Consider the following 72,089-nt stretch of genomic DNA (forward strand, 5'->3'; position numbering starts at 1 on the left):
AGATGTCTAGTTCAAATGTTATGTTGCACAAAATTTCAAAATCTCAAAGGAAATACATGTGATAATGCCAAACTTCATAGGTCACTTTGCACCAGATGCATTGAAAGGCAAAAAAGTCCAACTTCAAGTGCCCATAACTCTTTCATCAAAAATCTAAATGATGCACAATTTTAGTCCATTTTTATTGTCTTCAAAATATCTACAACTTTTTTGTTGGAGGTTTTTTCATTTGGGGATTGCATCATCAAAACAGAGGGGCTTGAACATTGTCCAAATTTGGAAACTTTGCCTTTGCATGTTTTGCACCTTACACTTTAAACTCAAAATTCACTAATTTCCACACTTCAAATGGATTTTTGCCCAACATAACATTTGTTCCTTACATCAAGACCTTTCTAACCATTACTCATATGCTCATGTTTGGATTTGGCAAATGGCATTTTCGAAGAGGAGAAGTTTTAGGCATAATTATGCATAACACATTGAAACTCATTATACAAGCTTGTGCATTGCCAATTACACGTCCATTTCAGTTCAATTATGTCTCATATTGCATTTGGCATTGAATTTGGGCCTTCTACATGATCATGCAAGCCCATGCAATGAAGCTCCATTTGCCATGCACACGGATTTGATCACACTTGCCTTGTCTCTCCATCTATAAATAGAAGCCTCACTCCATTCAAATTTCATCCATGAATCAACCTGAAATGTTGCTGAACTGAAAACCAAACCTCTTACCAAAGGAGCTATTTCACTTTTCTTCAAATTTTTCAGATCTAAAATTCAACTAAATATGGTTGAATCTTTGGATCTAAAGCTCCTAGACCTTCATCCTTTAGTCCATTGCACTTCTGTTTTTCCAAGGGAAGCAAGGAAAAGAGCTCAGATCTTCACAATTCAAGGTTGTTCTTCAACTGATTTTTTCTTCGAAACTCACCATTTATTGATCTATTTGCTTGGATATTGTGTTGGCTGAAGTCCTCTTCATAGAGGCAATTGTTTTGAGTACTCAATTGTTGAAATCCATGAAGTTCACATGAACACCACAGAATTTCCATCTCTGATTTCTCTCAATATAGAGATCTAGAGTGGAATTGAGTGGTACAGGGATGATGTACATCATCCCAGCTTTCCAATGATGTATGGATTGTGTATTTTGGTTAAGCTTTTGAAACCTGCAATTCTGGCCGGAATCTTCATGCTCACCAGAGAAGACGGTGGCTCCGGTCACCGTCCCTTTGCCAGATGCGTTATGGACCATTGGATCTGATCTCGAGTTTATATCCCAGCCCTTGGATCTTTTGACTTTTAAAAATGCCATGTGTTTCGCTGATGACTTTGGTACACCATGGAAGTGCGCATGTGGAGCGTCTGATCAGCCACGTCAATTAATGAGGCTTGATCAGACGCTCCTTGTTTTTTTGAATTTCCTAATTTCTGGTTTAATTTCTTTTATTTCCATTATTTTCAAAAATTCATATCTTCTTCATTTTAATTCCAAAAAATATGGGACCAATTGCATTCTTCTCCAAATAATTTCTAGTTTCTAATTTTGATTTTTAATATTTTTTATTTTGTCATTTGATATTTTTTGTGAATTTTCTCTTTTCTGGTTATTTTTAATTCATTTTAAATAGTTTTCAATATTCAAAAAATACAAAAAAAAATTCCTAACCTATTTGAATGATGATGGATCTATGAAAAATATTCTCATCAAATTTTTAATTGATTTGAGATTTATTTGAGATTTTAGTTCAATTAGGTTATTTTTATTCATTTTTTAATTGATTAAAAATAGTTTCTGACTTTTAAAAATGCTGAACTTTTTTGTCAAACTTTGTTTGACCTTGTTGAACTTAGGATAAATCACTTGGACTTTTAAAGGTTGATTTGAAGTGATTTTGAAGTTTGACATTTCTTTATTATTTTAATTCAAGTTTATTTTTAATATTAAAAAATGCCAAAAATATCTTGTTCATTTCTTGACTTCCAATCTTCATCTCACTTCTGTTTTTTAGTGTTTGACCATGATCCTCAATGTCATTGGTCAACATTTGTTGATTGGTACATGCAATTTCATTTAATGCACTTTATTCCTTTTATTTTCATTTTTATTTTCCATTATTCACCTCCTTCTTCTTCTTCCTTTTTCTTTTTGATCAATGAGTTAAAGGTTGATAAGTTAGCATTGATTAGGGAGACTTAATCTTCCTTGATTCAAATCTAATTCATCTTGATCAATTGATCAAGTGAATGGCTTTGCATTAAGGATAGGTTGTTTCCTAAATCATGCAAAGGACTTAAACCAATACAAGATCACTTCTCTTCTTCTTTTTGGCATGGCAAGTTGTTGGAACTTGGTTCACTAATCAAGACTTCTAACTTGTGTTGTTGCCTACATTATTATTGACCGGCCTCAGATAGTTGTGACTTCTACATAAGTCCAATTACGATTGCTTAACATAGCGCTAAATTTGCCTTATGGCACACTAACTACTAACGCTAACCATTAACAATTAACATTTACTTTTTGCACTTTACTTTTATGCAATTTACTATTCCTGTACATATTATCCATTTGCTTTCTCCTTTGCTCACTTAAGCACATGTTTATGTTAATGCAATTTGCCTTTTGCTCACTTGAGCACATATTTGTGTATATACTATTGTGCTTGTGTTGTGTTTGATTGTTGTTGACCAAAAATGCAAAGAATTGGAGTTTGAAGAGTAACTAGGCCTCATGCCTTTAGAGTGCTTAAATGTCAAAGAGCAACTAGGCCTCATGCCTTTAGAATGCTTAACATTGAAGATGACTTTGAAAGGACTGTATTCTAAACTCCCTCTTGTCCATTCCTTGATTGTTTATAGAACTTTTTGATGTGTGTGTTCTTGTGCTAGGGATTCCAACATTAGGCCAAATTGAGGAACCATTACCATGAGCTCCTAAGAGAGAAGAATTACAAGATACATTGAGGAACCTTCCAAGAGTTCATTTGATTGTTGATTGCTTGAGTTTACGCTTATGTGATTGCTTATTCCAAAGGATGGGAGCTACTTGGATCATCCATATGATCTCAAGAGAGGAACTCCTTTTGTGGTTTTGTTTCTTGTTCCTTACCTCTTTGCATGCTTAGGACTTTAGCCTTTCTTCTTCTTCTCTCCACTCTAACCCAAGCCAAAACTTTTTGTGCAAACATTTAACCTTTGTTTTCAAACATTAGAAACCTAAGCCTTATGCTTTTGATTTTCAATTTTTCTTTTCATAACACTTATTTTGAATTGAACTTCTAAGTCAACTTTGACCAAATTTTGTACATACTTTTCATTGGTAAATATAACCCATTCAAATGTCTTTTTGTGGTTTCAATGGCCACTTTCTTAATCAAATTTTCCATAACCTTTAGCTATTAGGTTTGAGTTATCTTTGTGATAGATGTAATGCTCACCTATATCCTTAGTGATGGACAATGAGCCTTCCATGCTTATTATAGGGTTAACCCCTCACTAGCATGTTGAAGCTATCCTCACATGGTGGCTTTGTGGTTTTAGGTTGAGTTTTCTCCCTTGGATAACAAAAGACCTTAAGGCTTTTGGACCAATCCATTCACCAATTCATTTTGAGATTTTTACCCCGAACTACGAGGTTTTGATCCTAATCTTTTTTAAGATGGTACGTAGGCAATTGGTTTATCCATCCAAACACAAAATGTAAATAACTTGTATATTCTCTTCTCTAATCTTCAATCATGTTTACACAAACAAATTTTTCACAAAACAACAACCTTACAACAAGTTTGAAAAGGGCTCCCTAGGAGTACCTAGGATGTTTTGGGTGCCTAACACCTTCCCATTGCATAACCAACCCCCTTACCCAGATCTCTGACTCTCTTTTACTAGTTTTTGATTCGATAAAACTTTTAGGTTTTTGTTCGCTTTCTAACCATTCCTTTGGATAAATAGAAGTGCGGTGGCACTCGACTTGTATGATTTACCTTGGATTTAGGTAATATCTCTAATGGTAACGATCACCCCGCTACAGAAAAGTGGCGACTCTGCTGGGGATAATTTGCCTAGTGGGTTTTGCCTACTTTTCATATTTTGTTGTATTGTTGTGTATCTTGTTTTGTGACACATTTTTGTGCAATTTGGGATTACTGTATTGTATGTAATGATTGAATTGCTTGAATATTAATTCCTTGTATGCTTGGTGATCTTTGTCATATGAGTTCTATACCCGGACTCGAGTGCACTTAGGATAGGAGAATGGCATAGTCTTGTTGACTTGTGTGGAGTTATTCCTTAGCAAGTTGACTTGGAAGTCCATTCACTTGGTGGAGGTCATGTTGGGATCAATAATATCACACAAGTAGTTGTGGTTAGACATTACTCTTTCCAATATAAACCTTAGAAGCCAAGGACCTTAGTTTACCAAGCCCATCTTGGCCTATTCTTAGGATGTAGTGCGAAAGTCGTTCAAGTGTAAGATTTGATACGATTGTTACGCGATACTACACTCATAAGAGTCTCTCTTGAGAATATTTTTGGAATATGAGTAGTCGTTTCTCCGATAATATCCGAAAGATGGGATGATGACTATGGGAACCTCTTGTAGAACATGTTTGGCAGGTTTTAACCCTAGTACACTCCCTTTGGGTGGTTCTTAACCGAAACTCCATGCTCGTGACTCGCAACAAACCCTTGATTCGTGGTTGATCCGTTCATGTGTCCTTAATATCAATGGAACTTGGGTGTTGATAAGGTGTAAACCATAATCCACCAAAATGGATGATTGATATTAAGGAAATTATGGTCCATCCCATGACCTTTGTGTGGTGTGCTTTGCTTGATCCTTGAGTGTGATTGTTGCATTCATGCGTTCATGCACCCATTTGCATCCATATCATCAATAATGAAGAAAAGTTTCAAGGAATTTAAGAGGTCTATTTGCAAATTTTTAGACATGGAAAGACAAAGAAGGAATACAAAGAAGTACAGTTTCAGACAACCAGATTTGAAAGAGTTAAGGAATCTGACATCCTATGTACTAGATCCCTTGGGTTTCAAGGCTCGTTTTGGGAAGCTTCTTCCTCTTCTGGCTACTCAGGTGGATGAGGGATTGATGAGTGTATTGGTGCAGTTTTATGATCCTTTGTACCGTTGCTTCACGTTTCCGGATTTTTAGCTTTTGCCCACGCTTGAGGAGTATGTCTATCTTGTGGGTATACCTATTCTAGACTAGTTGTCGTTTAGTGGCTTAGAGAGTATTCCTACTTCTCAAGAGATAGCTGGCATGTTACATATAGATGAATCTCTCTCTGGTTTGTGCTCATATGACTACCAAAGGTGGAATTCAAGGTCTCCCTTCTGAGTTCCTCATTGCTCAAGCTACCGTGTATGGGAAGGCCATGAGTGAGGATGCCTTTGAGGCCATATTTGTACTTCTCATCTATGGTCTAGTTTTGTTCCCCAACATCGACAAGTTTGTGGATGTGAACGCTATTAGGATTTTCTCTACTCTTAATCTCGTTCCGACTCTGTTGGGTGACACTTATTTTTCTTTGCATATGAGGAATGCAAAGGGTGGTGGTGCCATAGTGTGTTGTTTGCCTCTATTGTATAAGTGGTTTATTTCTCACTTACCACAGACGGTCGCCTTCAAGGAGAACACGGGATGTCTACGGTGGTCCACGAGACTTATGTCTCTCACTAATGATGATATCTCTTGGTACAACCATGTGTACGATGGTGTGCAAATTATCAACTCTTGTGGTGAATTCTCTAATGTACCTCTTCTTGGTACATGTGGTGGGATTAACTACAACCCCGTTTTAGCACGTCTTCAGCTTGGGTTCCCCCTAAAGGATAAACCCAATAACATTATGTTAGAGGGTGTGTTCTTTCAAGAGGGTAAAGATCCCCAAGGCTTGAAAGCTAGGATGGTCCGCGCTTGGCGCAAGATTCATAGAAAAGGAAGGAATGAGTTGGGTCCTAAGAACTGTGTCGCTTTAGAGCCTTACACTGCTTGGGTTAGGCAGAGAGCTTCTGAGTATCTCATGCCATACGAATATCCGAGACCTACACCTTTGGTCATGGTTGGGCCTTCAACCCTCCCTGATCAAGGAGTAGAGGAGTTGAGAGACGAAGACCGTTTGCGTGCCTGGATCCGTGAACGAGAAGAGTTGCTTCAACAGATTAAGGAAAAGGATGCTTTTATTGAGTTCCTCGAGCATCAGGTTATTGATGATCCTAATGATGCATGGACTTCTCTACTTCCTCAGTCTTCCAAGTTCTGGAAGAGGAAGTACGATCGACTCGCCAAGGAGAAGGCAGATATGGAGGCAGCCTACGAGGAGGAGGTGAAGAGGCTGCGTGCATCTCATCTTCCAGTCTCTCGAGCTTTAGATGATTGTTTCTAGGGATCCATAGGAGGATTATTTTCCTTATCTCTTGTCTAGCTACCAATGATGTACTTCTTTGATGTAAAACTATTTTCCAGATATTAGTGACAAGATATTTCCATATATGATAAGTGTTTAATATTTCCAAAATTTGAAAATAGAACTCTAAAGTTCCTCTGGTATAAAAAACAAATCATATGCACGAGCATTGCATGCATCATGTGCATAAGCAGGTTTTGTTCCCGGCTTCCTGTCCTATGGTCTAACTCTGTGTTCTTCATTTATTTTGAAGACAAGCTGACTCACCGGTACTACACCAAAGCTAACTCTTCAAGACTGATGGATCATCTAGAACAAGAAAACCGCGAGCTGAAGGAGGAAGTAGCCAGGTTGACTGCCTTGATGGAATCATTCTTGGCCGCTCAGAGCCAGTCTTCTCCCACGCCCTCAACTCCTCCCCAGAGAACGTCATTTCTGAGATCGTAACCTCTACTGTGCATGCTGCAACTGCTCACTTCGCACCATCTATGCTAGCTGGGTTCCCTTGGGGAATGCCCCCCCAACTTTGTACCAGAGGGTTTCGCCTCTACTCTTGCTTCTATGCCGGCATCTAGCCCGGTTCTTTCAGTGCCACCGCCCGTTGTCCACACGTTACCAAGGGTCGAAGATACCATCTACCATTCTGAGCCATCTGAGGGCCCAGACGTTTATGAGAAGATGGATGATATGAAGGACCAATTCCTTGAACTTCGCAAGGAACTGAAGACTTTGAGGGGGAAAGACCTCTTTGGTAAAAGTGCTGCTGAGTTGTGCCTTGTGCCCAACGTGAAGATCCTGTTAAATTCAAAGTGCCTGACTTTGAGAAGTATAAGGGAAACACATGCCCCCTCAGCCATCTTGTGATGTATGCTCGCAAGATATCAACGCAAACTGACAACGACCAACTACTCATCCATTATTTCCAAGACAGTCTGTTCGGTGCCACTCTCAGGTGGTACATGGGTTTGGAGAGTTTGAACATCCGATCTTTCAACGATCTTGGCGAGGCTTTCGTCAAGCAATATAAATACAATATGGATATGGCTCCTGATAGGGACCAATTGAGAGCAATGTCGCAGAAGGACAAGGAGACCTTCAAAGAGTACGCCCAGAGGTGGCGCGAATTGGCAGCTCAGATAGTGCCACCCCTTGAGGAAAAAGAGATGACCAAGATCTTCTTGAAGACCTTGAGCTTGTTTTACTACGAGAGAATGATATCCAGTGCTCCCTCAGACTTCACCGAGATGGTGAATATGGGGATGAGATTGGAAGAAGGGGTCCGTGAAGGACGCTTAACCCGAGACGAAGGCTCTTCAGCAAATAGGTATGGAAGCTTTGCGAAGAAGAAGGAGGGAGAGGCACATGTCGTGTCTTCCCATATCAAAAGAAGACCCTCTATGAAGAGGAAGATTGCTCGCCCAGTCAACAATCAGCATCAGGTGGCTCATATAGCACCTGTTTTCAGGGAAGCTCAACATTATCAGCAACCGCAAACTCAGCAATATCAACAACAACAGCGTCCACAACAGCAGGCCTACCAGCCTCGAAATAACAACAACAGTGCCAGCACCAGCTATGAGAGGAAGAGGGTCACCTCTGATCCAATTCTGATGACTTATGCCGAACTCTATCCGTCGCTGATCGATGGAAAATTGATCACTCCGCGAGACCCTCCCGTTGTACGTACCAACCCTCAGTGGTGGGAAAGGCCTGAGCTTCATTGTGTGTATCATTCCGGTGCTCCCGGACACAACGTAGAGAACTGTTATCCCCTGAAGACCAAGGTGCAAGACCTTGTGAGGAGCGGGATTTTGTTTTTCGAGGACGTAGGTCCGAATGTGAAAAAGAACCCTTTGCCCGAGCATGGAAAGTCTGTCAATATGGTCCAGGGCTGCCCTGGCAAGTATAAGGTGAAATACGTCAGTCATATCCGGCAATCACTGGTTGAGTTGCATAGATTGCTGTGTGGCTATAGCCATTATGAGCATGATCACGATCGATGTCGAGTATGCTCTGTTAATCAGAGAGGTTGTCGCCAGGTGCGCAAAGATGTGCAAGAGATGTTGGACGAAGGAGTCATTGAGATCCTTCATAATAGAAATGTTGATGAAGATGAGCCCGAAGTCAATGTGATTTCTCCGGTATTCCGGATACCTGAGCCTGTTGTCATCAAGTATGATGGTAGCAAGCAAAAAGCTTCTCCTGCTCTCTTCATCAAACCAGCCGGACCTGTACCGTACTCCTCCAAAAAAGCAGTTCCCTATCGCTACAATCTTGTAGCAGTGGAAAATGGGAAAGAGGTGTCCCTGCCCTCCTCATCTATTGTTAACATCGCTGACGTCAGCGGTTTGACCCGCAGCGGTCGTGTATTTTCAACACCGTCGAAGCCTCAAGCTGATACTCGAGGAAGTGTTCTTGTTGATTTTGTTGAGCACCCAATTGGGAATGCGGTGGGCACCCCGAATCCGGCACTTGTTGTTAAGCCCTCCTCCACATTGAGAACTTCTACTTCTGCTGGCCCGAGTGGCAATACGAAAGAAGACTGTGATGAGATGCTAAAGCTCATCAAGAGAAGTGAGTACAACGTTGTAGACCAGTTGCTACAAACGCCATCCAAAATATTTGTGTTATCATTGCTTTTGAATTCAGAACCACATCGAGAAGCTCTGCAGAAGGTGTTGGATATGGCGTACGTAGATCATGATGTCACGATAGAACAATTTGACAGCATTGTTGCAAACATTACCACTTGTAACAACTTGAGTTTTTGTGACTCTGATCTCCCTAAGGAGGGAAGAGACCACAACTTGGCTTTACACATATCTATGAGTTGCAAAGATGACGCCATGTCCAATGTTCTGGTGGACATTGGGTCATCATTGAATGTATTGCCAAAAACCACTCTCTCGAAGTTATCATATCAAGGGCCTCCCGTGAGGCAGAGTGGAGTAGTTGTGAAGGCTTTCGATGAGTCTCGCAAAACTGTGATTGGTGAGGTTGATCTCCCAGTCAAAATCGGACCAAGTGATTTCCAGATTACCTTCCAGGTTATGGATATTCACCCATCGTATAGCTGTCTCCTAGGCAGACCATGGATTCACGAGGTTGGCGTCGTGACATCCACCCTACATCAGAAACTGAAATTTGTGAAGAATAAGAAGTTGGTAGTGGTAGGGGAAGAGAAGGCTCTCCTGGTTAGTCATTTGTCTTCCTTCTCTTATATAGATGTTGAGGATGAAGTTGTAACTCCGTTCCAAGCTTTATCTATTGCTGAGCCTATTAAGAAGGGAACTTCTTCATTTGCTTCCTACAAAGATGCAAAGTTGGCCATTGAGCATGGTGCAACTGCTGGATTGGGGCAAATGATTGAGTTAGAAGACAACAAGTCCCGGGCTGGCATAGGTTATTCTTCTGGGGTTTCCAATATGCAAGGTCTGTTCAAGAGTGGAGGTTTCATCCACACCAGTCAAGACGAGGAGGCTGCTGCCATCTTGGAAGAGGACGAAGAGGATTCTGGCAATTTCGTCATCCCTGGGGGGATCTGCAATAATTGGGTCGCTGTGGATATTCCAACAGTTATCCATAAGTCAAAGTAATGTTCGTTGTGTTTAAAAACCATTCTCCCATGCCGAAAGGAGAAGCGATGACATTGTTGGCGCATAAATTCAATGATATTTTCATTCAATAAATTCATGTTAAATGTTTGTTTTTCCAATTATTTTCCCTTTTCTCTTTTGCATGAAATTGGTAATCACATAAAACCCTAAGAATAGAATAAAATCAATCTTCTCATCTGCATAATGATTTGCCTTGTTTGAATTCTAAAAGCTCTTTATATCCAAAATCATTATGCAAGTTGATCAAACCCATTGAACATAATGACCCAACACCATCTCCCAACTTTGAATTCCCTGTATTTGAGGCGGAAGAAGATGATGTTGAAGAGATTCCTGACGAGATCACCCGTCTACTTGAGCATGAAGAGAAGATCATTCAGCCGCATCTTGAGAATCTGGAAACAGTCAACTTGGGGTCTGAGGATTGTGTGCGAGAAGTAAAGATCGGAGCACTCCTGGAAGAGTCTGTTAAGAAGGGGTTGATTGAGTTGCTACAAGAATATGTTGACGTCTTCGCTTGGTCATATGAAGACATGCCTGGTCTAGATACTGATATTGTGCAACATTTCCTACCTTTAAAACCTAAGTGCGTGCCTGTGAAGCAGAAGCTCAGAAGAGCTCATCTTGATATGGCAGTGAAAATCAAAGAGGAAGTTCAGAAGCAAATTGATGTGGGGTTTCTGGTGACTTCTACATATCCTCAATGGGTGGCCAATATTGTGCCCGTGCCTAAGAAAGATGGAAAAGACCGAATGTGCGTGGACTATAGAGACTTGAATAAGGCTAGTCTGAAAGATGATTTTCCTCTACCACATATCAATATGTTGGTAGATAATACAGCTAAATTCAATGTCTTCTCATTTATGGATGGATTTTCCGGATATAATTAGATTAAGATGGCACCCGAGGATATGGAGAAGACAACATTCATCACACCTTGGGGAACATTCTGTTATCGAGTGATGCCCTTCGGTTTGAAGAACGTCGGAGCCACGTATCAACGAGCTATGACCACCTTGTTTCATGATATGATGCACAAAGAAATCGAGGTATATGTTGATGATATGATCGCTAAGTCAAGAACGAAAGTTGAACATGTAGAGCACTTGTTGAAGCTTTTTCAATGTTTGAGGAAGTATAAGCTTCGTCTAAATCCCAACAAGTGCACATTTGGAGTCCGTTCAAGTAAGTTATTGGGCTTTATTGTCAGTGAAAAAGGTATTGAGGTTGATCCTGCAAAGGTCAAAGCAATACAAGAGATGCCTGCGCCCAAAACTGAGAAGCAAGTCCGAGGTTTTCTTGGCCGCTTGAATTACATTTCCAGATTCATATCCCACATGACTGCCACATGTGCACCGATATTCAAGCTCCTCCGGAAAGATCAGTCTCATGATTGGACCGAGGATTTCCAGAAAGCTTTTGATAGTATTAAGGAGTATTTGTCTGAACCTCCTATTCTGTCTCCGCCCATGGAAGGAAGACCATTGATTATGTATATGACTGTTCTTGAAGACTCGATGGGTTGTGTCCTTGGTCAACAAGACGAAACAGGAAAGAAAGAATATGCTATTTACTACTTGAGCAAGAAGTTCACTGATTGTGAGTCTCGATACTCAATGCTTGAGAAGACATGTTGTGCTTTGGCTTGGGCTGCTAAGCGCTTACACCAGTATATGATAAATCATATGACTTGGTTGATATCCAGAATGGATCCAATCAAGTACATCTTCGAGAAGCCTGCTTTAACAGGGAGGATTGCCCGTTGGCAGATGTTGTTGTCTGAGTATGATATCGAGTATCGAGCTCAGAAGGCTATTAAAGGTAGTATCTTGGCTGATCACTTGGCACATCAGCCGATTGAAGATTATCAGTCAGTTCAGTATGACTTCCCAGATGAGGAAATTCTGTATTTGAAAATGAAAGATTGTGATGAGCCTACGCTCGATGAAGGGCCAGAGCCTGGTTCCAGATGGAGTATGGTATTTGATGGCGCTGTAAATCAGTATGGAAATGGTATTGGGGCAGTGATTATGACTCCTCAGGGAACACATCTTCCTTTTACAGCAAGGCTAACTTTTAAATGCACGAATAATATGGTTGAGTATGAAGCTTGTATTATGGGATTAGAAGAATGTATTGATCTTAGGATCAAACATCTCGATGTATATGGTGATTCGGCCCTCGTCGTTAATCAGATTAAGGGTGAATGGGAAACGAATCAGCCTGGTCTCATTCGATATAGAGATTATGCGAGGAGGATTTCAACGTTCTTTACTGAGGTTGACTTCCATCATATTCCTCGAGATGAGAATCGGATGGCAGACACTCTCGCTACACTTGCTTCAATGATTGTGGTAAGACTTTGGAATGAAGTTCCCAATATCACTGTGATGCGCCTGGACAGATCAGCTCATGTGTTTGCAGTTGAAGAAGTGAAAGATGATAAGCCATGGTATTATGATATCATGTGTTTCCTTCTGAGCCAAATTTACCCGCCTGGGGCATCTGTGAAAGATAGGAAGACTCTAAGGAGATTATCAGGAAGTTTCTACCTCAATGGCGATGTGCTTTATAAGAGAAATTTTGACATGGTGCTGCTCAAATGCGTGGATAGACACGAAGCAGACCTGTTAGTGACTGAGGTCCATGAGGGTTCATTTGGTACTCATTCCAATGGACATGCCATGGCTGGAAAGATGTTGAGAGCAGGCTACTATTGGCTGACAATGGAGTCTGACTGCTGCAAGTACGTGAAGAAATGCCATAAGTGTCAGATTTACGCGGATAAGATTCATATTCCACCGACACTTCTGAATGTGATTTCATCACCATGGCCTTTCTCCATGTGGGGAATTGACATGATAGAACCGAAAGCGTCCAACGAACACAGGTTTATTCTCGTAGCAATTGATTACTTCACTAAGTGGGTTGAAGCAACATCATATGCTAATGTGACCAGGTAGGTGGTCGTGAAGTTTATCAAGAATCAATTCATATGCCGATACGGTGTGCCAGATAAGATCATTACTGATAATGGATCTAACTTGAACAACAAGATGATGAAGGAGCTGTGTAGCGAGTTCAAGATCGCGCATCATAACTCTTCCCCTTATAGACCCAAGATGAATGGGGTTGTTGAAGCTGCTAATAAGAACATCAAGAAGATTATCCAGAAGATGGTTGTCACGTATAAAGATTGGCATGAGATGCTTCCATTTGCTTTACATGGATATCGTACATCTATTTGCACTTCAACAGGGGCAACCCCTTTCTCTCTCGTTTACGGCATGGAGGTTGTACTCCCAATAGAAGTGGAGATCCCATCAATGAGAGTCTTGATGGAAACCAAGTTGATTGATGCTGAATGGGTTCAGAGTCGTTATGACCAGCTAAATTTGATAGAAGAGAAAAGATTGTCCGCCATGTGCCATGGTCAATTATATCAGCAAAGAATGAAGAAATCCTTTGATAAGAAGGTCAAGCCTCGTGTGTTCCGAGAAGGTGACCTTGTGCTCAAGAAAGTCTTGTCTTTCGCGCCCGATTCCAGGGGCAAGTGGACCCCAAACTATGAAGGTCCATATGTTGTTAAGAGAGCCTTTTCAGGCGGTGCATTGATACTTACAACTTTGGATGGGGAGGATTTCACTCGTCCTGTGAATTCAGATGCAGTCAAGAAATACTTCGCCTAAAAAATAAAACAGAATAGCTCGCTAAGTTGAAAACCCGAAAGGGCGACTTAGGCAAAAATGAGCGTCTCGGTGGATTGAAAACCCGAAAGGGCGATCCAGGCAAAAGTTAGAGACATATATATATATAAAAAAATGAAATGATGAATATATGTATCCCGTTAGATTGAGTACCCCATCCTGGGGCAATCTAGGCAAAAATAGGGATTTGGCAAGTAACTGCATCCTGACAAGACGTTGTTCTTCAACTGTCTTCTGTCAAAGATTCTCGCTCAGTCATCGTCAACTGAAGCTTCAAATACATTGGATTCAGAGTTGGTGGAGAAACGGTCATTATGTTCAATGTAGCCCTTTTCCAATATACATCACCAATTTCGAATTTGTAAAGATCTATGGAGTCTTGCCATTTGCAGACTACCATTCCATCAAATAAATTTGAGCCTTTTATCCAATTATTTGCACTCTTATTTGTGTCTATTCAACAAATGTTTTGCATGTTTTAATTGAAAAAGTATCATTGTTTTAAATAATCAAATTTTTCATAATTTGTTTTTAAACAAAGTGAACATTCACAATGACATAAGGATACTTAGGAGATCTTCAGTGCTCTCCCAAAGATAGTATGATCCTCAACAGGGTAAGACACTTATTCATATTCCTGGCACGCTTGTATCCTCTTCCTATTGGAGCCTTTTGTGGTTTTTCTACCAAGCAGAGTGTGCGGTAAGATTTTCATCCCTCTTTCCTCCTCAGCAGATGTGATCTTTGGTAGTACGGTATTTGGTGGTGACCTCGGAAGCTTCCTGTTTGGCGGTTGTTCCCCACAGAGTTCCCTTACCTCCTCTGATAGATTCCCTAGTAGAGTTGCTTATGCGGCGGATTGTATCTGTGCAATAACTTCTGTCCCCAGCTGAAATAACCGATGTCCTTCCCCTGCAGAGATCTTTGCCTCCTGGTATCTCTTACCCTCATCAGATTGGATACTCTCCAGTGGGCCTGGCCTTCTCTCTTGAGATGTAGTACCGGATGTTTGTGAACTTATTCTTTGGAGCTGTTTGTGTTAGAAATGTCTGTTTGTCAGCATTCATCATACATAAACCACGCATGTGTGCATATAATTTCAAACATGCAGATATTCATGATTGCATTCTTTGCCATATATCTTTGTTTGTTATCCCCTGCTAGTTGGTAATACATTTCCCAAGCAGATGTCGGTGTCTGAACTCCCCATATAGAGTCATCCCCTTAAGCAGAAAGTAGGTATCCTTCCTTCCATATTCCCCATCGAGTTATATCCTCGTGGATGATGATTGTTTTTGTTTCCTCCCAACACATATATTGGGATGGGATTTCCATTGAGTTGTATCCTCATTGGGACGAGTCTTGATTCAACTTGCCTCTTTAGTTTGATCCTAGATTGGCTTCGTGTGATCTGTTTCCTGCGCTTCCCTATGGTATAAATAAATAATTGCTCAGTAATCAGTAATCATTCATCTTATCCCTGAAGGAGTCTGTGGTTTTCTACCCTTATACCGGTAGTTGTAAACCCTATTTCATCCCCTTGCAGAGTTAACCGCTTGTTCATCTTAATCGATGACGGTTACCTTTCCGTGGTTTTCTACCTAGTATCCGGTAGATGTAATCCCCCCCTTGATGGTTATCATTATCCAATATTCGGTATTGATAAGTCCTTCACCCCCGTGATATGTCTCTTGGATAACTGCTCTGATTAGGCAGTTTATCCCCAGCAAGTCATTTTTTTCATATACCGATTACTGGTAATGGTTGTTGCTCCCCCTTGAATGGTCATTATTATATACCTAGTTTCGGTACCCCGATGCCTTTCTTTGTCGGTCGATCTATCCTTTATTAACCCAGTAACCGGTTGTGGATAATCTTCCATGCGAGTATATTATCTACGTTCTGACGGTAATAGATAATATATCTCATGGACTCTTTGGTCGAAGCCTTTTGTTCTTCCCCAGTTAAGTATGATTCGTATCCCTTTTTTGGAATCGAATGTCCATCCTATAATCGAGTTTGCTTTTAGCCCTCTTTCAGATGATGAGTGTCTTGGGAATATTCCCCAACTCACGTTCTGGTTGGTCACCTATTATATGCCCAGTAACCGGTATCCCTGGTGTTCCTTCCTTCTGCTCCCTAGTATGACTTTTGTCCCCTGTGGAGTCAGATTTCCTGAGTTGAAATATATCTTCTAGGTTTTCCTCAGTTGATTTGGTTGATTGATATCTCTCACCCTTATACCGGTCTTAGATATTCATTCTCCCCGAGCGTGTTGTTTTCTCACCCTTATACCGGTGGGATCACACAATCTCTTTTGAGTTTATTACCCAGTAACCGGTAATACCTCATTTGGTATTTCCCCACCTGAGTCCGGATTTTTATCCGAAGTATCCGTTATGGATAATTTTTACTGTATTGGCATATTCCCCAATACGTGCATCTTTGAGCCGGCTCGAGTCTTTCCATTGATGTATTTCACTGGATTTCCTTCGCGCCTCTCAGCAAGTTTCAAGTCGTGACCTGCTCACGCGTTTTTATCCCTTTACTCCCCGGTAGAGTCTCTGTCCCACTGAGTGTATTACTCATATGGATTGTCAGTTTCTCCTAATCTTTTCCTTTGTGGACACATCCCCCCACAGATTATTACCGTTTGCATACATACATTCACATCATGAGGTCTCTTAGGGACCAAAATTCGTCTCTTTGTTATTATTTAAGCCCATTCTACCTCGTCGAGACGAAGATTTTAACCTTCACTTCTCCGGCTAGAATGACCTTAAATAGGGGCATCTGTAAGACCCTAATTTGTTTACCCTAAGATCCCTCATGGCATCATAATATTGCATTTTGCAAAGCCTCAAGGATCATAAGCATCTTGGTTCCCCTTCCCTTTGGGTGGGATCTCTTCTTGTGAGTGGTTTGAGGTCACCAAGCATGTTTGAATTGTATATTATTGCTTTTCTTATTTTGTTTACTAACCAAAAGCACAAATATATGTCACTAACATCTTTTTTTGTAGCTTGAGCAATCCCAAGGTCAAGAGCTCCAAGAAGATCCTTTGTGCAGAGATAGGGCCAAGAAAAGATGAAGGAAAGCATGGTAATGGTTCCCAAATCTCTCATCCATCAAATATGCCTCCCTAGCACCTCAATTCACCATTTTTTATCAAAGCAAGTCAAAGAGTTTGAGGTTTGTTCCCCAAGGAAACCCTAGTTCATCTGTGTACCACAATGCCTTGCTCATGAAGCAACCTCAGCCCATGATCAAATACAATCAAGGGAAGTTCTTTAATTCATCATTTCATGCATATTTGAACTTATTTGAGTGTCCTCAATCATGAATCCATCAAGATATGAGTTGTGGACTTGAGAAGTTGATCAGTCAATTCATCTGACTATTTTGAAATGCACTGAGACCTAACTTTCTATGTGTTGGTCAAATGGAGATGATCCCAAAAGAAACAATGTTCTTAAGGACAATAAGAACAAATTTCATGTTCATCAAAAATTGATTTGAAGCTTGTAAGGTCATCATCCATTCCAAGACATTATAGGTCATTTTGACTGAAACCCTAATTTTAGGTCAACTTCCCAAGAACATAACTCATTCATTTTTTATGATTTTGAGGTGGGATCAAATGAATTGGAAAGATTACGATGTCTACTTCAAATGTTATGTTGAACAAAATTTCAAAATCTCAAAGGAAATACATGTGATAATGCCAAACATTATAGGTCACTTTGGACCAAATGCATTGAAAGGCAAAAAAATCCAACTTCAAGTGCCCATAACGATTTCATAAAAAATCCAAATGATGCAAAATTTTAGTCCATTTTGATTGTCTTGAAAAGATCTACAACTTTAATGTTGGAGGTGTTTTCATTTGGGGCTTGCATCATCAAAAAAGAGGGGCTTGAACATTGTCCAAATTTGGAAACTTTGCCTTTTCATGTTTTGCACCTTACACTTTAAACTCAAAATTCACTAATTTCCACACTTCAAATGGATTTTTTCCCAACATAACATTTATTCCTTACATCAAGGCATTTCCAACCATTACTCACATGCTCATGTTTGGATTTGGCAAATGGCATTTTCGAAGAGGAGAAGTTTTAGGCATAATTATGCATAACACATTGAAACTCATTATACAAGCTTGTGCATTGCCAATTACACGTCCATTTCAGTTCAATTATGTCTCAGATTGCATTTGGCATTGAATTTGGGCCTTCTACATGATCATGCAAGCCCATGCAATGAAGCTCCATTTGCCACGCACACGGATTTGATCACACTTGCCCTTCCTCTCCATCTATAAATAGAAGCCTCACTCCATTCAAATTTCATCCATGAATCAATCTGAAGTGTTGCTGAACTGAAAACCAAACCTCTTACCAAAGGAGCTATTTCACTTTTCTTCAAATTTTTCAGATCTAAAATTAAACTAAATCTGGTTGATTCTCTGGATCTAAAGCTCCTAGACCTTCATCCTTTAGTCCATTGCACTTCTGTTTTTCCAAGGGAAGCAAGGAAAAGAGCTCAGATCTCCACAATTCAAGGTTGTTCTTCAACTGGTTTTTTCTTCGAAACTCACCATTTATTGATCTATTTGCTTGGATATTGTGTTGGTTGAAGTCCTCTTCATAGAGGCAATTGTTTTGAGTACTCAATCGTTGAAATCCATGAAGTTCACATGAACACCACAGAATTTCCATCTCTGATTTCTCTCAATATAGAGATCTAGAGTGGAATTGAGTGGTACAGGGATGATGTACATCATCCTAGCTTTCCAATGATGTATGGATCGTGTATTTTGGTTAAGCTTTTGAAACCTGCAATTCTGGCCGGAATCTTCATGCTCACCGGAGAAGACGGTGGCTCCAGTCACCGTCCCTTTGCCAGATGCGTTATGGACCATTGGATCTGATCTCCAGTTTATATCCCATCCCTTGGATCTTTTTACTTTTAATAATGCCATGTGTTTCGCTGATGACTTTGGTACACCATGGAAGCGCGCATGTGGAGCGTCTGATCAGCCACGTCAATTAATGAGGCTTGATCAGACGCTCCTTGTTTTTTTGAATTTCCTAATTTCTGGTTTAATTTCTTTTATTTCCATTATTTTAAAAAATTCATATCTTCTTCATTTTAATTCCAAAAAATATGGGACCAATTGCATTCTTCTCCAAATAATTTCTAGTTTCTAATTTTGATTTTTAATATTTTTTATTTTGTCATTTGATATTTTTTGTGAATTTTCTCTTTTCTGGTTATTTTTAATTCATTTTAAATAGTTTTCAATATTCAAAAAATACAAAAATATTTTCCTAACCTATTTGAATGATGATGGATCTATGAAAAATATTATCATCAAATTTTTAATTGATTTGAGATTTATTTGAGATTTTAGTTCAGTTAGGTTATTTTTATTCATTTTTTAATTGATTAAAAATAGTTTCTGACTTTTAAAAATGCTGAAATTTTTTGTCAAACTTTGTTTGACCTTGTTGAACTTAGGATAAATCACTTGGACTTTTAAAGGTTGATTTGAAGTGATTTTGAAGTTTGACCTTTCTTTATTATTTTAATTCAAGTTTATTTTTAATATTAAAAAATGCCAAAAATATCTTGTTCATTTCTTAAATTCCAATCTTCATCTCACTTCTGTTTTTGAGTGTTTGACCATGATCCTCAATGTCATTGGTCAACATTTGTTGATTGGTACATGCCATTTCATTTAATGCACTTTATTCCTTTTATTTTCATTTTTATTTTCCATTATTCACCGCCTTCTTCTTCTTCCTTTTTCTTTTTGATCAATGAGTTAAAGGTTGATAAGTTAGCATTGATTAGGGAGACTTAATCTTCCTTGATTCAAATCTAATTCATCTTGATCAATTGATCAAGTGAGTGGCTTTGCATTAAGGATAGGTTGTTTCCTAAATCATGCAAAGGACTTAAACCAATACAAGATCAATTCTCTTCTTCTTTTTGGCATGGCAAGTTGTTGGAACTGGGTTCACTAATCAAGACTTCTAACTTGTGTTGTTGCCTACATTATTATTGACCGGCCTCAGATAGTTGTGACTTCTACATAAGTCAAATTACGATTGCTTAACATAGCGCTATATTTGCCTTATGGCACACTAACTACTAACACTAACCATTAACAATTAACATTTACTTTTTCCACTTTACTTTTATGCAATTTACTACTCCTGTACATATTATCCATTTGCTTTTTCCTTTGCTCACTTGAGCACATGTTTATGTTAATGCAATTTTCCTTTTGCTCACTTGAGCACATATTTGTGTATATACTATTGTGCTTGTGTTGTGTTTGATTGTTGTTGACCAAAAATGCAAAGAATTGGACAAAGTGGACTTAGACTTTAGGACTTTACCCAAGCTAATGGAGTTTGAAGAGAAACTAGGCGTCATGCCTTTAGAGTGCTTAAATGACAAAGAGCAACTAGGCCTCATGCCTTTAGAATGCTTAACATTGAAGATGACTTTGAAAGGACTATATTCTAAACTCCCTCTTGTCCATTCCTTGATTGTTTATAGAACTTTTTGATGTGTGTGTTCTTGTGCTAGGGATTCCAACATTAGGCCAAATTGAGGAACCATTACCATGAGCTCCTAAGAGAGAAGAATTACAAGATACATTGAGGAACCTTCCAAGAGTTCATTTGATTGTTGATTGCTTGAGTTTACGCTTATGTGATTGCTTATTCCAAAGGATGGGAGCTACTTGGATCATCCATATGATCTCAAGAGAGGAACTCCTTTTGTGGTTTTGTTTCTTGTTCCTTACCTCTTTGCATGCTTAGGACTTTAGCCTTTCTTCTTCTTCTCTCCACTCTAACCCAAGCCAAAACTTTTTGTGCAAACATTTAACCTTTGTTTTCAAACATTAGAAACCTAAGCCTTATGCTTTTGATTTTCAATTTTTCTTTTCATAACACATATTTTGAATTGAACTTCTAAGTCAACTTTGACCAAATTTTGTACATACTTTTCATTGGTAAATATAACCCATTCAAATGTCTTTTTGTGGTTTCGATGGGCACTTTCTTAATCAAACTTTCCATAACCTTTAGCTATTAGGTTTGAGTTATCCTTGTGATAGATGTAATGCTCACATATATCCTTAGTGATGGACAATGAGCCTTCCATGCTTATTATAGGGTTAACCCCTCACTAGCATGTTGAAGCTATCCTCACATGGTGGATTTGTGGTTTTAGGTTGAGTTTTCTCCCTTGGATAACAAAAGACCTTAAGGCTTTTGGACCAATCAATTCACCAATTCATTTTGAGATTTTTACCCCGAACTATGAGGTTTTGATCCTAATCTTTTTTAAGATGGTACGTAGGCAATGAGGTTATCCATCCAAACACAAAATGTAAAAAACTTGTATATTCTCTTCTCATCTCTTCAATCATGTTTTCACAAATAAATTTTTCACAAAACAACAACCTTACAACAAGTTTGAAAAGGGCTCCCTAGGAGTACCTAGGATGTTTTGGGTGCCTAACACCTTCCCATTGCATAACCAACCCCCTTACCCAGATCTCTGACTCTCTTTTACTAGTTTTTGATTCGATAAAACTTTTAGGTTTTTGTTCGCTTTCTAACCATTCCTTTGGATAAATAGAAGTGCGGTGGCGACTCGACTTGTATGATTTACCTTGGATTTAGTTAATATCTCTAATGGTAACGAATACCCCGCCTACACTATGTGAGCCACCTGATGCTGATTACCGGCGGGACGCACGGTCTTCCTCCTCACAGAGGGTCTTCTGGGTTTGATATGGGAGGTCACAGCATGTGCCTCGCCGTCTTTCTTCTTTCCAAACGTCCCATATTGTTTGGCTAAAGAGCCTTCTTCTTTAGTCAGGCGCCCTTCCCTGGCTCCTTCCTCCAGGCGCATCCCCATGTTCACCATCTCGGTGAAGTCAGAAGGAGCGCTGGCAATCATCCGCTCATAATAAAATGAGTTCAAGGTCTTCAGGAAGATCTTGGTCATTTCTTTTTCCTCCAGCGGAGGCACAATCTGTGCAGCTAGTTCTCGCCACCTCTGGGCGTACTCCTTGAAAGTTTCCTTGTCCTTCTGGGACATGGCTCTCAATTGATCCCTATCAGGAGCCATATCCACGTTATATTTGTATTGCTTGACGAAGGCCTCGCCAAGATCGTTGAAGGAGCGGATGTTCGAACTCTCCAAACCCATGTACCACCGAAGAAAGGCACCAGACAGACTGTCTTGGAAGTAGTGGATAAGAAGTTGGTCATTGTCAGTTAGAGTTGACATCTTGCGAGCGTACATCACAAGATGGCTGAGAGGGAAAATATTTCCCTTGTACTTCTCAAAGTCATGTACTTTGAATTTAATAGGTATCTTCACATTGGGCACAAGGCATAATTCAGCAGCACTTTTACCAAAGAGGTCCTTACCCCTTAGAATTTTCAGTTCCTTGCGCAGCTCAAGGAATTGGTCTTTCATTTCGTCCATCTTCTCATAAACGTCCGGGCCTCAGATGGCTCAGAATTGTAGATGGTGTCTTCAACTCTTGGTAAGGTGTGCACAATGGGAGGTGGCACAGAAAGGACCGGGCTAGATGTCGGCAGAGAAGCGAGAGTAGGAGCAAAACCCTTTGGCACAAAGTTGGCGGGCATTCCCCACGGGAACCCGGCTGGAATAGATGGCGCAAAATGGGTTGTTGCAGTAGGCACAGTAGAAGTTGCAACCTTGGATATGACAGTCCTCTGGGGAGGAGTTGTAGGAGTAGGCGAAGCTTGACTCAAGCCAGCCAACACTGACTCCATCATGGCAGTCAGCCTAGCAACCTCTTCTTTCAAATCCTGGTTCTCTTGTTCTAAGTGCTCCATGATCCTTGGAAGATTAGCTCTTGTGTTATACCGGTGTGTCAGCTTGTCTTCAAAATAAATGAAGTGCAAAGAGTTAGACCATTGATCAAGAAGCTCAGAACAAAACCTGCTTATGCATATGATGCATGCGATGTTTGTGCATATGGCTTATTTTTATTTGGGGAAATTTATAGAGATTTATTTGCAAATATTTGAAAATATTAATCTTTTAAGACATATATGGAATACACATAATAATATTTGGGAAATTTTTACACCAATGAAGTAGTACAGTTTTGGTAAACAAATACAATACAAGAGGAAAGGAGAATAAACATCCTATGGAACCCTAGAAACAATCGTCTAAAGCTCTGGAGATCGGAAGATACGCTGCACGAAGCCTCTGAACTTCTCTCTCATAGGCTGCCTCCATATCTGCCTTCTCTTTGGCGAGTCGATCGTACTTCCGCTTCCAGAACTTGGAAGACTGAGGAAGAAGAGAAGTCACCACATCATCAGGCTCATCGATAACCTGATGGTAAAGAAACTCTATCAAAGCATCCTTCTCTCTAAGCTGCTAAAGTAGCTCCTTTTGTTCACGGATCCAAGCACGCGAATGGTCTTCGTCTCTCAACTCCTCTACTCCTTGGTCAAGGAGGGTTGAAGGCCCATCCATAACCAAAGGTGTAGGTCTCGGATACTCGTAAGGCATAACGTACTCGAAATCTCTCATCCTAACCCATGAGGTATAGGGTTCCAAAGCAATACAGTTCTTTGGACCAAGCTCTTTCCTTTCCTTCCTATGGATCTTGCGCCAAGCGTGGACCATCCTGGCCTTCAGGCCTTGGGGATCTTTACCCTCTTGAAAGAACACACCCTCTAACAAAATGTTATTAGGTTTATCCTTTAAGGGGAACCCAAGCTGACGACGTGCCAAAATAGGGTTGTAGTTAATCCCACCACATGTACCAAGAAGAGGCACATTGGAGAATTCACCACAAGAGTCGATAATCTGCACACCATCATATACACGGTTGTACCAAAAGATATCTTCATTAGTGAGAGACATAAGTCTCGTGGACCACCGTAGACATCATTTGTTCTCCTTGAAGGCGACCGTTTGTGGCAAGTGCGAAATAAACCACTTATACAACAGAGGCAAACAACACACAATGGTACCACCACCCTTTGCATTCCTCATATGCAAAGAGAAATAAGTGTCACCCAACAGAGTCGGAACGGGATTAAGAGTAGAGAAAATCCGAATGGCGTTCACATCTACAAACTTGTCGATGTTGGGGAATAACACTAGCCCATAGATGAGAAGTACAAATATGGCCTCAAAGGCGTCCTCACTCATGGCCTTCCCATACAAAGTAGCTTGAGCTATGAGGAACTCAGAAGAAAGACCTTGAATTCCACCTTTGGTAGTCATATGAGTACTAACTAGAGATTCATCTATATGCAACATATCAGCAATCTCTTGAGAAGTAGAAACCCTCTCCAAGCCACTAAATGACAACTGATCTAGGATAGGTATACCCACAAGATAGGCATACTCCTCAAGTGTGGGCAAAAGCTGGAAATCTGGGAATGTGAAGTAACGGTAGAAGGGATCGTAGAACTGCACCAATACACTCATCAGACCTTCGTCCACCTGAGTAGCCAGAATAGATAGAAGCTTCCCATGACGAGCCTTGAACCCCAAGGGATCTAATACATAGGATGTCAAATTCCTTAGCTAGCTCTTTCAAGTCGGGTTGTTTGAAACTGTACTTCTTTGTATTCCTTCTTTGTTTATCCATGTCTGAAAATTTGCAAATAGACCTCTTAAGTTCCTTGAAAATTTTCTCATTATTGATGTTATGGATGCAAATGGGTCCATGAATGTATGGATTCAACAATCACACTCAAATATCAAGCAAATCACACCAAACAAAGGTCATGGGATGGATCAAGTCATCCTTAATATCAATCATCCATTTTGGTGGATTATGGTTTACACCTTATAAACACCCAAGTTCCATTGATATTAGGGATATACAAGAACGGATCAACCATGATTCAAGGGTTTGTTGCAAGTCACGAGCATGGAGTCTCGATTAAGAACCACCCAAATGGAGTGTACTAGGGTTTAAACTTGCCAAACATGTTCTACAAGAGGTTCCCATAGTCATTATCCCATCCTTCGGATATTATCGGATAAACAACTACTCGTATTCCAAAAATATTCTCAAGAGAGACTCTTATGAGTGTAGTATCGCGTAACGTTCGTATCAAATCTTACGCTTGAACGACCTTCGCACTACGTCCTAAAGAAATAGGCCAAGATGGGCTTGGTAAACTAAGGTCCTGGGCTTCTAAGGTCTATATTGGAAAGAGTAATGCCTAACTACGAATACTCGTGTGACATAATTAATCCCAGCATAACCTCCACCAAGTGAATGGGCTTGCAAGCCAACTTGCTAAGGAATAACTCCACACAAGTCAACATGACTATGCCATTCTCCTATCCTAAGTGCACTCGAGTTCGGGTATAGAACTAATTTCACAAAGATCACCATGCATGCAAGCAATTAATATATCAAGCAATTCATACATTACAATCAATACAGTAATCCCAAATTTGCACAAAAAAATGTCATAAATAGTATAAACAATACAATACAACAAATATGAAAAGTAGGCAGAACTCACTAGGCAAAAAGATCCCCAGCAAAGTCGCCACTTTTCTGTAGCGGGGTATTCGTTACCTTTAGATTTATTGACTAAATCAAAAGTAAATCATACAATTCGAGTCGCCACCGCACTTCTATTTATCCAAAGGAAAGGTTAGAAAGCGAACAAAAACCACGAAGTTTTATCAAATCAAAAACTAATAAAAATGTCAGAGATCTGGGTAAGGGGGTTGGTTATGCAATGGGAAGGTTTTAAGCACCCAAAACACTCTTAGTACTCTAAGGGAGCCCTTTTCACAATTGTTGTAAGGTAGGTTGGTATTTGTGAAAAAATTATTTGTGCAAACATGATTGGGGAGATGAGAGAAGAATGTACAAGTTATTTACAATTTTTGTGTTTGAATGGATAAACTCATTGCCTACGTACCATCTTAAAAAAGATTAGGATCAAAACCTCGTAGTTCGGGGTAACAATCTCAAAAGAAGTTGGTGAATTGATTGGTTCAAAAGCCTTAAGGTCTTTTGTTATCCAAGGGAGAAAACTCAACCTAAAACCACAAATCCACCATGTGAGGATAGCTGCAACATGCTAGTGAGGAGTTAACCCTATAATAAGCATGGAAGACTCATTGTCCATCACTAAGGATATAGATGAGTGTTATATCTACCTCAAGGATAACTCAAACCTAATAGCTAATGGTTATGAAAAGGTTTGATAAGAAATTGGTCATTGAAACCACAAAACATTTGAATGAGTTATATTTACCAATGCAAAGTATTTACAAAAATATGGTCAAAGTTGACTTAAGGATTCAATTCAAAATAAGTGTTATGAAAAAGAAGTTTTTAAAATCAAAAGCATAATGTTTAGGTTTCTAATGTTTGAAAACAAGTGTTAATGTTTGCACAAAAAGTTTGGCTTGGGTTAGAGTGGAGGGAAGAAGAAGAATGGCTAAGTCCTAAACATACAAGAGATGAAGGAAAAGAAGTAAGACCACAAATGGAGTTCCCTTCTTGAGATCATATTGATGATCCAAGTATCTCCCATCCTTTGGAATAAGAAAGCAAATAAGCAAATACTCAAGCAATCAACCAATCAAACAAGCTCTTAGAAATCCTCCAATGGCTCTTATATCTCTCACTTTAGAAGCTCATGACAATGGTTTTTCACTTAGGCTCAAAGTTGGAATCCCTAGCACAAGAACACACACATCAAAAAGTTCTATAATGCAAACAAAGAATGGACAAGAGGGAGTTTAGAGAGTAGGTCCTTTCAATTCCTCTTCAACATTTAATCATTCTAAAGGCATGAGGCCTAGTTGCTCTTTGACTTTTATAGCACTCTAAAGGCATAAGGCCTAGTTGCTCTTTGACTCCATTTTTGCATAGGGGATGTCCTAAAGTCTAAGTCCTTTTGTCCATTTGCCATTGGTTCACAACAATCAAAACAAAACAAAAGCACAATAGTATATGCACAATTATGGGCTCAAGTGAGCAAAAGGCAAATTGCATTAACATAAACATGTGCTCAAATGAGCAAAGGGGCAAAAGCAAATGAATAATATGTACAAGAATATTAAATTACATTAATGTAAAGTGCAAGAATTAAATGTTAATGGTCAATGGTTAGTGTTAGTGTGCCATAAGGCAATTTAGCACTATGTTAAGCAATCGTAAGTGGACTAATGTAGTAGTCACACCTATCTGAGGCCGGTCAATAAAAATATAGGCAACAACACAAGTTAGAGATCTTGATTAGTGAATCAAGCTCCTACAACTTGCCATGCCAAAAGAAGATGAGAAATGATCTTGTATTGATTTAGGTTCTTTGCTTGATTAGGAAGCAACCTATTGTTAATGCAAAGCCATTCACTTGATCTATGATCAAGATGAATTAGATTTGAATCAAGGAAGGTTAAACCTCCCATTCATCAAGGCTAACCACCAACCTTTAACTCATTGATCAAAAAGAAGAAAAAGAAGAAGAAGAAGGAGATGAATAAGAAAGTGCATTAATGGAAATTCAAATGAAGTAATCAACATACATTGACCAAAGATAGATGGAATCAAGGTTAAACATTAGTCAACAGAAGCAAAATGAAACTTAAAAGTCAAGAAACAAATAAAATATTTTTGGTATTTTTCAAAATTAAAATAATACTTGAATTAAAATAAACAAGTAAAGGTCAAACTTCAAATCCATTTCAAATCAACTTTGAAAAGTCCAAATGTATCATCCTAAGTTCAACAAAGTCAAACAAAGTTTGACAAAAAATTTCAGCATTTGTAGAAACCAGAAACTATTTTTAATCAATTAAAAATGCATAAAAATAACCTAATTGAATTAAAATCTCAAATAAATCTCAAATCAATTAATAAATTGATGAGAATATTTTTCATAGATCCATTATCATTCAAAGAGGTTAAGAAAATATTTTTGTATTTTTTGAATACCAAAAACTATTTTAAATGAATTAAAAAGAACCAGAAAAGAGAAAATTCATAAAAAATATCAAATGATAAAATAAAAAAATATTAAAATTCATTTTTAGAAACTAGAAATTAAAAGAGAAATAATACAATTGGTTTCACATTTTTTGGACCAATAATGAATGAGATATGATTTTTTGAAATGAAATGGAATAAAAGAAATAAAATTAAAATTAAAATCAGAAAATAAAAATGGGAAAAAGTGTGAGGCGTTTGATTAAGCTCATTAATTGAGCTGGCGCATCAAACGGATCTAAGCGCGCGCCTACCAAACACACCAGTCAACCGAGCAACATGTTGCCATTAAAAAATCATAAAAAGAAATGGTCTAGATTAGATCTAGAAACAAGATCCAACGGCCATGGCTTGATCTGGAAACCAGACGGTGGTGTACACCACAGTCTTCTTCGGCGAGGCCGGAGATTCCAGCGAGAGTTGTAGAGATCAAAACTTCACCATATCAAGCGATCTATACAGCAATGGAAAGTTGGGGTGATGTACATTACCCCTATATCATCTATTTTATCTCTAGACCTCCATGGAAAGAGAAATCAGAGGTTGAAAATTATGACGTTCAACTGAAACTTAATGGAATTTCAAAATTTAAAGCACAATTAAGTTGCCTCTGATGAGAGGACTTCAGCCAACCCAATAAATGGAAGAAACAAGCTATAAACAAAGAGATTCGAAGAAGGAAAGTTTGAGCATAAGCCTCTGAAATGTGGATCTGAAAGGCACGAATTCTCTTAGCTATTGCTTGCAGTATGATCTCAAGATGAAGATGAAGAAAGGTCAAGGAACTATGAGTCTCAAAATCAACCAATGAAGTTGAAATTCAGATCTGAAAATTTGAAAAGAAAGAGAGAGTTCCTTTAAGTGAGGCTATGGAGGGATTTTTACTGCATAACAGGCTCCTTCAGGTTGCTCAATTGTGAAGCCTAGCACTCCTATTTATAACAATTGGCAAGGTATATGCATGAACAAGTTGTGTGTATGGATGAAGAGAGCCTCCATGCATGGACCTGTACAGGCGCATGGAGGGCCCAATTCTGATTGGAATGGTAAGCTGGTATCACATTGAGTAGGAATGGACATGGAGAAATGATGTCATGAGCATGTGCAATGTGTTTTCAATAAGTTTCCCAAAATGCACTAAAACTTTCTCCTCTTCGAAAATGCTATTTCCAAAAATAAAACATAGCCTTATGGGTAATGGTTGGAATGCTCTTGGCATGGTGATCAATTTTTATGTTGACCAAAACTTCATTTGGAATTGGGAAATTGGTGAAAATTGATCATAAAGTGCAAGGTGCAAAACATGTGCATGTGAAAATTTCCAAAATGGCCAAACTTCAAGCCCTTCTATTTTAATGATGCAAGCTCCAAATGACAAAACCTTCAAAATCAAAGTTGTATATGTTTTCAATACAATTAAGTTAGAATTAAATTTTGCATCATTTGGATTTTTGGTGAGAAAGTTACGGGCACTTGAAGTTGGACTTTTTCACATTTCAATGCCTTTGGTCCAAAGTGACCTATAATGTTTTGCATTATCACATGTATTTATTTTAGGATTATGAAAAATATGTTCAACATAAAAAATGAATTAGACATCTTAAACTTTCCAATGCATTTGATCCCACCTCCAAATCATGAAAAATAAATGAGTTATGTTCTTGGGAAGTTGACCCAAAATTAGGGTTTCAGTAAAAATTACCTATAATGTTTTGAAATGGATGATGACCTTACAAGCTTCAAATAAATTTTTGATGAACATTAAAGTTGTTTGTATGGTTCTTAAGAAAAATTTTGCGCTTGGGGTAATCTACATTTGACAAACAAAATAAAAGTTAGGTCCCAGTGTACTCCAAAATAGTTAGATGAATTGACTGATCAACTTCTCAAGTCCATACCTCAAATCCTGATGAATTAATGATTGAGGACACTTAAACAAGCTCAAATATGCATGAAATGATGAATGAAGGAACTTACCTTGATTGTATTTGATCATGGGTTGAGGTTGCTTCATGAGCAAGGCACAGTTGATGCACAAATGAATTAGGATTTCCTTGGGAAACAAGCCTCAAGCTCTTTGGTTTGCTTTGATCAAAATTATGAATTGAGATACTTGGGAGGCATATTTGATGGATGAGGGCCTTGTGAACCATTGTCATTCTTTCTTCCATCTTCATCTGGCCATATCAATGAGCATAGGGGCCTCTTAGGAGCTTTGGATCTTGTGATTGCTCAAGCTACAAAACAAAAAATGTTAGTGATATGTTTTTGTGCTTTTGGTTAGTAAACAAAATAAGAAAAGCAATAATATACAATTCAAGCATGCTTGGTGATCTCAAACCAACTCACAAGTGTTCCCACCAAAAGGTTAGGAGCCAAGATGCTATGATCCTTGAGGCAAATGCAATGAGCAATGTTATGATGCCATGAGGGATCTTAGGGTCAAAATTGGGGTCTTACATTATATATTTAGGAAAAAACTTGATTTTGATTTAAAAATTTAATTTAAAAATGATCATAATAAAAATTTAAAACTATTGGCTGAAGTAAATAAGAGTAGAAATAATTGGATAAAAGCTCAACCTTATTTAATGGAATGGTAGTCTGTAAATGACAAGACTTCATAGATTTTACAAAGTTGAAAATGGTAATTTACATGGAAAATGGTTACATTGAATACAAATGATCCTTAATCCTTCTACCAACTCTTGATATCCACTATGCTCTTGACCGCTACTGGGGTGATGAATCGATGTCAACCCTTGCGCTCAAACAAGTCTTCAAAACACTAAACATCAACAGAATGCAATTACTTGCCATAATCCCTAACTTTTGCATAAGTTGCCCCAAGGTGGGGTACTCAACTTATCGGGAAATTCTTTCTGTTTATGTCTCTAACTTTTGGCTGGATCGCCCTTTCGGGTTTTCAATCCCCCGAGACGCTCATTTTTGTCTAAGTCGCCCTTTCAAGTTTTCAACTTAGCGAGTTGTTCTTTTCTTTTTTTAGGAGAAGTATTTCTTGACTGCATCTGCGTTCACAGGACGAGTGAACTCTTCACCATCCATAGTTGTAAGTATCAATGCACCACCTGAAAAAGGCTCTCTTAACAACATATGGGCCTTCATAATTAGGAGTCCATTTTCCTCTGGAATCTGGCTTAAACGTCAAAATTTTCTTGAGCACAAGGTCACCTTCTCTAAACAGACGAGGTCTGACCATCTTATCAAAAGCTTTCTTCATCCTTTACTGATATAACTGACCATGACACATGGTAGTTAATCTCTTCTCTTCAATCAAATTCAGCTGATCAAACTTGGTCTGACACAATTCAGCTTCAGTTAACTTGGCTTCCATGAGCACACGCAATGAAGGAATCTCAACCTCTACGGAAGCATTGCTTCCATACCATATACAAGAGAGAAAGGGGTTGCCCCTGTTGAAGTGCGGACGGATGTACGATACCCATGCAAAGAAAAAGGGAGCATCCCATGCCAATCTTCATATGAGACAACCATCTTTTGAATATTCTTCTTGATGTTGTTATTCGCAGCTTCAATAACCCCATTAATGTTGGGTCTATAAGGAGAAGAATTATGATGTGCAATCTTGAAGTCTTTGCAAAGAGCTTCCACCATATTGTTATTCAAGTTTGATCCATTATCAATAATGAACTTACTTGGCACACCATAACGGCATATGATCTGATTCTTGATAAACCTTACAATAACTTTCTTGGTCACATTTGCATACGATGCCGCTTCAACCCATTTTGTGAAGTAGTCAATTGCCACTAAAATGAAACGATGTCCATTCGAAGCTTTGGGCTCAATCATCCCAATCATATCAATTCCCCACATAGAGAAGGGCCATGGGGAAGATATAACATTCAATAGTGTCGGAGGAATATGAATCTTATCAGCATAAATTTGACACTTGTGGCACTTCTTCACAAATTTGCAACAGTCAGATTCCATTGTCAGCCAATAGTAACCTGCTCGCAATATCTTCTTCGTCATTGCATGTCCATTGGAATTAGTACCAAAGGAACCTTCGTGCACTTCGGTTATCAACAAGTTTGCTTCGTGTCTATCCACGCATCTGAGCAAAACCATATTGAAGTTTCTCTTGTACAATATATCCCCATTCAAGTAGAAATTATCGGCTAATCTTCTCAAAGTCTTCTAATCTTTCAAAGATTCCCCAGGCGGGTAAATCTGAATTTGGATGAAACATTTAATGTCGTAATACCACAGCTTCTCGTCTTTGATCCCTTCAACAACGAACACATGAGTTGGCCTATCAAGACGCGTCACTGATAAATTGGGAACTTCATTTCAATACTTCACTATAATCATTGATGTCAATATTGTAAGAGCATCTGCCATCCGGTTTTCATCTCGAGGGATATGATGAAATTCAACCTTTGTAAAGAAAGTTGAAATCCTCCTCGCATAATCTCTATATGGTATCAAACCGGGTTGATTCGTCTCCCATTCTCCTTTGATCTGATTCACAACCAAAGCGGAATCACCGAAGACATCCAAATACTTGATTATGAGATTCATGGTCTCTTCAACCCCATAATGAAAGCTTCATATTCTGCCATGTTGTTTGTGCACTTGAAAGTCAATCTAGCTGTAAATGGTAGACGCGTGCCTTGAGGAGTAATAATCACTGCCCCAATGCCATTTCCATATTGATTAACAGCTCCATCAAATACCATGTCCCAACGGGAACCAGGTCATGGCCCTTCTTTAAGCAATGGTTCATCACAATCCTTCATTTTCAAGTACAAAATCTCTTCATCGGGAAAGTCATACTGCACTGTCTGGTAATCTTCAATTGGTTGGTGAGCCAAATGGTCAGCCAAGATACTACCTCATCCTCGGCTTCAATATACAAGAAAGATGACAGATGGCTAACATGTAAGACCCTAATTTTGACCCTAAGATCCCCCATGGCATCATATCATTGCTCATGGCATTGCCTCAAGGATCATAGCATGTGTGGCTCCTTTACCCTAGGGATGGGAATTGTGTGAATGGTTTGAGACCACCAAGCATGCTTGAAATTGTATATTATTTCTTTTCTCATTTTGTGTACTAACCAAAATTACAAAAATATGTCACTAACTCTTTTTTGTTTTGAAGCTCAAGTGATCATGTGCTCATAATGCTCCTAAGAGGCTCCTAAGCTCAATGAAGTGGCTAGATGAAGATGAAGGCAAGCATGAAAATGGTTCACAAATCTCCTAATCATCATATATGTCTCCCAAATATCTCAATTTTCTAATTTGATCAAGATAACCCAAAGTGCTTGAGGATTGTTTCCCAAGGAAACCCTAATTCAACTGTGCATTGACTGTGCCTTGCTCATGAAACAACCTCAACCTATGATCAAATTCAATCAAGGGAAGTTCTTTAATTCATTATTTTATTCATATATGATCCTATGTGAGTATCCTCAATCATTCATTCATCAAGATTTGAAGTTTGGCCTTGAGAAGTTGACCAGTCAAGTCATCTGACTAAACTAAGGATCCCTGAGACCTAACGTTTGATGTGTTTGTCAAATGAAGATGACCCCAGGAGAAACAATGTTCTTCAGAACCATATGAACAACTTTAATGTTCATCAAAAATCCATTTGAAACATGGAAGGTCATCATTCATTTCAAAACATTATAGGTCATTTTGACTAAAACCCTAATTTTGGGTCAACTTCCCAAGGACCTAACTTCCTTATTTTTTATGATTTTAAGGTGAGACCAATTGCATTGGAAATATTAATATGTCTAATTCAAATGTTATGTTGGAAAAAATTTCATAATCCTAAAATAAACACATGTGATAATACAAAACATTATAGATCACTTTGGACCAAAACCATTGAATTTGAAAATTTTCCAACTTCAAGTGCCCATAACTTTCTCATTAAAAATCCAAATAATTCAAAATTTAATTCCAAATTGATCATCTTGAAAATATATACAACGTTTATGTTGAAGGTTTTCCCATTTGAGGCTTGCATAACTGAAACAGAAGGGCTTGAAGTTGCTTGTTTTGGCAAATTTTTCAAAGACATGTTTTGTACCCCAAACTTCATAGCCAGTTTTCATAAATTTCCAAACTCCAAATGAGTTTTTGCCCAACATGACTTTTGTTCCTTATGTCAAGAACTTTCCAACCATTACTCACATGACCATTTTTGGATTTTTCATGTATGAGTTTCGAAGAACTCAATGTTTAGGATCAATTATGCAATTCATATCACAACTTCATGCACAAGCCAATGCAGCTCCAATTACACGTCCAAACCATTTGCATTTGATTTCAGCTTGCATATTCATCCATTTTTGGGCTTTGCACGCGCCTGTACAGGCCCATGCATGAAGAGTCCAAGTTCCATGCACACGAGCAAAGCACCCCATTGCATCATCTCCAGCTATAAATAGAAGTGCTAGCTCATTCAAATTTCAACCTGAAGGAGCTCTAAAACTCTGTTGGATTGAAACCTCACCCTCACTCAAAGGAATTTCAGTTTTCATTTCTCAATTTCAAGCTTGAATTTCAACATCCTTAGTTGATCTTCAAGTCTTAATTCCTTAGTGTAAGACCCTAATTTTGACCCTAAGACCCCTCATGGCATCATAACATTGCATTTGCATCTTGCCTCAAGGATCATAAGCATCTTGGCTCCTTACCTTTGGGTGGGACCTCTTGAGAATTGGTTTGAGATCACCAAGCTTGCTTGAATTGTATATTATTGCTTTTCTCATTTTATTTACTAACCAAAAGCACAAAAATATGTCACTAACATCTTTTGTTTGTAGCTTGGGCAGTCACAAGGTCCAAAGCTTTTAGGAGATCCTATGTGCATTGATAGGGCCAATTGAAGATGAAAGCAAGCATGGAAATGGTTCCCAAACCTCTCATCCATGAAATATGCCTCCCAAGTATCTCAATTCATCATTTTGATCAAATCAAGTCAAGGGACTTGAGGTTTGTTTCCCAAGGAACCCCTAGTTCATCTATGTGTCAACTGTGCCTTGCTCATGAAGAAACCTCAACCCATGATCAAATACTATCAAGGGAAGTTCTTTAATTAATCATTTCATGCATATTTGAACTTAGTTGAGTTTCCTAAATCATCAAATCATCAAGATATGAGGTTTGGACTTGAGAAGTTGATAAGTGAATTCATCTGACTATTTTGAAGTACACTGAGACCTAACTTTTTATGTGTTTGTCAAATGGAGATGATCCCAAGAGAAACAATGTTCTTAAGAGCCATATGAACAAATTCCATGTTCATCAAAAATTTATTTTAAGCTTGGAAGGTCATCATCCATTTCAAAATATTATAGGTCATTTTGACTGAAACCCTAATTTTGGGTCAACTTCCCAAGGACATAACTCATTCATTTTTCATGATTTTGAGGTGGGATCAAATGCATTGGAAAGCTTAATATGTATACTTAAAATTTTATGCTGAGCAAAATCTCAAAATACTAAAAGAAATACATGTGATAATGCAAAACATTATAGGTCACTCTGGACCAAATGCACTGAAATGTGAAAAAGTCTAACTTCAAGTGCCCATAAATTCTTCATCAAAATTCCAAATTATGCAAAATATAAGTCCAAATTGATTGTCGTGAAAATATCTATAACTTTGATGTTGACGAATGTTTCATTTGGAGCTTGCATCATTGAAACAGAAGGGCTTGAACTTTGGCCATTTTTGAAATTCTCACATGTACATGTTTTGCACCCTACACGTCATGTCCACTTTTCACCAATTTCCAAGTCTCAAATGAAGTTATGATCAACATAACAAATGATCCTCATGCAAAAAGCTTTCCAACCATTACTCATAAGGTTGTGTTTCAAGTTTGGACATGGCATTTTCGAAGGCATGAACACATTGGTGCATTTTTGAAAATCAATAAAATTTGCATTGCATGAGCCATTACTACATAATCTACATGTCCAGTTTGCATATGTTGATGTTTAGCTACCAAATCCAAGTGGAATTGGGCCCTCCATGCGCCTGTACAGGCCCATGCATGGAGGCCCTTTCCATTCATGCAAAGATTGGTCATGCATTTCAGCTTGCTTTGGGTATAAATACAATGCTCATGCCTCTCATTTCAGCAACCTAAAGGCGCCCCAAATGCTGCACAATTGAATCCTCACCCTCACTCCAAAGGAACTCTCAAATTTTTCTCTCAATTTTCAGATCTAGAATTCAATTGCATCGATTGTTTTCTTAGATCTAAAAGTTCCTAAGCCTCACCACCTTGATTCATAGAGTGTAATGCAAGCATTAACACCAAGGAATTGTGTCTCCAAGCCCTGAAAATCAGAGGTTTACTTCTGATTTTAATTTCTTCGAATCAACTCATATCGTGCTTGTTTCTTGCTGTTGTTGTGTGATCTGAAGTCCTCTGCATAGAGGCAACATTTTAGAGCTTTGAATTTCCAAATTCCATTAAGTTCAGTTGAACACCACAGAAATTCCATCTCTGATTTCTCTCAATGTAGAAACCTAGAGTGGATTTGGTTGGTACAGGGGTGATGTACATCACCCTAGCTTTCGATTGGTACCAGGATCGTGGCATTTGGTTAACATTTTTTTCTCTGCAAATTTTGAGCCTCGCCAGAGCTGGCCGGAGAGGACGGTGGCGCTGGTCACCGTCTCATCTCCAGATTTAATCTGAACCATCCATTTCATTTTCCAGATCAGATCCCATCCATTCATTGTTATGACTTTTCCATAGGCACTATGTGATTTAGTTGACTCGTGTATATGGTGAACGTGCGCTTCCTGGCCACGTGATGATCCACGTCAATTAATGAAAGTGCATCAGACGCTCCACGTTTTTCCAATTATTTTAATTTCTGATTATATTTTCTTTTATTTCTTTTAATTCCATTTCATTTTAAAAATTCATATCTCCTTCATTATTAGTCCAGAAAATATGAGACCAATTGCATTTTTGTCCTTTTAATTTCTAGTTTCTAAAAATGATTTTTATTATTTTTTGTTTTATCATTTGATATTTTTTAGGAATTTTCTCTTTTCTGGTTATTTTTAATTCATTTAAAATAGTTTTTGGTATCCAAAAAATACAAAAATATTTTTTCAACCTCTTTGAATGATGATAGATCTATGAAAAATATTTTCATCAATTTATTAATTGATTTGAGATTTATTTGAGATTTTAATTCAATTAGGTTATTTTTATGCATTTTTAATTGATAAAAAATAGTTTCTGACTTCTAAAAATGCTGAAATTTTTTGTCAAACTTTGTTTGACCTTGTTGAACTTAGGATAATTCACTTGGACTTTTCAAAGTTGATTTGAAGTGAGTTTGAAGTTTGACCTTTCTTTATTATTTTAATTCAAGTTTCATTTTAAAATTGAAAAATACCAAAAATATTTCATTTGTTTCTTGACTTCTAATCTTCATCTTACTTCTGTTTACTATTGTTTGACCTTGATCTTCTCTATCTTTGGTCAATGCTTGTTGATTATCTCATTCCATTTCCATTAATGTACTTTAATATTCATCTTCTTCTTCTTCCTTTTTTTCTTTTTTTTATCAATGAGTTAAAGATTGGTGGTTAGCCTTGATACATGGGAGGTTTAACCTTCCTTGATTCAAATCTAATTCATCTTGATCATGGATCAAGTGAATAGCTTTGCATTAAGGATAGGTTGCTTCCTAATCAAGCAAAGAACCTAAATCAATACAAGATCATTTCTCCTCTTCTTTTTGGCATGGCAAGTTGTAGGAGCTTGATTCACTAATCAAGATCTCTAACTTGTGTTGTTACCTATATTATTATTGACCGGCCTCAGATAGTTGTGACTTCTACATAAGTCCAATTAAGATTTCTTAACATAGCGCTAAATTGCCTTATGGCACACTAATACTAACCATTAACCATTAACATTTAATTCTTGCACTTTACATTTATGCCATTTACTATTCTTGCACATATTATTCATTTGCTTTTTCCTTTGCTCATTTGAGCACATGTTTATGTTAATGTAATTTTCCTTTTGCTCACTTGAGCACATAATTGTGTATATACTTTTGTGCTTGTGTTTTTGTTTGATTGTTGTGAACCAGATGCAAAAATGGACAAAAAAGGACTTAGACTTTAGGACTTTCCCTATGCAAAATTGGAGTCAAAGAGCAACTAGGCATTGGGCCTTTAGAGTGCTATAAAAGTCAAAGAGCAACTAGGCATTGGGCCTTTAGAATGCTATAAATTTCTGAAGAAAACTTTGAAAGGACCAATTTCTAAACTTCTTCTTATCCATTCTTTGTTTGTTTGATAGAACCTTCTGATGTGTGTGTTCTTGTGCTAGGGATTCCAACATTGAGCCTAAGTGAATAAGCATTGTCATGAGCTTCAAAATAGAGAGAGATCTAAGAGCCATTGGAGATCTTCTAAGAGCTTGCTTGCTCGATTGATTGCTTGAATTTATACTTATTTGCTTGCTTATTCCAAAGGATGGGAGCTACTTGGATCATCAATATGATCTCAAGAAGGGAACTCCATTTGTGGTCTTATTTCTTCTCCTTCATCTCTTGTATGATTAGGACTTAGTCATTCTTCCTCTTCCCTCCACTCTAACCCAAGCCAAAACTTTTGTGCAAACATTAACATTTCTTTTCAAACATTAGAAACCTAAGCATTATGGTTTTGATTTTCAAACTTTCTTTTCATAACACTTATTTTGAATTGAATCTTTAAGTCAACTTTGACCATATTTTGTAAATACTTTTCATTGGTAAATATAACTCATTCAAATACTTTTGTGGTTTCAATGGCTACTTCCTTATCAAAAACTTTTCATAACCTTTAGCTATTAGGTTTGAGTTATCCTTGAGGTAGATATAATACTCACCTATATCCTTAGTGATGGACAATGAGTCTTCCATGCTTATTATAGGGTTAACCCCTCACTAGCATGTTGAAGCTATCCTCACATGGTGGATTTGTGGTTTTTTAGGTTGAGTTTTCTCCCTTGGATAACAAAAGACCTTAAGGATTTTGGACCAATCAATTCACCCACTTTTTTTGAGATTTTTTACCCCGAACTACGAGGTTTTGATCTTAATCCTTTTTAAGATGGTACGTAGGCAATGGGTTTATCCATTCAAACATAAAATTGTAAATAACTTGTATATTCTCTTATCATCTCTTCAATCATGTTTGCACAAATAAATTTTCACAAAATACTAACCTTACAACAAATGTGAAAAGGGCTCCCTAGGAGTACCTAGGATGTTTTGGATGCTTAAAACCTTCCCATTTCATATTTGTTGTATTGTATTGTATATTATTTTGTGACACATTTTTGTGCAATTTTTAGGATTACTGTATTGTATGTAATGATTGAATTGCTTGATATATTAATTCCTTGTATGCTTGGTGATCTTTGTGAGATGAGTTCTATACCCGAACTCGAGTGCACTTACGATAGGAGAATGGCATAATCTTGTTGACTTGTGTGGAGTTATTCCTTAGCAAGTTGACTTGCAAGCCCATCCACTTGGTGGAGGTCATGTTGGGATCAATAATGTCACACGAGTAGTCATGGTTAGGCATTACTCTTTCCAATATAGACCTTAGAAGCCAAGGACCTTAGTTTACCAAGTCGAAAAAGACATTTTTGGGGGCAACTTGTTAGCTGTAATTTTGACGCTCAAAAAGATATAAGAAGTCAAGTGTAAAACTTAAGGAAATATTTGGAAAATCCAAGCTGAGTTCAACGGTAAGTTAGGCAAAGCCTTTCGACTAGAACTTGGCAAAGAAGTTGCCATACTATCGAAATAGCATTATAATAGGACTTAGAAGTTTCTGAAATGATTCAAAGATGAGTTCGACGAAGACAATTCAAAACGAGGCTAGTAACCATATTTTGGTCTTATGTGTTCCTTTAAAGGACACGTGGAGGCCTATGAAAGGCAAAACACATGCAAGCGAGAATGTGTCATTTTCTGGAGAAAAGACCGTTTGTTACCGTTACTGTCGAAGTAGTATAAATAGGAGTCTTAGCATTAGGATTAAGTGTGTTCAATATTGTACCAAACTCAAAATTACTCAAAGTATCTAGTGTTATTGAGAAAAGAGTTTCTGAAAATATGTACGTATGAAACACCATATTTTCAATGTTAATCTATTTACATTAAAGTCATTTTCATTCCATTAACATTCTTGTTGAAATTATTTTCCTTCTTTATACTTTTCATAAATCTTCTTTGCATTACTTTTAAATTCAACATTATCGTCGAAGAACTTACTAGTAAGAAAATTTTTAAACAAGAACTATACACATATGTCGTATGATCAATCTAGTCGATCATGTAAGTAACCAAAGTATCAATTTTGGAAGACTAATATTTGCTTACCAAAATCCAAGGTAAACAATGTGCTAGTGGAGAAAGTTAATATTACTGTTTTTGAAAATACATTTTTGAAATTTTTTTGGAAATGCATTTACAGAATAAATTTATTCATAAAATTGGGATCAAACTGAAAAAGGAATGGAATGTGTGTATTATAGTGCGTCCAGAGATACATCTCCAAAAATTATAAATATTTTTCAAAATTCGCATAACGTTTGAAAAAAATATATAAGATACATTAAGAAGCCCCCTTACCTCTCGATAGGTGTGGTGTGGTTAATACGAATCTCCGAGTCAAGAATTTAATCCTTTGAAGCATTCCCCATCTAGATAGGTCCTAATGTCGGGTTCCCTCCTTTAAGAGCATTGCCTCTTTTCATTTGAGGCGAGTTATGTTTTTGCCTTTGGCAAATCTAATATGTACGGTAATAGTGTAAAACAAACAAGCCTTATAATACAATGGTGGAATTGCAAAAAAAAAAAGAAATTATAAGGGAAAAATAGAAGTCGCCCAGATGGCAATGGACAAAAATACATTTAAATATAAAATAATATAGAAAATTCCTAATGGAAATGATGTATTCAATTTCTTCAAAATTTAGAAATTGTCATTGATTTGTTAACAAATGCTCTGAAAGTAATCTAGCAGTGGAAGATGAGACATTGAACTTTTGAGTTCTGTTTTTGTCAAACTTGAACTTCTGAGCTTAACTTCTGAACTTCTGATCAAATTTCAAACTTTCAACCTATATGAAGAACCTGGATTCAAAAGCAATTCACCTGGCACTCACAAGTCACATTCATCACTCATGCCTAGTAGTCTTTTACCACTGTTTTATCTACTCATTACTCACTAGTTTGATGAACATATCTTGCTTTTCCTTACAAGTCACAAACAACAACACACATGATTCACCTCAATTCCTACAATACAACATAACAACCTAAAACAACCACCATGTACACAATATTTGTAAGGGAATCAGCTAGCACTTTGAAAATTGGATACATTACACTAAACATGTTACACTTATTTCATCACATATGCAAGACTCTGGCATAGAGGATCATCAATGTAAATGTTTCAACCATGAGAAATCTATATAAAGAAGATATGCAGCAACAAATATAGTCATCTAAATCAGTTGGACATTTTGTTATGATTTGGACATAATATCTACTTTGTTGTTTACATAGAAAATTCAAGAACCATGGATGTTCAAAGAAGGATGCTATATTCTTCCTAGATAGTGGAGCCAAACTCACTCCCTAAATACCATCGGCCTAATGCTTTCTTTCAAGAAAAACTCCGAGCACGGACTTGAAAAGATTTTTCAAGATTACCACCGTTCTCTGGGCCGACCATCAGGGAATGATGGAGCAAGGACCCTTTCATTATTCTGTCTTGTGTCTTGAACGCGTGTAATTGTCTTTCTCTTTTCAATCTCCAATGTTTCAGCGTCCTCCTCATCAAAATCTGGCGGTGTCTCATCGTCATCTTCTTCATCAATCCAGTCATCATCATTATCATCATCATCGTCACTGTCACTGTCACTGTTTAAGTCATCACCTTCTGACCATTCTTGTTCCTCATCACCACTTTCATCTTGTCTGTTATCAATATCATTCTCTTCTGTGTCATCTCCAATTCTAGTGTGGGCAGCACCTCTACCTTTACGAAATCGTGGAGTATCAACCAGAGAGCGAAGTTTCTCCTTTATAAGTAACAATCTGTCCTTGTCTACCAACTGAGAATCTCGATATGCTTCCCTAAGAAACACAGAGTCCCTGTCTCCTTTCAAAGAGATATAAAACATATCGGGATGTCTTATCAACATCCCTCTCAATTGCTGAGAGAATCTAAACTCTTCACGGAAATGGGTCAAGTGGTCAACAAGAGTCCGCTTCTCAAGCGTGAGACTCAAAACCTCATGAATAACTCCACAAGCATGCTTCTCTTTCTCCGGCGTTCCCGAACCAAGCATTGAGAAATCCGAGTATGGCGATATGTAAGGAATGTCTCTAAACTGCATTATCTTCCTCATCTCACCTTTTGAAAGATTAAGACCCTTAGGAAGCTTTACTCTATTGAACTTGGGAGCCCTATCTATAATCAAATTCTGCTCTTTCATTTCTCTAATTTGATTATCTTCCGCAGATAGCTCGGCCGCAGAAACCGCAAGCTGAGGATCCCAATGTGTTAATTCAAGCGCGTGACCTCTTTCCGTCTCAACAACTTTGAAAAACTCCGGATACCTCTGACAAACCGTGTCGCGGAATTCTCTCGAAAGTCCCAAATCAGCCGCCAAATGAGCAATTTTCTCTATCAAAATCCTCTTTTCCAAAGACATCATCAACAATTTCCTAAGCTTGGTAACTACAATATCTTCCATTTCATTCCTAACCCTCAACTCCTCAAGATAAAGCCTTTCAGCCTCAGAAGTCATTTTGAACTTAAGAGAAAAACACCCTTCTTCCATAATCTCAAAAACACCAGGAAATCTCTTCAAAACTGCAATCAATCTCCTCTTTTTATCTAACCCTAATTCCCTTTTATGCTTACCTAATTCCTGAAGAGACATAACCTTATTAGGTTGAGTGACTAGTAATTTCCTCACCTTGAGAACGAATTTAAGCTTCTTGTCTTTCTGAATCACATTATCAAAAGGCATCTCTTTTCTTCTCTTCACAGCAGCTCTAATCGGCCCAATTTGAAACCTAGGTCTACCAACATGTGATGACTCAGATGGAACAAACAAACCTAAATTGGTTCCCAAAAATTGGGATTTTTGAAGGGAACAATTGAGTTTAACGGAAAGATTAGGTTTTTTCAGAAATTGAAGTTTGTTTGAGACGAAAAATGATAAAGGGGTAGAAGAAGATGATAAAAAAGAGAGTTTGGGTGAAGTAAGGGATAATTGTTTAGGTTCCATCGTTTTTGTTGAGATAAAAGCAAGGAATTAAGATTAAGCGAAAAGGAAAATAGATTACCAGATTGTGTGTGTAAAGAAGAAGACACTTCAACTTCAAGGTGCAGTTGCAATTTGCAAACCCCCAACCAAAACCCTCTTACACTAGATATTATTATCTCTTCGCTTTTATTTTTTCTGTCTTTTTATGTTTTTAATTTATTGTTATTATTACAAAAAATAATATTTGCTTTAAAAAAATTACAAGAAATAATCTTGAGTTTAAGTATATTGGGGCCAGAGAATTGAAGTTAAATGAAATAAGTGGAGAAAACGTTGTAACAAATCAAGCCTATAGATAATCAACAATTCTATTAATATCAAGTATTATGGGTGTTTAATCCAAATGCAATGGAAATCAAATATTTAACCCAAATATAACATAGAGAAAAGAGACCGATAAACTCCACAATCAATCATTTACACAATTAAGAGTAGGATGATAAAACGGGTTGCCCGCTCTGCCTCGCTTTGCCTTAAGTCCGTCAAAAAAATGGGCGGAACGGGCAAGTCCGTCAAGTGAAATTGGACTTCAAAATTTAGTTCGTCTCGTCAAGGTGGCGGGTTGGCAGCCGACGGATTTGCTCGCCTATTTTTTATTTTTTTAATTGATTAATAGGCTTATTTTTACATTTATATTAGATTTTTCACTTATTTTTTAGAATAATTTTTATAAGACATCTTTTTAACAAATTTTACTTAAAAAAATATTGTATATATTCATAAATAAATGTATAAAATATAATTATCAACAAGTATTTCAAAACTATAATTCAAGTATTAACTTTAAACCAAAGAAAATAAATATTTTGAGTGCTTGATAACTAGGTTGGCGGACCAACCCACCCCTTTTTTGGACGGGCTTAAGGCGGGGCGGGCCTAAAGCGGAGCGGACAAAGCGAGTAGGCGAACACAAAATCCTAACCCAACCCGCCATTTTTTGGCGGGTTCGCGGGCCGACCAGGCGCGTCACGGCCCTTTTTGTCACCCCTAATTAAGAGGGTCATTTAACCAAATATTCAAGTTAAACAAAATTGAATCATCCACACCACTAGACTTCGCACTAAACCACTCTCACGACAAAGATTTTGCCAAATAAAGAATATTCAAGGTGCCTTTATGTTCTCCTTTGAAAAGCATTTCTAACCAACCAAATTGATCAATTAGTAGCTAACCAAAACAACAACTTGTATTTCTTCTTTGTTCTTCCTTTCAAGCAACCTACAAACTCAGCATATGGTCCGAAAGAGAGCTGCAAGAAACCATCATACGCAGGCCTAACTAGTCCATAATTTGGTGTCAAACTACTTCAACCACTGAGCAAGACAGAAATAGATGAGAGTGAGTTTCTTCTGGACCCAAGCAGAAAAGACAAACAAGGTTATGGATATCGGCCAACACCTTAAGCTTCGCTAAAAGAAAGGTGTAAATTAGAAAAAGAATAATAAGTAGCTCTTGAAACTTCTGTTTTTGAATAATCTTGCAAAAAATGACAATAAACATGAATCCTTCTTCAACAGAGGAAGATGGTATAACAAATGTAAGAAAAGATGATTTTTTTTTTAAAATAAAAGGTTCAGTGTAATAATTGTGAGAGTTTGATCACCTTAATGATGAATGTTGGTCAAGAAAAAGGAAAATAAGATAAGAAAGGTGATAATGAAGCATGTGAAGTTCAAGAAGGCTACTATAATTCCTAGTTTTCCAATCATACACTTTAATCACATGTATTACATTCTCCCTTTAGGAATAGCAATATATTTTGTTTTAGTTTTTCATAAACCACATTAGATTATTCATTACTCTTCTAATTAATAGTTGTTTCAAACAATGTAAACACAATATCTGACAAGAATTTTCTAATGTCCACATTTCCAACATGATTTGTATCTTCAAAATCCTCCAAAATCACACTTTTGGTTCAAATTTGTCATAAACTGGCTCACTATATTAATCATATATGTTATGGCATACCTACTACAAACCATGACATACTTGATGTTCCTTGCCCTACTATCATATGAAGTACCCCTCATATTCCTCTTCTCCTTTTCAGGTCGGAGAACTTACATAACTGAAAGCTTCATATGATGACCTAATAAAGTGCTAGTAGGTTTATCTTCATGCGTCTGAATTGACATAAGAATAAACCAGCAATGCTCGATATTTTGCAATATCCATTTAAAAGTATTTTTTTTTGCAATCCTAAGATCCTTCATCTCAAATTTGACATTTTAACTTCTCTTAAAGCTTATTGATCTTCACATGGATAATTCTCGCCATTAAGATACCGTCTACATATAGAAGTAGGTAGACTTTCTCATTCCTATTTAATATGTAAACACAAATGTCATACCCACTTCTAACAAAAGTGGTAGACTTTCTCTTTTAGGTATCTATTTAAGAACATGTAGTCATGTTTATTTGTTTCAATTAAAATTGTCCTGATTTGCAACCACCATAAGTACCTCTATGGAATAACATTTTTCCATGGGTGAGAAATATCATTATAATCAATTCCCTCAACTTGAATAAAACTCTTGGCCGTACATAAGTCTTGCTATATACCTTGGTTCTTCATTTACCAAGATATATCTCATCTTTTTGAAGATTCACTTGCATTCAACTATTCTTTGTTTCTTAGGCAGCTTCCAAGCACGGTTCTTCTCTAATAAATTCATTTCTTCATTTATTTCCTTTAAATATTTTGGCTATCCTTGGTATCAACTTTTTCCATGAATGTATTTGGCTTGGAGTCTTATAAATATTCACCCACAATTAAAGCATAACAAATTAGATCAACATTATTGTGTCTTTTTGGTGCATTAATATCTTTCATTTACGTCTCTATAGTCATTAATAGTCAAAATTCATTGTTGGTTGTCTTCCTCTAGAACTTCATGAAAGAGGGTCTTCCTTCTTTTCATATATTATCTCACTAGCAAAACGCTCCACCTCAAACTAATTTTCTTCATCCCTATTTATGAGTCCTTGTTTAAAAAAAATTGCACTTCATCATAATGTAGGTCTCATCAAAAGTAAAATTACTTCTTATTATGATTCTTGATCCTCTAGGTTCCATTATCCATAACTTGTAAACTTTTACACCTTATGGATAACCATGAAGACACATTTTACAACTCTAACACCAATTTTGTCTCTCTTGATATGCACAAATTCCAAAGCTCCATAAAATTTCAAATTTGAGTAATATGTTGGTTTCCTACTCCAAACCTTCATATTTGACTTAAAATTTATTCATATTGACAAATATTGAATGATCAAGTATGATGCAGTATATACAGACTCTCACACACACATGCACACACATTTGAGTATCTTTAGTTATTATCAATTTACCATACATATGTTTCATCGCGCCATGTTAAATATCTTAAGACAAATTAAAGCTTGAATATTTAGTTGTTTCCAATACGAACTAATCCACCTTATTTTAGATCCAAATTATTTCTTCCTTGGACACACTTGATAATAAAATTCAAAGTCCAAGACCCAATTATTTACCATTTCAAAACTTGTTACCACTAGCACCTTTGTCGCTTGAACAAACTCATCATTGCCCCCTTTCCCGGGCCAATCCTTATTGAAATGGGCAATCTTATGATAATTACATCTTTTGTAATTTTATATTTTTCTCCCTATTTGATTTGGATTTAGACCTAGATTTATTTCACTTTTTGTTTCCTTTAGTTTCACATCTTTGTCTTTAGACACTTAAACCTTCAATAATACCTTCAAAGCATATAACACTCTCTTTGAACCAAGATTACTCACATATTCTCTTCTCATATACCAAAATCAATGTTTCATAGAAATTTCTCCATATTCCATTTAGTACCTACTAGAGTGAATATTTTAGTTACAATAATTGTTCTAACAAAAACCACATGATTGTAAGTAAAATTATCGTATCCAAGAAGAATGTATTAAATTCTTAAAAGGAAAAGGTGATTGTACTTGTGCATTTAGCATGGTATTTTGTAACAGAAATAAGGGGGTGCACAGAGCACGATTGGTAAAATTATGAACTAGTGAGTTAAGTTAGCAGTTGACTAAGACAATGATAAAGACGATTAAGTTTCCCCTTTAAATAATCTACCATTTTATATGAGAATTCCCATGACTAAATCTTATAATGATTCTATTTTATTTATAACCTTTTACAAAATATGGTTTTACAACCTCGCGAGCCCATAGATATAGAGGGTCTGTAATCGCAAGTCAACTCGCTTCGTCTGAAGAAACCCCCAAGTGACGAGGGTATCCAATCACAACTGATAAATATTTTATACCGTGTAAATAAGAAGAATATTTTACATAATACAGTTTGACAACCTTGTGACCGTCAAGAGACTTGGGTAAATATTCGCAAAGCAACCTTATAAATATTTCTCGTTATTTTGTAGATGTTCTTATTCTTTTATTTTTCCAAAATAAAGTGTATGAACTTAAAACAATAATACAAAAAAATAAAAGTGCAGAAAAGTAAATGAGACACAAGAAATTACAATAGTCCCCTTATCAACCAAGGGTACGTCTAAGGGTGGCAAAATGGATAGATTATATGGATATGGATTGGATTGGATTGTTAATGAATGGATCAAAATTATCCATTAGTCCAATAACAATCCACTAATTTTTTTTAATTTCCAATTCAATCCATCAATTAAGGATAAAATTCATCCAATCCATCTACTATTATATTTTTAATGGATGAATATCCATCCATCCAAAAAATTGTTTTTTTTTGAAAAAAATAATATTTTTTTGTATTTTCGCAAAAAAAATAATTTTTTTTAATAAATTTGACTTTTTGTATTTTCCAAAAAAAGATTTCGTAATTTTTGCAAAAAAAAATTGTTTTTTTCGGAAAAAAATTGACTTTTGTATTTTCCAAAAAATGATTTTTTTATTTTCGAAAAAAAAACATGTTTTTTTAAAATATATCTAATGAAGATAAAAATAATTCATTTGATCATTAAAATATGTTGGATGGATTTGATCAATCCATGCATATAAATGGATGGATTTAGTCCAATCCATTAACTTAGTTTTTATGTGATTGATGGATTGAATGAATTTTTTGGTGGATGAATTGAATGAATTTTTTCTTAATGAATCAAATTTCCACCCCTAGGTACATGTAATCCCTTCACACCCCCATGAAGAAATTCACTATGCTAGATCTTTGTACAGTCTCATACAAAAACTCTCATACGATCTTCTAACACATACCCACTAAACCTATGATGGACTTCAAATCAATCCAATTCAAATGACATTTTCTAACAAACAGAAAGAACATTGTTTCACCATTTCCTATTTGTAAACACATTTAGATAGTACACACATTTTCTTTACAAACTATGTCACCATACACATGGTGAATAATTTACAACAAACTGGTATATGAGTACGAACAAATTTAAATTTTTTCCAATATTCTTAAATTTAATATTGTCTTTCCAATAAACAATTCAAGAATATATAGACATTAAGTGCTCAATGATTTATGAAAATTATGTATGAACATTTGAAAAAATAGTATGAATTGTTTGAAAAATATGACGAAAGAGGTTAATTGAAATCTGAAAAATCTTCCTTTAAATACATCAAAAGATGCCTCTTGAATGAGTAGCAATGTTTGAAAAATATTCATGATTGAATTCAATGGATAAGAAAAATTTTCGTGAACAATTGTAATATAGAGGCATCATATTGGTTCAGAATTTTTCACAAAGCTTTTAGAGGCAATTAATTTCTTATATGGATCAATCGACGTTTAAAAATTTGGGAAAAAATAGAAAGTGCAATCGATTGTAGGGATGGATCAAACGATTATAGGCCTTAAAAGTTCAAGACAAAAAGAATATTCAATCGATTGTAGGCTTTACATCAATCAATTGGTCACTTCCAAAATTTTGATTCTGTTAGGCAGTGGCAAACAAGAAATTGATTGCACCAATGGATCAATCGATTGTATCCTTAAAAAAATCTTCGCATTTTAAAAGATGTGTCTTGAATGACTATCATGCATGAAGTTTGAGAAACTTAGAATGGTTTTGGTGAAAACATTTCGAGTGTATAAAGCTTATATACATATGAATTTCCACTGTACCTTATTTCATTATCCAGTCCTTTAATTTCCACAATATCTAAAGCTTATGCAATATTTGATACTTGATTCCAAAAGTTTTTCTTCTTTGATATTTCTCCAATGATAAGCTTTTGTGTTCATCAAAACTAAGCTTAGATAGATGATGAACATCTTCTTCACAATCTCCCCCTTTTTGATGATGCCAAAATATATTGATGGGAAGATTTTGCTTGACACTTGGTTGCTCCTTATATCTTGTATATCTCAATATTTACTTTGAAATTTATGCTTTGTCTCTGGTATTCTGAAAAGTAACAAAAACAACCATCTCTTCTCCCCTCTTTTGACCTTATCGAAAAGAAAAATAGTAAAATTCAAAGAAACATAATAAAAGAGAAATGATACAACATACATAAAAGTACTTATTTTCTTTACAATGATTTTATCTCAACGATGATATCAATGTTGATGTTCTTCAAATCATTTTTAACCAAATGAAACTTTAATGGTACCATATCATATGGTCTTGAAAAACTAATCATAATTTGACAATATTAACATATGGTCTTCAAGTATCTACAAAAACAATTAATACTATTTTCTAGATACCTAATATTGTTTGGATCTTCTTGGTTTAGTTCCATTTCTTACCTATACATACTCACCATAAGGAACATCGTAGTTTCTTATATAGCAAATATATGAGTATATCCTTTTCTATTACAATAAAAAGCATGTAGGTCTAAAACCATGATTCCTTTATAGACATAATAATTATTTCTAACATAAGGCCTTTTAGGATGAATTGCACCATTCACTTTCTTTGGTTCCACATTATTGATTTTATTGCTAGTAGCCTTAACAAAGATAGTTTTACTTGTGTTTGTTTATCAAATTTGGAGAAACCAAGTTCACATTTATCATTTGAGTATCTTTGTCTACTTAGCACATTTTCCAAACCAATTTGACTTTTTTCACATTTCTTTATCACTTGGTTTAATTCTATAATTTTAGATTCAAGAGATTGACATTTATTACATGATGAATTTTTAACTTGGTCTAATTCTATTTTCATGTCATTAGTCGTACTTTCTAGAGATAAAATTATTTTCTTTTGCCTAAATATTTTCTAGAAATATTTAAACGTCCTCATGTAATTTATGGAAGACATTTTGTAATTCATCGTATGATGGTTTATCATTAATTTTAAAATCCCTAACCTCATTTTCTTCATTATCATAATGGTGTGAAGCCGTTAATGACAAGTTTCCTTATTCTTCATTTGAAGATGAACTTATCTCATTGTCTTTCCCTACCACATATGATTTCTTTAGTCTTTTGTCGTTCTTTCTATTGACTTTGTTCTTCTTTATAAGTGTAAGGAATTCACTTTTAATATATCATCTTCTTCCGCATTCAAAATAAGTAACGTTTATTTTTGAAGTCGGTGCTTCTTTTTGACTGATTTACTTTGTCCTTTCCTTCTTTAAGAAATTTTCAAATTTCTTGATTAAAGCATCATCTTCATCATTAGTGAATTGAGATTCATCCTCTTGATTATTATTATTATAGCATTTGATTTTAGTTTTTAAGACAAGACTTTTGGGTCTCTTTTCTTGATCTTCATGTTTTTCTAGCCTATCATTTTCTTGAAATTTACCGAACAATGTTGCCGAAGACATTTTGAAGAGACTTTTCTTTTCTGATATACCCGTCCGTTACCTTTGGTTGCCAGGATCTTGTCAACAATCTAATAACTTTGAGATTTACGTCATCATTTGTGAATATTTTCTAAGTGTCATCAAATGATTTTTCAAATGTGAGAATCTCTTTTGTAGATCAAGGATTGTTTCTCCGGGTTGCATTCTAAGTCTCAAATATTCTTGTGATACATTGTTTAGTTTGGATCTTTTTACTTCTACCATGCCTTCTTATGTCACTTCTAATGTATCCCAAATTTCTTTTGCTATTTTACAATTTGATACACGAAATAATTCATCCATACCTAGTGCATATGCAAGTCTATTCTGTACCTTCTTATCATACAACACTTTCTTCCTGTCGTCATTATACCAAGATCATTTCACCTTGTTCTACATTACAGATGACAGTTGTAGGAAATAGTGGTTTATTTTCAACAACATCCCATATTTCTTCTCTTTGTGCTTTTAAATACATTTTCATGCGAATTTTACAGAAGTCATAATATCCACTAACGAAATGTGAAGGTTTTATTGTTGTGGTCGTAGCACCCTAAAACCCCGAAAACATTTTTATAAAAGATAAACAATTATTTTCCAAAACAGGTGTTACACATGCTCGCCAAACATACTTTTTCAAAATAAAAAGTAAAACATGCAACATAACTCAACTTCAAACATACTTAAAATTATCTCGATGAAATAAAAAGATTTAATTAAATAAATGATCCAAGACAACGACATCGTAACAATAATGAAAACATCCCAAACTCAGTGTTACAAATCAGAGCATCGATGAAAACTAAATAACACGGAAAATAATAAAGTAAATGAAGAGGCCTCAACACCATCCTTCATCTCAACAATAACTACTCCTTTACCTAATTATATGTACTCTAGAAAAGTAAAAAAGCATCGCAAACAAAGAAATACGGGTGAGAATAACTTTACAGATATTAACGATGTATTAAACAACAAGGATAGTTTTCACACAATAAGTAATATCAAATATCATTATCATATAATCATATACAACAATAACCACATTCACAATGCAAATGTATAATGCAATGTACTCTTCCTCCAAAAATGCATGTGGTGCCAAAAGTTTGGACGTCCGAGTTATTTTATAGGATTATCCACATTTCCAATTCCTTAATAGAAAATGTTCTCTCTGAACAATGAGACCCTCATTGGCTCTCACTGAGCACCCGACCTCGTCACTGTCTCTCTCTGAGCACTAGACCCTGTCACTAGCTCTATATAAGCAATGGATCTCGTCACTAGCTCTCTCTGAGCACTGGACCTCACCATTGTCTCTCTCTGAATACTAGACCTTGCCACCGACTCTTTATGAGCACTAAACCTCGTCACTGGCTCTCTTCGAGCAATGGACCTCGTCATTGGGTCTCTTTGAGTACTGTACCTCGTCACTGGCTCTCTCTGAGTACTGGACCTCTTCGGACCGAAGTCCTACCTATCTCCGATATACATAAATGCATCAACATATATTACCAATCACAACTCATAAATCAATTAACAAATGACATCTCGTATCCCTAAAAAATATTCTCTCTGAAAAAAAGTCCCCTCTAGACAAGGTTCTCTCTGAACTACACAACTCGAAATAATGTTATATAATTAAATCTCAATAATTATGTTAAAACAACAAAGTAAAATATATATTATTACTCAATAACTTAAATTATTCATCAACTCTAAAAAACACCCAAACACGTCAACAAAGTACTAATTATTTATATTTGTTCACAACTCATCAAACGTACAAAATATTAACATGCTATCACAATACTACTCACCAACAGAGTAATTCACGTTATTACTTGTGTCAGACCACCAACTAGGTAAGGAAACAAATATTCAAGGCAATTATAGCCTTATCAAAACAACTCTAAAGAGTCAATTTACTCAAATCTCAACTCAACTCAATAATATTATTATAAATTCTAATTTAACAAATCTGACTCTTAAACTCATTAACAAGGTAACAAAAAGTCATTGTACTCGAAATTGCTCAAAACTCAATAATGCGTAACCCTAAAAACACATCAAACTAACTCATTGAGGACATTAGAGTTAACTCAACCATTTCAGATTCAACTCTAAACATGTAAGTAGTTCAAAATACAACACTAACTCACTACTCTAAATATATCTGAACTCAAATTAAACATTAGACATGTTAACAACTATAAACTCATAACAACTTAACTCCCTTAATTTAATCAACTCTAAAACATATCACAAACTCAATTTTAAGTTATTTATAATTATGTACAATCCCTTAAATTGCTAAAAGAGTTTCCCAAAACTTTAGACTTAACTCTAAAATTGTCTCACTTCAAAATAACACCAAATATTATAGGGTTGTGATAAAATTATGAAACTCTCCCGTCTAAAAGCTCTTTAAATTCTCTTTCAAACACACTTAGCTGCATCTCCAATGGGAGTTATGAAACTTCATTTCTATTCATTTCAGTTCAGCCATATCGCAATAATTTATGAATAAACTCTAGAAGAAAATGTTTGACTTCAAAATAGTAAGAAAAATTATATACTCATGATAAAATTATGAAACTCTCTATTTTAAAAATGATTAAATTCTTTTTCTAATACAACTAACGGCACCCCAACAGGACTTGCAAAACTCAAGTTATGCGTGAGACATGGTGACCAATGTAAGACTGAAATTGACTATGTCTCTGGTATAAAAACCAGTGAACTACTACTGTTATAGTGCTCCTAGACCATATTTATCTACTTTAAAAGAAATATTATCACGTTAACTTTCCAACTGAACTAACGGTACCCCAAAAGGACTTACGAAACTCAAGTTATGCATGTAATAAGACGATCAATTTTCTCCTATGTCTACTTGTGATTTTCTGCGTTTTTCTCCCTATTGAATAAATTTGAAACTCTCCTATTTCGTCTATTTGAATTCTATCCACCCCAAAAATACACCTACAAATACAACACTGATCAATATGGGTCAAACATCAGAGATCTAATATGTTATCACAACAATCTCATAGATTCAACCATTTAAGGATGATAACTCTTATTCTCACCTTATCATAAGGCATCAACAAAGAGAAGGTTAAATTCAATATTCGCCTTATCGCAAGGTATCAACAAAATATATTATCACTTCAATTCACACATGTTAACCATGGATAATAGAAATCAACAAACATCACTGTAGATGTTTTGATTGGCTGCATTTTGTGTTAAAACAGTTACTGTACTTAGATGTCTTGACTAATGTCATGACATGCTTAAGTAGTATGCTGCAGGATTAGCTAATACACGATTTACTGAATGTCAAACTGGATGTTATGACATTCATCCCTGACAGCAGATACTGAATTATAGATTAATCAGTTTTTCTGTTGTAGTTCAGTATTTAGTTCAGGCTGATTTTCTGTTCTGTTATGACAGTCATTCATGACAGCAGTCTCTGAATGTCAAACTGAATGTCATGACATTCATTCCTGACAGGCCAGTTAGTGGTTCTGTTATTTATCTCAGGCTGATTTTCAGGAAACTAACAGCAGGCTGATTTTCTATTCTGTTATGACAGTCATTCAATACAGGACTTACTGAACGTCAAACTGAATGTTGTGACATTCATTCCTGACAGCATATGCTAAAGTGTAGGCTAGTTAGTTTTTCTGTTTCAGTATTTATCTCAGGCTATTTTTCAGGAATCTAACAGCTGTGCTAAAATCCAGGAAACTAACAGAAGAGCTAAATTCAAGAGCCCTAACAAATAGCCTATTTGTTAGCACCCTAATATGTGGAAATTAGGTTAACTTGTCTAACCTTAATTTTAGGAAATACAAGTACAAGGCCCAAATCCAGTTGGGTGTTTAGGTTATAAATAGCAAATTGTAACCTAGGTTTTGCAAGCCTCAAAGAATGTAAAATTAGGGGTGTGTGTGCGGTAAACCTCCCAACCTGTGGGAAGGTTACCATGTGTTTCTCAGTGCTCGAAAGCATGAGATTATTTGTCACTCAAAGCCTGTAGGTAAGAGTTTGTTATGGTCTTGAACGAAGTTGTGAAGCAAGTTCAAGTTGTTTAGCATTACATTGTAATTGTAGTGATAGGAATGGAAACTAGAGGTTTCTATCTAGGAGTTCCTAGGTATAGATTGCATTGGGTAGGGATTAAGTGAAGAGTTGTAAACGGGGGAGTTTAACTCTGAATTAATACTGTTGATAGTGGATCTTCTTCCTGGCTTGGTATGCCCCCAGAGTAGGTGATGTTGCACCGAACTGGGTTAACAATTACTTGTGTTTTTACCTTCTACACGTTATAATTTTGTCTGTTATAAAATAAGGTCAACCTGTAATGCTGTAACAGGTGATGTTCAAATCAATGTTGAGACATCATGCTGATAACTGTGCAGGCTCAACAGAAGTAAGTGCTATGTTTGATCTCTGCTGTGTCTTTGTACTAGATGGACAGAACTGGGTGTTCTTCCATTCTATGGTGATATAGTAGCAGATGTCGTGACATCTGTGAATGTGTGCATATCAGTACTGGATTTTAATTTGTATAACTGTCTTGTTGTATGAGTAACAATGTTGGATCAGATGTCATGACTTGGAGTAGAACATCTGAACTCTGACTACACCAGAATTACAATTGGTATCAGAGCAGGCATCCTGTTCTGTTTCTGGATGAGATCCATGGGTGATACTTTCTGGTATCTTGCAAGGAGTTATGTTAGTACTGATGTTGGAACCTGTGGAAGGTTATGTGATTTCCCTGAATGGTCCCTTGAAGTAGGTGGATGGACTATTCATGACAGGAACTGTGTGTACCTGTCTCTGGATGTTGGCAATTGGCCTTTGTGTGGGACAGCTGTGCTAGTATTGAATCATATTCAAACTTGGTATGTTCTTGGAGGCTAATCTGGTGAAGTGTGTGTTCATAGGTTGAGTTGTATTATGATTTCCGCGGCATAATACCTGGAAAAACTCAAACTCTGATGTAGTTTCCCCTCATGTGGATGAAAGGCTGCTGTATTCAAGATTTCATCATAACCTACTGAAGATGTCAAAGATACTTGAGTCTCCTCAAGTCCACTCATCATGACGTTCTCACTTCAGGATGGTAAGAATCACGTGATCACTGATTCTTTTACTCTCTTGGGTAGTGTATATGAAGACCTTGAAGACTTTCAAGGAGGGTTTGTTCCAAGGAGGTGGAACTAATGTTCTATGTGATGTTAGAACATGTTGTTCAACAAGTATGCAGCTACTGGTTGAAGAGAATATGTTTTTAGGTGTCAAACAAAGGGATACTTTTGTTTGGAACCTACTCCTGACCTGGAAGAGGAGACATCTGTGTGTGCTAAGTTGACAAGGGTAGGGTCAACTGTGTGTGTGCTCAAGAAGGTCACTTTTAGAAGTCTGATCTCTAAAAGTGGAGCTGGTTGAGATGTGACATTGTGCAATTTCCTGCTGTTTGTCCTATTCCTGTAGATTGATCAGGGTTGGATAGTTGTTCCCTGAAGTACTATGTTGTGTTGGAAGACAAGTCCCCTGGATGTTAGAAGTCAATAATGGGGTAACCTGATTGCTATTTCATTTAAGAGGATTGGGACCATGAATCTTGTTATTTAAACACCACGCTCAGAAGTGGCAGTTCTTTAAAGGAGTGAGAATATGAAGATTCAGAGGTTGGTTGAGGTAGTATGCTCTGGCAATGCATATCTACTATTGACTGGTGTTGTTTTTTTTCACTAGTACTTATGGTCAGCTGGAGTCTGATTGGTGTGATTGGAGTATGTATAGGTATAACTTATAGAGTTAGTTGCCACTGGTAGGGATGGTGTATGTCATGTTGAGACATTTGTGTACAATGCATGGATATTGGTGTGGAGTTTCCATGATTGTTAATTTGAGGGGGAGTTTTGGTTAACCTCCTCACATTTGGTCAGCCTAGGGTCTGGTTGGCTGTTGACCTGTGTCACATGGGTTCTGGTTGTTGTGTGACACATTTGCAAGGAAGGATTCATCTCTCTCATTCCTAAGGGTGAATCTAATCTGGAAAGATTCTCAAAACTGTTGAGGTGCTTGCAAGCAGAAGATGTTGACACAAGAAGAGTATTTTCAAAGTATTCTTATGGTGGAAGTATCTGAAAGAATAATTGGGAAAGGAGTTAAGATCAATGTCTACTTGTGCCAAGTACAAGTATTTAATTGATTATCCTTGGAGCTCAAGATAATTGATGTTCTTAAAGATGTTGGAACATCTCTTCTTCAAGACCCTGTGCAGAATCACAGGAAGGATAGTACATTGGTTTATGGTCTATCTCTTTGGTGGCAGCAAAAGCATATGATCTCTGAAAAGGTTTCCTGGCAAGAAACATGTTCATCCTTGGTGTGTATAAGAAGAAGAAGACATCATAGTCTTGATGGTGGTTACTTGGATCAGTTTATTTCTGATCTAGGTAAGGAAGTGCATTGGCTAAAGCACACTGTGGAGTTAAGAACAAGTGGCAACATTCTTGACATCATGGAAACAACCTTGCTTTAGGAAGTGGAATCCTTGGTATAGCTAAAGGGTTAGTTTCTAAATGGTCCTTCTGAAGACTCATGCATCAGAGTGTCTGATGTCTTTGGAGAAGAAGCAGAGATTCATCAAGGTGTGAGCTTGGATGACTTAACTGCAAACCTGCAGGATGGAGGTTGTTTATTCAAACTTGGTTCCACAAACAAGTCTATGAGAGCGTTGAACTCTTGTTCTGTGTAGGGAGGAAGTTCTTTCAAGTGGCAGAAGAAGGAGCTGAATTCAACAGCTAGATGTTAAAACACAATGTTGTGACATTTGGTTCAACATCAGAATCTTAGTTGGTGAAGTGGCACATCAACTTAAGATAGAAGGGTCTACAGAGTTGTAGATTGGTGTCATACCCCAAAATTCGCCCGTTAATTTTGCAAGACTTTTTTGAGGCACCCCAACTTATTTTCCAAGGCATTGACCTTAAAGGAACCAAAACCCAACTCGCAGATGGCCAAATCCAGAGAATGGCCCAAACTGGCATGCTCGCTAGGCGAGCAAATCCTTCGCCTAGCGAACCCTTCGCTACAATACTCGCCTAGCGAAGCTTGCGAATACCAGAAAATTCTGGGCTTCATTCTGAGCCCATTAGGTCACAATAAACCATTATAAATACCAACATTTCAATCAGAAAAGGAGGAGAAGGAGACGAACCGGAACCCTAGCAATCAAACCTTGGAGGCTAACCAAGAGGATTCAGAGCAACCCTGAAGGAAACCCTGAAGGAAACTCATCTGCCCAAAAAGTTACCTCCGCCCAACTCAATCCGATACCAAAAGTGACCTGCCAATTCAATGTTGCAATTCGATTGCAAACAGGTTTGCGCATCACTACTGTTTTATGCTTCCAATCTGTAATCTCTGAATACATAATGCATCATGATTGAATTTCTGGATATGTAATTAGAGTTTGCATGTGAGTTTAAATGTGCCTGAATATCCTGAATGTTTGACCATGTTATTTCTGTAATTGAATGCCATAGGGCGTGCAGCATGCTGAGATCGTACTGTTCTGGAATTCAAAACCCGCAGCCGCTCGCTAGCACATCGCTAAGCGAGCATGTAGCGAGCATTCGCTAAGCCTTCGCTAGGCGAGGCAAAGGCGAACGTGACAGTCGCTAATATTTTGGCTGTTCTGTTCTATGCTTATCTGATATGTTCTATTTTAATCATGCGTTATTTTGCCTGACATTCCTACTGCTGTGTTTCTTTTGCGGTGTAATCCTCGATTGCACCCCCATTTGGTATTCTGACCTGTTTGCTGAATATTGTAAGGACTCACATACTCCCGAAGAGGGTAGCTTGCTAGGTATCCCACTTTATTTGTGGGATACCCTTGTGGAGATTCATCCTATTTACTTAATTGATTTTAATGTAGAGATTCATCCTATTTATTTAATTGATTTTAATGTGGAGATTCCTCCTAATTACTTGATTAATATGGACCTAATTACCTAATTGATTACAACTACCTAATCGATCGTAAAATATTGTCGTTGAATATGTGATCTTGGACCTCTCTTGTTGCCTTACGATATTACGGCATTATGGTCATGTCCCACGAATGTGGGGATACACTTATCAAAGACCCTTCGGTTAAATCATCATGTCCCTATAAAATAAATCATAGTCCCTCGGATGTTGCCTGCGAATATATGATTTTGTCCCTCGATGACCCTTTGTTGTAGCCTACGGTTAAATGATGATTGTCCCTTCGAATGCTAAGGTATCCTTACAAATGTTGCCTTTGATGACCAATCGATGACCCTACGATGCCCCTTTTACATCCAAAGGATAAAACTACTTACTTCTTAATAGTAAGGACAGTTTTACCCTCATAAGGATAGGAAATGCCCATAAAGGCCTTGGGTAGGTATAACCCTTAATTGCTGGCTCACCACCTAAAACATTTTTCACACCCCACACCTTTCAAAACATCTTGAGGAAACCACCACTTGGTATACATTCATACTAGAATCATTACCGAGTTATATTTTTCTAAGTAACTTTCAAAATTAAACGAGATAACCACTTTGTATACATTCATACAAGAATCATTACAAAGTTAAATTTTCTTTTCAAAACATTTTTTAAGCAATTCACAAACACTTTTTTCAGACAAACATAAGTGATCCAACAATTAAGAGCCCATGGATAACCATGGATCCAAAGGGTGCTAACACCTTCCCTTTGTATAATGTACCTCCCGAACCCAAAATCTAATTAAGGTCTTTCCTGTTCTTTTCCACCTTTCCTTATTGGATAAAAGAAAAGTCGGTGACGACTCTTGCTATCCGCGACATTTGCTTTCCAAAGCAAAAACACACCAAAGTCAGTTCACCGTATGACAGAACTGGCGACTCTGCTAGGGACATTAAAAAGAGAGGTTACCTTAAAAATAAGATCACTTATTCAAATTGTCTGATTTACTTTTAAGGGGTTGCTTGGGTATTTTATGCTTGAGTGAAAGATCCTACATCCGGATCTAGTGTACCATAGGTAAGTAGCAAAAGATAATCGCGACTATCCGGCGTATACTGGAATGGTCAAAATGATGGCTACGGTTAATGTGACACTTTGGATGTCCTGATGTTCCTCATGTTTACTTGAGGAAAAATTTGGCTTCCGCGTGGTGTCATCAAAGCATTAACCAGACCTTTAGAACCCTAATTGACTCATCCTAGCCATTAGAAAGTAGTGAGATAACTGACTTCGGTTCCGAATGGGGTTGGTTGAGACTCGATACTACACTCTTTGAGATTGGACTTTGGGGAAGCTTTGGTCAACCACTTGGTGTTGCACTGAAGTGGACTTAAGGAAAGGTCAATGATTTGAGATCCTTCTAGAACCCGGTTACTATTCTAGGACAGGTTTAACCAACCAAACTTCAGTGGGGAGGGTACTTACCTATGGAACTCATGCAAGCCTTAAAACCTAGGAATGATTGTTGTGTGACTTGTTTGTGCTTGTTATTCGTAACATCATAACATCATAACATCATAGCATCATAACATTGTACTAACCATTTCAAGGACTTAGGGATTTAGCTTTGCTCTGTTAAACAGGTTATGGCTTCCAGGAAGACCATCCGGATCAATCTTGTAGCGATCTCTCCTCAACTCAAGGATTTAGTGTCAGAACTTCCTGATCAGACTCGGTTCGTCAAGAAACATGGTTCTCTCCTCAGTTTGGTTACCACTGGTTTCAAAGAAGATATGATGAGGGTTCTATTCCAGTTCTTCGATCCTAAACATCATTGCTTCACATTCCCAGATTATCAGTTGGTACCCACATTAGAAGAATTCTCCAGGCTGCTTGGGATACCTATTCTTGATCAAACACCTTTCAGTGGTTTAGAAAAGATTCCGAAGTCTGAAGAAGTTGTCGCAGCTTTACACATGACAAAGTCAGACATTGAAACCAACTGGGTAGCAAGAAGTGGAATTAAGGGTTTACTTGCCAAATTTCTGATAAATAAGGCCCGAGAATTCCTAAAAATTATGAATGTCCGTGCTTTCGAAGATGTCCTAGCATTACTAATCTATGGTTTGGTGCTATTCCCTAACCCGGATCAATTCATAGACATGAATGCTATTAAGATATTTCTCACTCATAACCCTGTGCCTACCTTGCTTGGAGACATTTTGCATTCCCTTCACACCCGTACTATGAAAAGGCAAGGGACTCTCATGTGCTGCATACCTTTATTGTTTAGGTGGTTTATTTCGCACCTTCCTCAATCAGTCTTGAAGAATGAGCAAAATCTGAAATGGTCTCAAAGGATAATGCCGCTCTCCCATTCAGACATCCGTTGGTGTCCTCATCTCAAGGAAAATGTTATCATCATTGACCGTTGTGGAGAATTCTCTAACGTACCACTCCTGGGGATAAGAGGAGGTATTACTTATAATCCTGCTTTAGCCCTACGTCAGTTTGGTTATGCTCGAAGAGATGGTCCACATGAAATAATTATCCAGGGCACTGTGTTTGACTATGACAACGATTCCCAAGGTCTCCGTCAAAGATTTGTACGAGCCTGGGGCATGGTGAAAAGAAGCACTTTAGGACAAAAAAACTCTATTCCTATGGAACCTTATCTCAGATGGGTACGCGCCAGAGCTCGTGAACTTGTCATGCCATACCTTACAGTCGGGCCGCTGATTGTTGAACCAGAAGTTGAAGGAGGTACTCCTCAGATCATTCCTTATCCAGATATGCCTACCGATGTTGAAGAATTAAAGAGATCCTGGATCCAGTTGAGAGAGGAAAGGGATACTTTTGAGACTCAGTTCGTTGCAGAAAGGAAGAAAGCATTAGAGCTCACCAGCCAGCTTAATGAGGAACGAAGACTCAATACATATCTTCGCCCAAAAAGAAGCCGTCCCTGGGAGACTTGAGCTTTCATTGTATTTTTATTATTTCCCTTTTGTAATGAACATTGATTAAGGAAATTATTAATAAAGATTCCCCTCTTTTTGGTGGTTTACGCAAAGTTAAATTCCAGGAGTCCTTGAAAACATTTCATACATTGCATAGCATAATATAACATTGCATAACAGGTATCCTAAAAGATCAATATTCTCACGGTCTTCCTTCTAAACAGAAAAATGGCTCTCGAACAAACTGTCAAAGATCTCCAGGCTCAGAATGCTCAATTCCAGGAGATGATGCTGAGCTTATCCAAGGGGCAGGAGGAACTGAAGGCTCTCTTGCTCGAGAAGAAGAAAGACCAGAAACCTGTGAGTTACATTAACCCGGGAAGAAGGCGTAAAGGACAGGCTGCGGGAATCAAGATTAGACTTCCGAAAGATCAAGAAGAGGAGACGGAGAATGATTCAGAAGAGGAGAATGCTGATCCTCTCAACCAGGAGGACGACGATGAAGATTATGAAGATGAACAGTACTCTCCAAAAGAGGATAAGTATAAGTTGTTGGAAGAACGCATGCTAGCTATGGAGGGTCAGAAGGCGCCCGGTCTGGATTTCGAAAGCTTGGGACTGGTCTCTGATGTGGTCATTCCTCGCAAATTCAAGATCCCCACTTTCACTAAGTACGATGGTGCGTCTTGTCCTCAGATGCATCTGAGAGCTTATGTGAGAAAGATTCAGCCGTATACCACTGATAGGAAGCTATGGATCCATTTCTTCCAAGAGAGTCTATCTGGCACACAGTTGGAGTGGTATTATCAGCTCGAGAGCTCTAACATCCGCACCTGGACTGACTTAGCGACGACTTTCTACAAGCACTACCAGTACAATCCTGAATTGGCGCCTACTCGGCTACAGTTGCAGAATATGACTATGGGATCTAAAGAAAGCTTCAAAGAATATGCTCAAAAATGGAGAGATTTGGCTGGCAGAGTCAAACCCCCTATGACTGATCGAGAATTAGTGGACATGTTCATGGGTACACTGACTGGTCCATTCTATAGCCATCTACTGGGAAGTTCTTCATCAGGTTTCACTGACCTTATATTGACGGGTGAACGTGTTGAAAGTGGTATTCGAAGTGGAAAGATACAGGCAGCTACCTCCGCAAGCACCAGAAAGACCCATCAGGGAAAGAATGAATCAAATGCTGTGTACGGTGAAAGGAGTCATAACAAGAAAAATCGTGACCATGCCGTTGGAGCAGTTACGATTGCAGCACCGCCATCTCAAAACTTCCAGCACAGGCAAGACAGGCCAAGAAGGCAGTTTACCAAGATCAATATGACTTTAGCACAGGCACCGCAGGGTATGCTAAAAGCAAATTTGATTACCCTCAGAGATCCTCCTGCGAATGTCAACACTACTTCTCCTCGTTATAATCCCAATGCCAGGTGTGCATATCACTCCGATAGCCCCGGGCATGATACAAACGATTGTTGGTTGTTGAAGAATAAAATTCAGGATATGATCGACGCGGGAGAAATTGAATTTGATCCTCCGGAGACTCCTAATGTCATCACTGCTCCTATGCCTAACCATGACAAGACTGTTAATTCTGTGAATGACAATTCTCACATTGCTAATGTGGCGGACTTAACATCTCCTCTCCTGATCATCAAGAAGAATTTATTGCAAGCTGGTTTATTTCCAGGTTGTGCTGAAAGTTGCGATCTTTGTGTACTTCGACCCAACGAGTGCTTGAAGTTGAGGAATGGTATTCAACGGCTGATGGACGATCGTACAATTCTCTTCGAAAAGATTCCTAAGGTGGAAAACCCTGTGGAAGAAATATCTGTGATTGCCAGGTCCAAAGGTCCAGTGAATATTACCGCTACTAGAGTACCTGTGAAGATTACTGCTGAGCCCAAGGTAGCTCCCCTAATCATTACTGCACCTGGCCCAGTACCGTATTCCTCAAGCAAAGCCATTCCGTGGAATTATGGAGGTGATATTTACATCCATGGCGTGAAGCAAGTTGGTAATTCTGCTAATCCTAATGACATTGTTGGGACTAGTAAAGTTACTCGAAGTGGAAGGATCTTCTCTCCAGAAATCTCGCATCCCGCCCCTGAAACCCGAGGAAAGGAACCAGTTAACCCTTCTCAGTCAGGGACACCCGTCGAAGTTACTACTGAAGATGTTGCCAAACAAGAAATGGAAGAAATGCTGAAAATCATCCGCAAGAGTGATTTTGATGTGGTAGAACAGCTGGGGCATACTCCGTCTAAGATCTCGATGTTATCCTTGTTATTATCTTCTGAATCTCATGCCAATGCATTGATAAAATTCCTGAAGACTACTCATGTACCTCAGGAGACATCCGTCGATCAGTTCGAAAACTATGTTGCTCACCTGGCTGTTGACAATGGCCTAGGCTTTTCTGATGCTGACCTGACACCAGCAGGAAAGAATCACAATAAAGCTCTGCATATCTCCATTGAGTGTAAGGGGATCACCTTGTCTCATGTGTTGATCGATAATGGCTCTTCTTTGAATGTGCTACCGAAAGCCGTGCTCGATAAACTTGACTGTAAAAGCATTGAACTGAAGCCTAGTGACATTGTGGTGCGTGCTTACGATGGTGCGAAGAGTGTTGTCCATGGTGAAGTGGTTCTCCCTATCAAGATAGGACCTCAAGTCTTCAACACTACCTTTCACGTGATGAACATCCGTCCTGCCTATTCTTGCTTGCTGGGACGCCCTTGGATTCATGGGGCAAGTGCTGTAGCCTCGTCTCTCCATCAAAAGCTGAGGTATCCAATAGAGGGCAAGATTGTCACTGTGTGTGGAGAAGAAGAATATATTGTCAGTAGTGTGCAGGCCTTCAGATACGTCGAGATGGATGGTGAATTCTTTGAGACTCCTTCTCAGTCATTTGAAGTAGTTCCTCCGACCAGTCCTGTCCTTAAGCCAACTCCCCTCGTGCCCAAGGTTATTCGTGCTCCTCCTGCCATAATTTCTCTGAAGGACGCTCAAGCCGTGGTTGAAAATGGTGGTCGCACTGGTTGGGGTCAACTGATCAACGTACCATACAAGTCTGACACGTCTGGGCTGGGATTTAACTCTGAAAAGATGGTCAAAGATCAAATTAATGCTGTAGAAGATGCTGATAGCGATTGCGACCTGGATAGCTGGATTTTCCCAACAATTGGTGACAGACTCAATAATTGGAAGGCTGAAGACACTATCCCGATTTCCTTTAGTCAGGAGTAATTGTTATTGTCTGTTTTATTGTTGCAAATTTTTTTAGTTTTACAATTGAACTTCTTAAAGCATTGTGTCTATGCCCGAGGCACAATAGCTAATTTGTTAAGGGTTTTGTCATTTTCATAAGCATATTCACATTCAATAAATCAATGGACTTTTTGCATTCAAATATTGCGCTCTTTATCTTTCCCGTCATCTTTCAAACAAGCTATGTTTTCTTACGCACACTCACGTAACGAATTGCAGATCCACACCCACTCTGGATCCTGTCGATAATGGTTTTGCTACTGTTAATTATGACTTCGAAAATCCGATCTACCAAGCCGAGGATGGAAGTGAGGAAGATTGTGAAGTACCTGGAGAACTTGCCAGACTGGTACTGCAAGAAGAGAAGACTATACAGCCGCATGAAGAGTCAATCGAAATTGTAAACCTGGGTACTGAAGTGGACAAGAAAGAAGTCAAAATAGGAGCAGGCTTGGAAAACAGTATCAAAGAAAGATTGATTCAGATGTTACATGACTATGTAGAGATTTTTGCTTGGTCTTATGAAGACATGCCAGGACTGGATACTGATATAGTAGTGCATCGTTTGCCGATGAAGGAAGATTGTCGTCCTGTTAAGCAAAAGGGTCGTCGCATGCGTCCTGAAATGTCCGAGAAAATCAAAGTCGAAGTTATGAAACAATTTAACGCCGGTTTCCTAGCTGTTACTTCTTATCCTCAATGGGTTGCTAATGTGGTACCGGTACCGAAGAAGGATGGTAAGGTGCGAATGTGCGTCGATTACAGAGATCTGAATAAAGCGAGTCCCAAAGATGACTTTCCACTCCCGCACATTGATGTTCTGGTAGACAATACCGCTCAACACAAAGTATTCTCCTTCATGGATGGATTCTCGGGTTATAACCAGATTAAGATGGCACCTGAAGACATGGAGAAAACTACGTTTGTGACGCAATGGGGCACTTTCTGTTACAAAGTAATGCCATTCGGTTTAAAGAACGCCGGGGCAACGTACCAGCGTGCTATGGTGGTTTTGTTCCATGATATGATTCATCATGAAATAGAAGTATATGTGGATGACATGATAGCCAGATCTCATACTGAAGAAGAACATCTCGATCATTTGTACAAATTGTTTGAGAGGTTGAAGAAATATAAGCTGAGATTGAACCCGAACAAATGCACCTTTGGAGTAAGATCCGGTAAAATCTTGGGATTTATTGTCAGCGGTAAAGGAATTGAGGTTGACCCGGCTAAGGTGAGAGCTATTCAAGAAATGCCAGTGCCCCGTACAGATAAGGAAGTCAGAGGTTTCTTGGGACGTTTGAATTACATCGCCCGGTTTATCTCCCATTTAACTGCTACCTGCAAACCCATCTTCAAACTACTGAGGAAGAATCAAGAGATGATGTGGAATGACGTATGTCAAGAAGCTTTTGACAAAATCAAGAAGTATCTCCAAGAACCTCCGATCCTGATACCACCAGTTGAAGGAAGACCTCTAATCATGTATCTGACCGTGTTAGAAAATTCAATGGGGTGCGTGTTGGGGCAACATGACGAGTCTGGTCGAAAAGAGCATGCCATATACTACCTTAGCAAAAAGTTTACCGACTGTGAAACAAGATACTCACTGCTCGAGAGAACTTGTTGTGCTTTGGCCTGGGCTGCTCGCCGACTAAGACAGTATATGTTGAACCATACCACTTTGTTGATTTCTAAGATGGATCCCATCAAATACATATTTGAGAAACCTGCCCTCTCCGGAAGAATAGCGAGATGGCAGATGATTTTAATAGAGTATGATATCCAGTATACTACCCAAAAAGCAATCAAAGGAAGCGTGCTAGCCGATCATTTGGCTCATCAAGCAGTGGATGATTACAAATCTATGAATTTTGAGTTCCCAGATGAGGATGTCATGCTTGTTACTGATTATGAAGAACCTGGACCGGATGAAGGACCCGAACTGGGATCTCGATGGACTATGGTTTTTGATGGATCGTCTAATGCATTGGGCAATGGTGTTGGTGTTGTAATCGTTTCCCCCAAGGGTTGTCATACGCCTTTCACTGCTAGATTATGTTTCGATTGTACCAATAATATGGCTGAGTATGAAGCATGTATTTTGGGACTCAGAGCTGCTATAGACCTAAGAATCAAGTTTTTGAGTGTGTACGGAGACTCAACATTAGTAATCAGTCAGATCAAAGGAGAATGGGACACTAAACATCCGAATCTCATCCCTTATCGAGAGCGGGTGTTGACATTAATCCCATACTTTGAAGAGATTACATTCGAACATATTCCACGAGAAGAGAATCAGTTGGCAGACGCCTTGGCCACCATGTCATCTATGTTCAGAGTCAGATGGATCACCATTGAAGGGCTAGATGAACCAGCATATTGTTATGAACTTAACGCTGCTGAAGTAGAAGAGAAACCTTGGTTCCACGAAGTAAAAAGATATTTAGAAGCTCAGGAATACCCTGAAGGGGCATCCATCAATGACAGAAAATTTCTGAGGAAATTTTCCGCTAAATTCTTTTTGAGCAATGGAGTATTATACAAACGTAACCATGATTCGACTTTGCTTCGCTGTGTGGATAAAAAGGAAGCAGAAAAGATTATGGAAGACATGCACGACGGTATTTTTGGGACTCACTCTAGTGGACATACCATGGCCAAGAAGATTCTGAGATCAGGGTATTATTGGTCCACCATGGAAGCCGATTGCCACCATCACTCCAGAACTTGTCACAAGTGTCAGATCTATGCGGATAAAGTACATGTGCCTCCTGCCCCATTAAACGTGTTGACAGCCCCTTGGCCCTTTGCAATGTGGGGCATTGATATGATCGGAGAAATTAAACCTACTGCTTCTAATGGACATCGTTTCATCCTTGTTGCTATTGATTACTTTACAAAGTGGGTAGAGGCAGCCTCATTTGCTTCTGTCACCAAGAATGTGGTGGCACGATTCATCAAGAATAATCTCATTTGTCGATACGACATCCCTGAAAGAGTTATCACTGACAATGACACTAATTTGAACAACAAGCTGATTACTGAACTCTGCACGCAGTTCAAAATAAAACACCATAACTCTTCTCCGTACCGGCCAAAGATGAACGGCGCCGTGGAGGCTGCTAATAAGAATATCAAGAAGATCATACAAAAGATGACAGTAACGTACAAAGACTGGCATGAGATGTTACCATTTGCTCTTCATGGTTATCGCACTTCAGTACGCACTTCGACAGGGGCAACTCCTTTCTCTTTAGTCTATGGAATGGAAGCCGTCCTACCGGTAGAGGTTCAGATTCCCTCTCTAAGAATCATGAAAGAGACAGGTTTAGACGAGGATGAATGGATTCAGACTCGACTCGATCAGATAAATTTGATTGATGAAAAGAGACTGGCGGCTGTTTGTCATGGGCAGATATATCAGAAGCGCATGACCCAGGCATTCAACAAAAAGGTCAAGAGACGGGTGTATCAAATCGGCGACTTAGTTATCAAGCGTATCATTCTACCACAAGGTGATCCCAGGGGCAAATGGACTCCCACATACGAAGGGTCATTTGTAGTTAAGAAGGTATTCTCTGGTGGATCCATGATACTTGCTACGATGGACGGCGAAGACTTCCCACATCCCGTGAACGCAGACATAGTCAAAAAATACTACGCATAAAAGAGACCCGCTAGGTCGACGTACCTAGGCAAAAGTAAGGGCATCCCGACGAACCAAAAGGGTTCGGGCAAAAATCAGGGATAAACATATAAAAATGTACACCCGGCAAGTCGAAAACCTGAAAAGGTGGCTTGGGCAAAAAAGGGTATCCTGGTGGACTGAAAACCTGAAAAGGCGGTCCAGGCAAAAATTAGGGATTAAAAGTGTATGACTATGTCCCGTTCTCAGACAGCTTCGTCCAAGTTCAAGGGACTGAACAAGCCAATCAATTCTATCCGACAGCAGGAGATGAGACGCTTGAAGACATAATGACAGTAGTAGAATTAAAATCAACAGGGCTTTTCCTTCATAGCTTTTCTTTATGTTCTTGACAATTTCCTCTTACTAGGATTTCTGTCTCCATGTACACAATTTGCCTGTTTATAGACCCTCTTTCAAAATCAATATAATTTTATTTCCAAAAAGATGCTTTTGTTTTACTTTTTCTGTTTTGTTTGCATAAACATCCATTGATTTAATTTGAATTGATATGTGCATTTGAATATGATCGATGTGTACCAAAAATGCATGCATAAAATAGAAATAGCAATCACTACGAGACTTCAGGATCGAGGAGAAGGTCTAACCATGCTTTCCAATGAATCCGTTGCTAATTCTATTCCCCAGCAAAGCCAGTTATTCCCCAGAAGCAATTGGCATTACTAGACAAATTGGTCATCTCTTCCACCCCCAGCCAGGCTTCTGTTAAATATTTCTACCATCAGACAGAAATCAAGTATCCCTAGATGAGAAGGGGTCATCAATACAAGTATCTCCAACCAGAAGATGGGGATTTATTTTCCCCAGGGGGTCGCCAGAAAAAAACTTTTCAGACGCATAATTCATTCATTACATCATTTCACAGCATCCGCATGCATACATTATTCGCATTTATTTTCATAAACATAAAATATCTCATGCATCATGACATGGCATGAGACTAACTTTGTTTTTCAGGTTAATTATCCTCCTGATACGGTCAAAACAGAGGTCCATTCAGACGGACATCTTTATCAATTACATTCAAGATTCAACTACATCTCGCAGATACAATCCATGTGAGCATTCACTCTGGCAAGCGCTCTGATATCCGCCTAATGGTGGCATCATTAAGCCCATCCCAGATATTCATTGCAAATACAACATATACAAATACTATCAGACATAGCCTAGCGTACGGTTCATTCTGACTCAGCTCAATATATGACTCCTTCAACTCAGATACGATCTAACGTACGATCCATTCTGACCTTCAACTACTCCAATACGGTCTAGCGTACGACCCATTTGGACCTTCAAATCCTCAGATACTGCCTAGCGTACGGTACATTCCGGGGTGTAGTCTAGCGTACGACTACTTTCTTCTTCAGATACAGCCTAACGTATGGCTCATTCTGCAACTCCAATACGGTCTAGCGTACGACCCATTTGGACCTTCAAATCCTCAGATGCTGCCTAGCGTACGGTACATTCCGGGGTGTAGTCTAGCGTACGACTACTTTCTTCTTCAGATACAGCCTAACGTACGGCTCATTCTGCAACTCCAATACGGTCTAGCGTACGACCCATTTGGACCTTCAAATCCTCAGATACTGCCTAGCGTACGGTACATTCCGGGGTGTAGTCTAGCGTACGACTACTTTCTTCTTCAGATACAGCCTATCGTACGGCTCATTCTGCAACTCCAATACGGTCTAGCGTACGACCCATTTGGACCTTCAAATCCTCAGATGCTGCCTAGCATACGGTACATTCCGGGGTGTAGTCTAGCGTACGACTACTTTCTTCTTCAGATACAGCCTAACGTACGGCTCATTCTGCAACTCCAATACGGTCTAGCGTACGACCCATTTGGACCTTCAAATCCTCAGATACTGCCTAGCGTACGGTACATTCCGGGGTGTAGTCTAGCGTACGACTACTTTCTTCTTCAGATACAGCCTAACGTACGACTCATTCTGCAACTCAGATACGATCTAGCGTACGATCCATTCTGATCTTGCGTCCCCGGCAAAGTCATCCGCCTAATGAACAACTCACTTTGCTATTCAGATACGGTCTAGCGTATGATCCATTCTGATCTCTTATCCCCAGCAACGTATAACACACTCTGACTCCCCGGCGAAGTCGACAGCCTAATGGATGACTCACTATATGGTCTAGCGTATGACCCGGTATGACACCCATGTCTTCAGATATCATCTAATGTACGACGCACTCTGAAGCCCCTCTTCATCAAGACTAACGTCCTAGATGGCATCTTTAAGCCCATCTTCATCAAGACAAACTTTTAATTAACAAGTGCAAATTTTTGGGGCATTCTAGTGTTCAATAATCTTCCACCTCCAGACCACGAACGGCGTACACACCATTCTAACTCTTTCGGTCCAAGAATATTGAACAGGGGCAGCTGTCATACCCCAAAATTCGCCCGTTAATTTTGCAAGACTTTTTTGAGGCACCCCAACTTATTTTCCAAGGCATTGACCTTAAAGGAACCAAAACCCAGCTCGCAGATGGCCAAATCCAGAGAATGGCCCAAACTGGCATGCTCGCTAGGCGAGCAAATCCTTCGCCTAGCGAACCCTTCGCTACAATACTCGCCTAGCGAAGCTTGCGAATACCAGAAAATTCTGGGCTTCATTCTGAGCCCATTAGGTCATAATAAACCATTATAAATACCAACATTTCAGTCAGAAAAGGAGGAGAGGGAGACGAACCGGAACCCTAGCAATCAAACCTTGGAGGCTAACCAAGAGGATTCAGAGCAACCCTGAAGGAAACCCTGAAGGCAACTCATCTTCCCAAAAAGTTACCTCCGCCCAACTCAATCCGATACCAAAAGTGACCTGCCAATTCAACGTTGCAATTCGATTGCAAACAGGTTTGCGCATCACTACTGTTTTATGCTTCAAATCTGTAATCTCTGAATACATAATGCATCATGATTGAATTTCTGGATATGTAATTAGAGTTTGCATGTGAGTTTAAATGTGCCTGAATATCCTGAATGTTTGACCATGTTATTTCTGTAATTGAATGCCATAGGGCGTGCAGCATGCTGAGATCGTACTGTTC

At 38.0% G+C, this 72,089-nt stretch overlaps 1 protein-coding gene across 1 annotated transcript; it reads right to left on the reverse strand.

Annotated features, from left to right (window-relative positions):
* Nucleotides 1–41,330: 41,330 nt before the first annotated feature.
* Nucleotides 41,331–43,362, reverse strand: LOC127132130 (protein WHAT'S THIS FACTOR 1 homolog, chloroplastic). The gene has a single exon (XM_051061003.1). The coding sequence runs from the start codon at nt 43,185–43,187 to the stop codon at nt 41,595–41,597; it is 1,593 nt and encodes a 530-aa protein (XP_050916960.1). The 5' UTR covers nt 43,188–43,362; the 3' UTR covers nt 41,331–41,594.
* Between the last annotated feature and the right edge of the window lie 28,727 nt (nt 43,363–72,089).

Source organism: Lathyrus oleraceus, chromosome 3 (assembly GCF_024323335.1).
Source record: "Lathyrus oleraceus cultivar Zhongwan6 chromosome 3, CAAS_Psat_ZW6_1.0, whole genome shotgun sequence".
NCBI lineage: Eukaryota > Viridiplantae > Streptophyta > Magnoliopsida > Fabales > Fabaceae > Lathyrus > Lathyrus oleraceus.

Excerpts from the sequence above, each read along its gene's own strand:
- LOC127132130 (XM_051061003.1), bottom strand. The coding sequence starts at position 43,187 with ATGGAACCTAAACAATTATCCCTTACTTCACCCAAACTCTCTTTTTTA.